This window comes from Motacilla alba, chromosome 11, assembly GCF_015832195.1.
Source record: "Motacilla alba alba isolate MOTALB_02 chromosome 11, Motacilla_alba_V1.0_pri, whole genome shotgun sequence".
In the NCBI taxonomy this organism is placed as follows: domain Eukaryota; kingdom Metazoa; phylum Chordata; class Aves; order Passeriformes; family Motacillidae; genus Motacilla; species Motacilla alba.
Genome location: NC_052026.1, coordinates 7865455 through 7937543, shown reverse-complemented (window position 1 = coordinate 7937543; position 72089 = coordinate 7865455). Strand labels below are relative to the sequence as shown.

Sequence of the window (72089 nt, the reverse complement as noted above, 5' to 3'; positions counted from 1 at the left end):
TGAAGTCAAATAAGTGTCTTTGTTTTTGGAAAATACAGGAATTAATTATTAAAATACATTTTTCAAAACAAGACTGTCAAACTCTACTTGTAGAAAAGACTTAAAATTCTGAAACAGCTGTACTATATAAAACTTTGTTTGATCTTCTTAAAGAAACACAAGTTTAACTGTCAAAAATAAACTGTTGCTCAAATCTTTTGGAGTTCTGATCCAGGCAGGAATGTGTTGGCACCTAGCATTTCCTTTTCTCCAAAAACATACTTCTGAGTATAGCTGTTCATAACACGAAATACAATCAACTGTTTAGATACTTTAAACACATTCATATCTTTTGCAGAGGCAACTTCTATCTTTTTTGCATTTGTTACAAGCAAATTTTTCAGTCTAGCTGTCAAGTGTGAACAAAATTATTTATTCTGAGGTTCTCCAGAGCTCTTATTAATTACATTTATTGTGGGCTTGCATTAATGCTGACTGTGCATAATCTATCCCTTTATGCCCCCATTCATCTAACACACCCATAGAGCACCACACGTGAAAGACAAAGCATGGAGTTCAGTGTCTTGTTGCTCAGTGCAGACTGAAGAAAATGGCACATTAGTGCAAAAAAAAATGGCACAATGATGATTTGTTGATGACACCTTCAGGAATATCACAAATGGTGTCAGCTGGCCTAGTCCCAAGGCATCAAGGGATTTACAGGTTAAAGCCAATAGGCTTGAACTTATCCTGCAAGGTAATTGGGAACTGGTGGTACTGCAGAACCTCTACAGAGGATTATCATGTGAGGCACTACTTAAAGAGCAGGTAGTCATACTTTGCATTAGGTAGCCATATTTTCCACCCCCTGAAGACAGATACTGAGGGGAATACTAATCACAAATTTAGCTCCTAAACCAGAGCTAACTATATTCAACGTGGAACATCTCCTGCTGAAACTGTCAACAAAGAAAGCCCATATATATAGATCTAGAAGTTACTCCAAGACACTGCACAGAATGTTCACTGAGATAATTCCATTTCATCCCCTTTCTAGTAATTACACAATTTTAAACGTAATGCATTGCCAATTATGTTGCCAATTTTCTTGAATTGATAGGCTCTGTCCCCAGCAGGTCCCCCACTTAGCCTGAGCATTACACCACAGTGGCACAGCTGTTTGCTTCTGGTTCTGGAAATAAGGCAGCCCTGTTCTCTGCTGTACTGCATGAGATCAGCACGCCTTAAACACTTAAGTTTGAAAACAGAGACTGTTTGGAAACAGATGTAAGAAGCTATGATGTTAATATCAAGGAAATTCTCTCCCTTAAAATGTATCATCGTATTCCAGGAAATGTCCTCAACATCAGGTGTTTGAATATTTTTCCTAATTAGCATGATGAAGAAAGTAGAAGAATAAAGACAAAAGTCCATGACAGAGAAGAGACCCTAAGGAAGAATTAATTATTCTCCCCTTTACCACCTTATTTCAAGCTGTAGTATCATAAAAATAGATGGAGAATTTAAAAAAAAATCCTATAAGGCAAAGAAAACACAGTAGTTACCAGTGCCAATCTGGCACCCACTGGGTCCTCTGCCTTGCCAAAATGTTTCATTGAGCTGCTAGTTGAAAGTGTGAGGAGCATGCTGATGCTGCAGCTGCTGCTGTATTTGTTGTGTCCTATTCTGGTGGAGATTCTCCAAGGATTTCCTGCAGAACAGCTCATTTACAGTACAAATACAATAAACCCTCAGTTAAATAAGTTCCAAAAAATCCTTCTCAGTAATAGAGATCCTGAAAGCACTAAGATGCAAGTCTAAGACAGACTTAAGCAGAACTTTAAACTCTGTTTGTTTTAAACAAACAAATTCTTTGCCACGTGTTACTCCCTGCAACTCCAAATCATTAACAGTTGGATCAAACCAATGGACACAACATGTGTTGAAAAGCAAATGCATTGTTTCAAACATTCCTGTAACTCTGTTTAGTTTGCATCTGCTAAGTGAATGGGTGTTACAGTATGTTACACATCTGCCCTGCACCAACACAGGAGTACAGAGCAGTGTAAATTAACAGGTAAATCCACAAACTGCATTTTACAACCTGAGCAAGCGATAGAAGAACTGTGTTTTGCCACAGGTAGAGAGAAGGAAAAAATTGGATTTGTTTCCAATTTTTGGCACACAGAATTGACAAAAAGTTACAGTTCACAGGGATTACTAAAGAAATGCTGTTGTGACAGAGTCCTGAGCAAGAAGCAGGGTGCCTTGTGCATGTGGTGGGCAGCCTGTGAAAGGGCACTGCCAGGTACCTGACTGTGGTATGGGACAGATGTCAGATAAAGAACAAGGTAATTTCACTGCCTACAAGCAAAGTAAACTGAAAGCCAAGCTGTGGCTCTCTGGGTCACCAGCTTCATAGCAAGTTCAGATTGTTTCGCCCTGCATACAATATATTTCCTCTTCAAAAAACCTGTTTTCAGAGAGCTGGACCTTTCAAGATTGCCAATGTTTACAATGTGTAAACTGGCAAAAGTCAACTGTTTAACACATACTGTCAAATTATACAGTCAGTGGCTGAAAATGTTTTGGTAGTCTTTTTTAATCTTGATTAACAAAGATTAATAAACTTATGTACTAATTTTACTGTTCAAAGTATTTAAAAATACATTTATTAGATAATAGCTTCAATGGAAGCTTTTAAATAACATAAATTATGATAATGATAATATTTAAGTAATGGTAAGTAAATTGAAATATATTATGCCCCATAGGTTCATCTACATTCTTTGCCTCCTAAGCTGTATCTTACTCTGCCCAGTCTGCCAACACAATTTTGGTGTAAAGACCCATCCAGGGCTACAAAGCCTGGGTGGTTGTGAGGCTGAGCTGTGAGTGCACACTCGATGTAATGCAGGCTCCACACTGCCACTGATCAACCGGGACCAGGACCAGGGAGCAATGGACAGCAAGCAGAATATGTACTGAAGCATCAGCTATCAAGGTAAAACAGAGGAATTACACCTTGTAGAAGGAGGACAAATGTCTACCAAAGAAATATATAGGAGCAATGGGCATCTGCCCTGTTCCTTATAGGGCTTGCACTAAAAGGATCATCTTTCACACTGCAACTCAGATTCTTGGGTGAAAACAGTCTCCATACATTATAGTAGAAGTTGAATAATCCTTTCTATTCTTGTAACATTTCAATTTGCTATGATAGATCTATTTTCATGCAGTAGTCTCTACTTCTGGAGAGGCTGAGCATCTTTCTCTCCTACTGACTTCACCTGGAGCTATAGCTGCTCAGCAGCTGAGATTAATGGACGCAGGATCTTTTTCCACAACAGGACTTGATGAAGATTTCCATTGTTTAATAATAACAACTTGCCTAATGATCTGCATCCCCTCTCTTATAGGTTCCCAGAAGAATCTGATATGAATGGAAAAAAAAATTGAGTATCAGCCAAATTTGAAAAAAACCCCCACATTCTTAGATTTTTTTTTCATAATGGAAATTGTTTTCAGATTATAGGAAAAGAGCTTGTAGGAAATAGTAACTATAACAGAAAAAAATTATGCTTATCTTCCACTGTGATGTTTATGGGAAATCTAAAGAACTACTCTCATTCAGTATTTCAGAAATAGACAAAAAATTAATGAATTCTTAAATAGTGCATGTAATTCCTATCTTATTCATATGTTACACAAAATATTTACAATTATTATCCTTTTGAAATAATCTTGTGGTCCCTCTTTATAGAAGGAACACACTGAAAGGATGTTTACAACAGTAGAGTATTGCCTGAAGTATTGGCTGACAGTGCAATAAGTTAGGTAAAAAAATAAAACATCGAATACAATTGGAACTAGAATTCTTTAAGGGATCTTTGTCAAACTGGAGTTCCATGAAAGGACAGCAATTTTTATTAACCACAGTTTACTGGAGGATGTTTTTCTGGCTCTGGCTGTTTGGCACACATTGTATATGAATACATAATTCAGTGTAAAAAATTACAGTGTAGAAAAGTTACATCCCTTTTACCACATGAAACTTCCAACTATGCTTGAAGACCAGAGATCAGCTGCATGAATGAATTCAGATAGAGATGCCCATTTGGCTGATTTGAATTCAAAAGAAAACACTTTTTGATCTGGGTTTATTGTAGTGAGAAACTGCCACTTCCATAAAATTCAAAGCAAGTAAATGCAGATAAGAATCTTTGTTTATTAGGAAGAGTTTTTAAAAAGTTAATATGCCACTTGAGGCCACAGGAGATAGCAGCTTCAGAGAGCACTACTTAAATTTTACAGTAGATTATTTTTTTAGAATAACACTTTTCATAGCTTCTTACAGGCATGAAAATAGCTTTCCATTCACGAACTACAATACCCTGAACAGTAAGATTCATGTTGTTTCCAGTGTTTTGTGAACAAGGCAGGAAGGAAAGAAAGCCTCCAGTGTGATTCTCTCCTGAGTATCAATACATTGTCCCAATATCTCAGGCTCAGCGTCTGTTAAAGTTGCTGAAGTTAAATTTGTGGAGGTGAGTGCAGTGAGGAGAGAGCATATGCTGCAGCCTTTTGACACATACTGCTAGCTGCTGGTGCAATGTATCCTGCTGTGCAGCCCTTTAGGAGAAATTGGAAATGTTTCATCCATGCCCTAATGTTAGAGCTGATGCAGGGAGAGGCAGTACAGAGCTTGCTCCGCCTTTGTGCCCGCTCTAAGAGCAACCATTATAGGACATGCAAGGTGGCAAGAGGGAATATTGCAGTATTCTCACTATTTTAAACTCCTGCAATGGAGGTTATTATGTTAAAGATCACAACAGAGTTTTAAATTATAACACAAGGCACAAATTATAACACTGCTACAAATTCTGTATAGGACTAGAGAAAAGAGAGGCAAGAGAGCAGCAGCAGCATGTTGAGGCAGCTGGGTCAAAGAACATGTCAGGATCCTGAAAAATCACAGAAAGACTCTAAAGAGGCTGACAGACATTCTCCAACAGCATGAAACACAGTGGGACTATGGAAGCAGGGACTGGTTTGAAGAGCAGCACATTTGAAAGAATGTGAGGCATAGCAGGCCAAAATGACTTGGCATTAAAGGCATGTCTCTGTGGTGGGCTGCATGGTTCTAATGCTACAGAAATAGCACAGCAGATTCTTTATAGAAAAAGCCCAAATGTACAGGGATGAGCATCCCTTACCTTCCTACTCAGCTCCATAGAGGAAATCAGCTTCTCAATTTATTTTACAGGTACTCAAATAATTAATACTGAGATACTGGCCCTGAGATAATGCAAGCTCTTCATTACTTGTCTTAGGAATAGCATCAAAACCCATCCTTCTCCTTAGGCAACTACTACTTTAAAGTCTCTCTTTTCATCCTGTATAATAGGGATTGGAAAGGTTGGAGGCAGACAACATGAAGTGAAGTAAATTAGTGAATAATTACTACCCTACACAGAAGAAGCAGCCAGCAGTACTCCTAAAGGAGCAAGACAGACAGACAGAACTAACATGCTGTTGCAATCCTGTAACAGCAATTCAACTCCTCAAACTTTTTCTTTCAGCTGAGAAAAAGATGCTGCATCAATGACTTAGCAGATTAAAAGAAAAAAATAATTGGAAAAAAGCAGAAATTGACTAGACAAAAAGAGAGGCAAATGCAATAAGTCAATGAAAACCGTTCACAAGCAAGCATTTGACAAAATTGAATTATGCTTGAAAGCATAATCTATAATAAAAGAGGAAAGTGAGAAGCAGATTAAAGTTTACTCCTTTTTATTCCAAACTGTGATTCGTCCATTATATAATTATGACATAACATTTCCATTTTCCCTAAATGGAAAGTTTGTTCAGTGTTTCACTGCCTAAAACCTGTGGGTTCCCAACCCTTATTCATCCACCAATCATATCTAAAGTAATGAAAAAAGTCCCTTTTTCCATTGCACATCAGAGAACCTTCACCTGTTTATCACATACATGACATGGATATACCTGTGCCCAAAAGTTCATACAGCTTATGTGACATGAAACACATGAATTTTACTGCAATATGTATAGCAGAACAACTCTATTTGTAGGCAAATTTATAGTATTTCAGAATTTGGAGGGAAAAAACCCTCTTATTTTACAGTTGTAAATTTCTGTGAGTACCTCTAAACTGAGAGTCAGTGGAAAAAAATCTCTCATCCAGAAGTACAGAGGTATTAGGACATTCTGTTCTTATTGATCTGGGAAGTGCTGGTCTCTTCTAATCAGAATGTCTATCTTACGTTGTTACCTCCAAACCATTAGAGCAGTCTAAAAGAAATATGTAAGTACAGGGGCTTTTAATTGCTTTGTACAAATTTAGAATGAGAAGTTCACAGGTGATATTTCCATCTGATTTGTATCTTGGCCATGACGCTTTTTTTTCATTACTGTGCAGTTAGCAACCCAGGAAAGACTAGAACTATTAATAATCATTCGATCCTGTGCATGCACAGCATATTCAGCCCAGTAACAGCAGCCCAACAGAAAAGAAATGTAATTTGCAGTGTAGTCCTCTAAAGGACCATGGTGTGCTAAATGATTTGTTATTAATAAGAGTTGCAAACAACAACTGCTCAAAAATAGGTACAAATAAATTTTAACGAAGCCCATGTCGAAATTGTCACTATTTATAAGAGCCCTTCAGAACTTCATGGTCACCACTTACATTTGGTCTTTTCAACTCCTTTAAATGCAACCATATATGTGACAATATGTGTGACAGTGATGGCAAACTTACTATCCAATTACACATTATTAGGCAAATATTTTTATATCATAAAATTTTAAGGATGTATTTCTTCTTTTTTCAGAACTCTAAGATGTTCTAAATATTCTGCAACCCTATACTCTAAGTTTGAGCAATATAAACCGCAGTGTGTAATGCAGTAGTTTAAGCTTTTTAATTCTGTGTACTAGGCCAATATGTGCTTTATCCTAGAGTTTTTTTTAAAAAAAATAAGGAATTTAGGACCTATAGTATAAAAAACAAGCATAATATTGTGTTACCTTGCTCCTGCAGGTTTCCTTCTGAAAGTTACCTTAAGAAACAACAATTATACTTTCAGTTATCTTTTTTTCATGTGTCTACTATATATTACATACCACAAAGCAAATTATTTTTTGAGGCCTGTGAGATGGAAGAAAAATGGAAGAAAAATGGAAGCTCTTAAAAAAGCTACTTAAGAATGATGTCACAATTCTATGTTTTATCTGCTTTGTTAATTACTATTCCATTTTCCTTTTTTGTTTGTTCATTCTTAGTTTCACTGTGGAAACCAGTTGCATTGAAACCACCAGAGGAATCTGTCAGTGATTTAGTGGGCACAAGACTATGTTCTAAAGCTGGTGGAGGCAGATGCAGGAAACCTGGCAGAACTCAGATGTACTAAAAAACTTCATCTAGAGTGCTGATGACATGGATTCCATTGCTGCCTTCTGTCCTTCCCAACAACAATTTTACATCTTTTATAATGGTGTATGACCTTTCAAATACAGTGCAGCGCACAAGAAAATTGTCTCACAAATATTCAGGACTTCTTAGCTACACTTTTTGGTATGTCAAGGCAACAAACAAAATTAATTTCCAGGAAGTAGTGATCAATTTAGACACTAAGTAGTTCTAGACTACTTCTTTTCCTCAGAAAAATATCACTTTTCATCAAAGAGGAAGATGTGGTGCGCTTAAGAAAAATATTGTATTTATAGCAGAAATTGAAAGCAGCCAATAATCATTTTAAAAATTTAACCCCAGGCTTGAGCAAAAACCTTCTGTAAGCTATTTATCTAGATCAATGCTTAGAAATACATGTTCTCTAGTCTAAAAATTATCAATGTTAATTTGATTTACATGATTAATTTCTGCAGAATCGTGGTATTTCTGAGAATAAAGGCCAAAAATAAATAAAGTAATATAATTAAAATATCACTTTTATGAAGCTGGATCTATACAAACATATTAACCAATATTTATAACTCTAATATATTTACTATTGTAATAATTCCCCAAGTTGCCACCAGTCGTTACAAAACCAAGTAGAATTTCCCTGCATTAAACTTTGAAGGTGACACGAGAGGCAGAACACAAATGGAGCACAACATCCCCTTTGGCCAGAATGTCAGAGAAGGTTTTGAGACTCGGGATATATGGACTTACAAAATTACTGAATGGAGCTACAAAACATAAAAACATGAAGTTGTGTCTCGATTTCTTTTTTCTCTTTCAGAGTGTAAACCTCTTCTGGGAAAGTGAAATCAAGGAACAGACTCCACAGGGAATACATCAGCATGAGCAAGCCAGGCGTAATTCTGTTGAAAGGAATGACAATAAAAATAACTTTTGCATATGGATTCCTTACTCTTTTGGTCCATAAAGTTTTCCTTCTTGTGGGAGCTGGGGCCTGGCCAAGGACATATTTGTGAGTCTGTCCACCACAGAGTTTTGCTAGTCCAGACATTGCTGCTTCTAGTCAACCATAAAAATTAGAGAGTTAATATATTATTTTATGGAAAACAGTGTACCCTGATGCAATGCACCACATAACTGGATGAGAAGCCATTCATAAGATAACAAGAAGTTATGCTCAATTGTGTCAGATCAATAAGCAATAATGACTGAGGCAGAAAGCATTGTGTTGAGATTAATGGCCAGTTATAGATGTGTCCTAGTGCTACATCCAGATTCATTAAATTCACCATGTCACTAACAATTAACCAAGTGACCTGTGGTTTAGTCATTATTACAAATATATGTTTGTTTTAGAAGAGACTGTCATTAGGATTTTATTTTGCTTCCATTCTTATTCGTGCAAAGTGCGCCTTCATGCAGCACTAAACCAACATGGTCTAATTTATATCCAATTATTTTCTTATCAAGATACTCAATAATAGAAATGGAGAATAACTCTTGAGAAAGTAATTTTTTACAATTGAGTGCCAACCAAATCCAATTTTGACATTTTTAAGTGAATTTAGTGCCAGGCCTAAATTTATGGAACTATTTGATTAAGTCCTCCATTTATTCTCTGGACAGATACAGTACTAATAAAAACTTGTAAGCTCTCCATAAATTTTTCTTCTTTGATTTTACATCAGGACAACCTCTAGATCTTTTATTTCCCAACATGAATCCTAGGATAAACTAAAACGGCATCGACTTCCTTTTCAAGTGTACACACAGCCTAAGAGAGCAACTTTTCTAATTTCTTAATTTGTGCACATTTGAATTAGGACAAACTGGGATCAAGAATGATGCACTATATGAATGGAAGCAAACAATTATTTTTTTCTATCACATGTACCATATGTCCTTTTACTCTCCTACAAGAACCTCTGGAATATCTTTATTTTAGATGGAGGGAATAACAAATGAAGGTCCTGTTTCGTTTTACAGACAACACTCCTTCACTTCCCTTGTGGCTCCTTTAATTAATATTGAAACTAAAAACTAATTAAGGAACTTTTTTAGTACTATGACTAATTTACATACTGATAATCCAGCAGTCACCTCCTCTTAGGTTGTAATATCCAAGCGGAAGGATTATGAGACTCCTCTAACTTTCTTCCAATTACATATTTATTAAAAAAAAAAAGTTTCATTACCTATTCATTCAGAGAGCATTACAGATATATGCCAAAATAGAAGGTAAAATTTTAAGATGGTTACTGTTGTCGTTTGCTTTAAAATTTTCTATTGACTGTACATAAGAATGTGACACGATATTCAACTCTCCTAGTGATTACTCAAGCAGAATCTCACAGAGAGCAGGACTGGATTTAAATAGGGATGAAGAGGCATGTCCTCTGATTACTCAATAAGTAATCCTCAAAATTAACAGAAGAGGCAACACTGCACTTAGCTTTGTTCTGAGCCTACTGATGGGCTTCACAGAGATCACAACACAGCAATGAAATGGAAATAACACAACTGATTTAAGCCATGTCTGAACCAGAGCACAAGGTCCTAGTGCTGTCCAGTACACTGCTGGCATTGCTTCTGACAGCACCAGCAGGCCATGGTGAAAACTAAAATTTCTCTATAATAATTAGAATCAGCTGTGTATTGGCAAGTTGAAAATATCCTCAGGCATGCAATATTTTCTATAAATTTAAATTAGTCAACAAATATACTGTGCATGTGTAAACAAGACACTTGAAAGAAAACATCACTGTAATAGTATGGTCACTATAATCACCGCAGTACCAAAAATTATGTAGAAATGCTTTGCACATTTCAAACCTGTAGTCCCTGTGGCAAAATAATTCCGGTTTTTAAAAGAGAAATGCATTAAAATTGATATACTCTCCTTGAAACAATTAATCTTCTCCAAGCATTAATTAAGGCCTACTGTCATTCACTTTTTCTTAAACTGGATTTATGACATTGACCAACCGCTCAGAGTCTAAACAACGCTGTCATTGCAGGTATGCTGTGAAGGTATCAAATCTTTACCCCATTGGTGTATTCCCTTTTTTCTGCTAATGTAGACACTAATGAAGGAAAAGAAGGAAGAATTATATTATAGCCAAAAAAGAGAATGAGTACATTCAAACGGCTTTTTTTTTTTTCTCTTTTTAGTGCACTCATTAGACTTAGGATGCATGGTCAGACTAGCAATACCAGCAAACCTTTCTTAATTGCACATTCTATTTGCCCCTGTTCCACGCGTTCAACCTGCAGAGAAGAAAGACATTTAAAGATTACCAAGGCAAGTTTGTAATGAAGCGGATGCCTCTTTGTCTGTCCTTGCGCCAACAGCAGCAGAAGGGATACTAATTAGAGGGTGAATTATTAGCTTCCCATGGTGCACTGCAGGGGCATTAAAAATGAGTGTAGTTTGTTGCTTTCCTTTTAGATGGTTAGTACTGGTTTAATATATTCGTGTTTCTAGGTGAGCAGCAGGGGACAGTTTTTATTATTATAATTGTTGCATAATTACTGGCCTAGGGTTGCCTATTGTTAAATAAAAATGCTGAGATACTAATGTTTTATTGAACAGTACAAGTAGATAAAATTGTAATATATTTTCCTGAACAACATAAGCTTGTTATCTGGCAGCTTGATGACAACTCTAAGTTGTCTTGTGGACAAAACTCTGATTTTTTGTAAAGACTAAGTATAAAATGGGATTTTCTAAAACTTGAAATACATTCAACTCAGAAAAAGAATTTTTATTTTTATTTATTCAAGAGGGCCCAAGTTTGCATAACATAACCTCACCAGATTTTACCTGATGAGGATTCTGACCTCAGAATTAAAACCTGCAGCTCTCCTGTCTCTGCAATCCCAAATACACAAATATATTCTAAATTTTTTGCCTATAGTTTAGTTTTGTGATAATCCAAAACTGATTACCAATGTAAGAAATTAAATACAAAAATAAATAGCGGGGAAAAAAAAGAAAATTAAGAAACATTCCATATTAATATTTATAACATTTTTCTTGGTCCACCTAAGCAGAAGAGCTGTCTGAATTTGTAGCAAAAAGATTTTCATGCTTTATCTCAATTTCCTGTTGTGGTTCCTGCATGTCAGTAGGTAACGGGCTATTTTGATGTCCCATGGTTTATCCAGGTGGAGCTCTATCTGCCAAGCCACCTGCTCTGCATCATAACAGCCTTGAGAGAAGAATTCCAAATGCAAAGGATCAGCTCCTGTCACTTGTGTCCATGTCATATTTACACAGACTTCTCTCTGAATTGTGCAAATTCTAAGTGTTCATTTCCAAACAGCTATCCTAAAGAAACAAACACTACTTTAACCTCATCTGCTTCTTTCTACAGAGGAGGAGCAAAAGGATATAGAAGAAAGGCAATTACTTGTAATACATTTGAAAAGGAAATAATTTTCATTAAATTTTGCCAAAATCCACTTTAAACATTGCTTGGCATTGCATAGAACTGATAAATCACCAGCAAAAATTGTTCTTATGATTTTTTTAATAGCAGAACCTCTTCATTTTTCTTGCTTTCAGGAAAGTGAAACAACAAAGAAATAGATAAAACTGAACAACAATTAGAGGACAGGAACTAATTCGCTGTCTTAAGTCTTTCAATGGTCTTCCAGTGCTTTTCTTTATTTTTGAGCCTTCTAAACTGGAAGATCTGGAGACACCATTCTGTTGCCTTAGAAGCCATTCTTCCTCTTGATAGCTTCAGTTTCCTAAGATGCATCCCTGAAACCCTCAATTCTACCAGCTCAGATGAGATGCTGTGATTATAAAGAACATTTTGGAAAAAAACCAAATGCTTTAAAGCTTTTACTAAACCGCTTCTCTTTTTTTTTTTTTTTTTTTTTTTTCTCTCTCTAAATCATGACTAAACCCAAATCATGACTAAATAAAGAATCTAAAATTCTTTAAGAGAAGTACTTGTAGCTCCTCTGGTATACCCAAACACACAATAGGTTTCAGGGAAGAAATACTTAAGTATTGTTATATAATGAAAGAAAAGAGGATTACACTGTCCATCCACAGCTGGTGGAATTCTGCACACAATAGCCACCTTCCTCTACTCAAGTTGTCAGTATCCTTATTTAACTTGTTCCACCTTGACCTAGAAAATACATCAGTCATTTGCTATTTCTGTAATGAAATGCTGATCTATGCAAGCCTGTGCTGGCAGCACTGTCCAGCACTTTCCTGCAAGGTTCTGCTGGCTGCCAATCTCCGGAAACCCCTCGGTGGTGTCGAACAATAAGAGATCGCTGACCTTTCCTTCCTCTCCAATGAAAGAGCTATTTAAAAGCCAAGGCCACTGTAGAGATAACACAGGTAAGGTGCCATCAGTGGAGTCTTATGCTGTTGCGATTAAAGTTGTATTTCTGCAATATTTATATGGCCCAAGCATCTCAAAGCAAAAACAAAAGAAATGGCTGTGCAGGTTTATAAACTTCACCTACGACAAAACCCTGGTATTTCTATCTAGCCTAGCTTTGCACTTCTGATGTGGAAACTTTCCTATCAAAAAATCTCATAGTTTCCCACAAAAACATTGGTGCAACTCATTGTTTCTGCCTTTTCATAATTTAAACATATTTTCTGGAAAGTGCCAGAGGAAAATGTATACAGTTTCTTTCATTTTAGGAATTCACTTTATTCCTATTAAAAATTATTTAATATTTTCTTCCTACTTGTACTAATATCTTTTTCTTTTTTTTTTTTTCTGGCTTCAAATGTATTTTTGGCTTCTTTTGCTGGTGCCAATGTCCCCATGAAAAAACCTAAGAATCCTCAGTGATGATGTTTATGTACATCTGTGAAACTTTCCCTAAACAAAACAAGCAAAAAAAAAAAAATCTCTTGTCTTAACTCCATAAATTCAGGCATCAAAGCATTAAAATTGACTGATCACTTACAAGAATGTGCTAATTTCAACCACCCTTTCAGAGTCCATTGCAATAAATAGATTTTAACCACAAGCCTAAACTGAATTAGATACACTTCTAAACAGCAATTTATTTTTTTCATTTCAAGGATTAGAAGTGCAAAAAATATATTAAGGCACTATGAGTATTTTCTGTTCAGAAACTGATCACACAAGAGCTATACCCTGAGTGGGATTGTACAGTGCAGAAAGAGACAAAGGAAGGGAGCAAACACCTCTGGAAAGGATTTGGTATCTTTGCACGAACAGGCAACACTCGCACTCCTCCTGCAAGGGAGGCCCAGTGAGGAGTCCCTGCTGGCCAGGCAGACACCTCCCAGAAGGAGGGATTTGATGTGAAGCATTTGAGGATTTTACAACCCCATTCCAAGCCCAAAGAAGATGCTAAAACAAACTGGGACTCTTCATCCCAGCTTGTGGCGAAGGTCAGTCTGGCCTGTTCACCCATTTTAATTGTTTATTCAGCCACATAAGAGAGCTTCAGAACCATTCACAATGTGTAACACACATTTAAGAGGCATTCCTAGGTTGTAATCAATGGCTTCAGTAAGGCGCACAACCGCTGTTGGCTTTGACTCTGAACTAGGTGACAAACTTGTGGGGCTTTACCCTGTTTCCATCACTATTAGTTACAAATCTAGCCTGAAGAGCCCAGAACTGCCACATAGTCACAAAGATTCCACTGAGGGACATGAACCAACCTGCCCACATGGATATTGAATATTATCAATTTCAGTGAAACACAGTTAAAATTTTAATTTCTTTTTACTTTTTTCTGTTAAAATTAATCAAGAGTGCGTTGAGAGGCAATACAATGTCTGTCCAGAATGACTGCAGTGAGCCTCCCAAATGAAATGTTTTTATTCCCTGGAAACAACAAGCATTTCTCTTAATAGTAAATGAAGCAGCAGCAGAAAGAGCAATGCCAGTCTCTTGCATTGATATAATTGTTATGTGTTTGCAATGTAGGATACTTTTTGTAAGCATAAATAACAGCTGTGTTTGTGATCACGAATCCTGTGGAAAGAGAGACCAATTTTTGTCTCAGCAAGACCAGATAGGATTGAGCAGCACCTTAAAGGTCTCATTGTGTAAGCCTCACTAGATCTGCTTTCATCATATTATTTAAAAGAGAAGGCATTGCCCAAAGCAAGGGTAATCAAGACCTAGAGTGACTGCTTAAGCAGAATGACAGATGAATACAGTCACTGTCGAAAAAGAGAACACAGCACAAAGGAAAAATCATTTAAAATAGGAAAGCAGAGAAAACACCTTCAAATGCTTTCTTTTCACAATTCTGATTACTAGAGAGAATTTTTGGCTAATATGAGTGTCCATTAACCTGAAGTTTGAGATGGTGAGGAAGGAGAATGAAAATTTAGTATCATGAGAATAGATTTCATTCCGTGAGCTAGATTGGTCCTGTTTTCAGCCTCTTTACAAAAAGGGAAATATACTGTATGATTCAATACACACCATGGTGGGTAAATATTTTGAACCTCTTTCCTCAACATGCATATGGTGAAAATTTTTCCAAGAAAAATATAGAAACTACATAATGATATATATGTGATTCAAGTAATTGAAATAATACATTTTTTAAGTGGAATGTAAGATAGGTTGGGACAGCTTCCAAGGAGATAAATAGAATTACCATAATGTAAAAGGTGGAAGTTTTGCACCAGAGGAAGGGGGCAAACAGAAGGAATGGGTGAGAGAGAATTAGGTTGCATGGAATTAAGAGGAAGAAGGAAGAGGAGGGAGAGGGAGAGGGAGAGGGAGAGGGAGAGGGAGAGGGAGAGGGAGAGGGAGAGGGAGAGGGAGAGGGAGAGGGAGAGGGAGAGGGAGAGGGAGCATACCGAAATTCATACCATACAGAAATTAATGCATTTAGTACAAACCATGGTACAAATTGGTATGACCCCAGTACCAAACTCTACTGTCTGAAGTTTAAATATCATGTTAGTGGTGCCGAATATGCCTATGACAATGCAAAAACAGTGATAAATCACCACAGACATAGCTGTTGTGTAGTAATCGGCATTATGATCGACCAATAGAATTCTAGAGGATAAAAAATACACCCCTCCAAAATAAATAATGCAGCAAGTGGTTTGTTGGGGTTTTTTAATTTTCGTTGTAATTTAACACTTATTGAAGCCTCTAAAGCAGTGAATAAAAACATTCTGCAAGGCTTTTATTTAGCCACCTGCCCCCATTTTCATAAAGAATAGTCCATGTCAGCCCACAACCCTGTCATTTCATAATGACACAGAACATGGCTGTGGGCCTTGTTGTCATTTCCAGGAGGTCATGTTGCTGCAGGAGTAACGAGGGTTAGGAAAGTGCACGAGGAGTAACCCTGGCAGTGCTCATGGAAGCTTTGTGAGTGTCTCACGTAAGTGTTGGAACTGAACAATCTCTGGCAGCTCCATATACCTGAAGGAGAGCAATTGTGTGATCTGGTTACATCATATAGAATACAGGGAATATAAAGTCAGCCTAAGGCCCCCAGCATGGGAACAACTAATAAAGCGTGGGAACAGAACCTCTGCAGTTCTGCAGCACTTCACTGGCTACTCCAGTCTATCCAGCATGAAAGCTAAACATGTTAATCATGACTATAAGTCCCATTAGACTGCCAGAACTGTAAAAAGGGATATTACAGAGATTTTTAAAGTTTCTTTTTATGCTAGATGAGAAAAAAAAAGGATATTGCAGCACCACACATTTATCTAGCTAAATATTGTAACATGTCAAAAAAGGTGGCTAAAGGTAAACCTCTCCTAAAGTCAGAACAAATTAATTTACTGCCAGTAACATAAATATTTGATTATTGATTTGGGTGTTGGCAAGCAAAGAAGACAAAAATTTACTTAGGGAAAATACCAGGCTCAACTTCAGTAGCTCACTCTAGACCCCTGTCCTGCCTGCCTTGTTATCTCTGCAGGGTACACTCAGACCCTTCAGGGAGGCAATAATTGGTCAGGCAGTTGAAGTCAGTGTACAGAGCTTCCTCTTTGCTGTTCCATGCTCCTCACTCGTTTCCACAGGGTACAGTTCCCCTCAGTGACGAACCTGCTGTGGTCTGAGCTTATCCACAGCCCACAGTCTCTTTGGGGCCATACCTGCCCCAGCAGGGGCTCACCCAGGAGCCACAGTTGCCTTTGGGGTGTATATGCCCTGCCATCGAGCAACTGCTCCTCTATCTCATTGTTTGGTCCCTCTGGTCCCTCTTCCCTCCATTCTTCTGTCCTATCTTAAATACCTTTTCACAGTGGTGCCACAAACTCATCCAAAGGGCTTGGCTTTGGCAACTGGTGTGTCGATGGCAAGGTCTGGAGCCAGGCAGCCCCTGAACTCCTCCCACAGAGGCCACCCCTGCAGCCACCTCTGCCACCAGAAGCTTGTCCTTTACACCCAATACAGAAGTTAGTAATTATTGGCCTGCTGCTGACCTGTAAAACCTAGAGAAAATAAGGACTTACCAGGAGCTTTGCTCTTAAGAGAGAGAGAGAACACGATTGAAAATTCAAAAGGGGATTTCTGAACAAATTAGTTATGTATGCAAATGAAAAAAAAAGGAAAAAGCTTGAGTGTCTTTTTCATCAGTTCATGCCACTAATATCCAATCCAGGTGGATTTTTTTATGAACTGGGAATAGTACAGAAAGGTAGTCCTGAGTTTAATTTCATTAGTATAAAAAGGCTAACACTATCTCGTTCACAATCTGCCTTTTGTTCTTTCCTATTTATTAAATCAATGCAGTCATAGTTCCATTTAAGATGATGTTTTAATGTATTTAATGATGTCAAGGAGGGTTTCATTCAAAACTCTTTTAGTAAAAATGGACTTCTAAAAATCATTTGGGGTGTTTAGGAGGCTGTTGGCCTTCTTTCTTTTCTATTTTTCTTTGCAACTCATGGATCACTAATGATGGCATTTTCACCAAGCAGCCATGACATGCTAAATTAGTCTATATCCTTTTGGCAATTTAACAATGAGCATTAACTATTACACTTTAAAACCAAACAATATCATTGATACAAAACTAAGAGTTTTTTAAAGGAAGATAATTAGAAGAAGAGCAAAGAATCTTTAGTGCTGAATTTTTAAATGAAATAGATGCAAAATTAAACATGTAAAACATGACAGATGAAGAAGCCAAAAAGACATACAATTTAGTAAAATATAAAATGCAAACTGTTCATTCCTATTTATCAGTACAAGAGGGAAATGTCAAGGAGTTTTAATGCTTAATGAGCCCATCAAGCTTAGAATGCACCAATTGTACCATTTTAGCTAATTGGCTACAACATTTTGTCTCCTCCTCTTCTTTGCCTTCAACACAGCAATACAAAAACTCTGAACATCTTGCCTGGACTAAATCACATCTTTTACAGTACATGAGGTAGTTTGTGGCTGATTTTTGATGAAGGCAGTTCAGACAAGATTTCAGGAAGGATTTTTTGTTTTGACATGGCTGACATTTGTTTTGATAGATTATAACATGGTCAATACAAGTAATGGTGGAACAATAATCAGTTCAGCTTCATTGGGATGTTGTTTCACCTTTTGTACAATCTCACATTAAACGTAGAAGTTTTGTTAAGCTATCCATATCAGACATACAATATTGATATCAGATTTAAAGTACAGAAAAATAAATTCCTGGCATTATATTAACCAGCATTCTTAGAGATCTGGTGATCTGATAATTCCAAGATAATCTGTTAGGTATTTTAAACCAGTTTTCTAACCTGAAATTACCTGGCTTTAAAAAAAAAATTAAAGTATATCCTTTAGAACCCCAGAGTCCTTGTAGAAACCATACACTGGATTCTCTCTCTGCAGAATCCAAGAGAAGAAGCTCTTTTTGGTTCTGTCAGTTTCCTTTGAATTATCTTCCTATCAATAGAGGCAGCAATGCTGAAGACTATCCATTCAAGCAATATTTCATCTCCTCCCTCTAAATAATGCTGCCCCTTTAAATCCCAGTGATTAAGTTTTATTGGTATAAGACCTCAAAGATCAAAAATATACCAGTAAAAAAAAAAATCCATGCTGAGTGATTGATACATATTACAATTGTTAAGAGGCAACTGACACCAGCTGGCTTCATGCTTCATCCAACTTGCCCATTAAACCTGCCCTGCCTCCCTGAATGAGTTCATATGGCTGGGTCTCTGGCAAAACCTTGGCTGACAAGCCACACAATCATAACTATTTAATATAGTGTGCACAATTGTATCAGCAGGCAGACAAAAGATTGTTATTATCACTGAACAACTAAAAGGTACAGAGCTTTACTCAGTAACAATAGCACTTAAATGCTATACAGTAATAGTGTCTTTCAGATCACCCTGATTGGAAAATATTGATCCTTTTATCTCAGCAGCTGCTAAGCTTTACTAGGTTGCAGATGACAAGTGCTTAAAAAAAAAGTAAAGTAGATTTTGGAGAGAAAAAGTGGCAGGAGGGAAACGAAACACAAATATGTGCAGTTGATTAAGCAGCTGGAGCTACCAGGTTTGTGTCATGTATTGATTCCCACAATTTTTTATTTATTTGATTGATGTCAATTGCGTTTCATGTCAACTCAAGCCACAACGATATTTTACAGCCACATTTGTGAGAGTTGAACTAAATGAGAACAATTGGATCAGAAGTCCCTCAGTCACATTTCTTTGATTTAGTGAAGCAGGAGCCCATCGTTATTGTGCTGTTGCTAAAACCATCAGTAATTAAAGCTGAGTGCTTAAATCTTTGAAGTTCATCAAACAACATGTCCAACATGCTTGTTTATTGCTAGAGATGTGCTAAACCTTTAAGTCAACTAACCCAGCAAAAGCAGCCCACTGAAGAATTGAAGAACCACAAGAAATATTTGTTAGAAAAAATGCCCATTTTCTTCAAAATATTATTCAGCAAATAGCTCTAAAGTTGATTGAGAAAAGCAGAAAAAATATGGTTTCTGCTGATGCTTCCCATGCTAATTTTTTATGAAAATGGAAAAGTATTACATTCAGAAAGTAACACCAATTAAAAGAACAATGAGGTTCTGATTAGGAAAAACAAACAAACAAACAATAATAGTATACTTGTTGGGTCATCAGCAACACTTTAGAGGAATTTATTTAAGTTTAAGAATTTACTTAAAATAAAGCATGGGCTCAAATGATTCATTCAAGCAGAATTCAAAAATATTGCTTTTAAAAGACAGTCCAATACATTTCAGACTTAGACTTTAACAGCTTCTTTAACAAACTGAGCTGTGGCATTTTTCTATTGATAGTTCTAATTACTTTGCTTTACTTTAGAAAGCCATAGAATGACAGAATTGTTAAGGCTAGAAAAGATCTCTGAGATCAGGTCCAACCAAAGGTTGGTCTATTGCTCTTCTTTTCAAACTGTGTAAAAATAGATTAATTCCTCAACCGATCTGTAGAACCTGTCTTCTGTTTAACATGGACTTGAGTTATAAAAATTTCATGTATGTTTCAAAAATATGCTACTTTTAAAGAGTTCTGTAACTCACCTGCACTTCTCACTATAAGGGACTTTTTAATATTTTTGCATATGTAAATTAGGTAATTTATTTAAATAACCTGCAGTGACACACAGGTGAAAAAATATCTTTTGCCAGGCAAGAAAAGTCCATGTTTGCAGAAAGAAATAAACCTAGGAACTCACACCAAACTTGTCCTATGGAGAAGTTCCTCTTAAAAATTCACTTCAGAGAAGTACAACTAAATTTCAAGTTTAATTTTTTTTCCTTACTCCAACAACAATATCTTGTAAAATAAAACTTAAGGCTTGTGAAAAAAGCAAGGTTTGGCTTTTTCCCTTCCTGTGCTACAATGAACCAGGAGTTCACTGTATTTTGGTCAGCATTAGTGGTTTTCAAAGGGCATGAGCAGCAAACTGCTCTGTCCGGCTGGAAGAGCCATTGCCATCCTCAGAGCTCCCTCCAGGCTGCCCTGCCCTCGGTGGGCATGGTCCCCATGGGTCAGGGTGTGAGGTCTGCTCTAGGGACAGCTGAGATCACATCCACAAGGGCATGAATAGCAATTACCTCCACTTTTCAAAAACATCTATGAGCCAGTTAAAACTCAGACTCTCATTTTCTTACTCAATTTTAACTTTTGACATTTTCCCTTCCCATTTTTTTTGCTTCTTGTGAAAGTACATTTTTAAAGGGTCAGTTTCACAATTTTTTATATCTCTGCAAAATACCTTTTTTGTAATATATGTCAGCAATATAATAGCTGAATAATAAGTAATTTAAATGTTTTATTTTCATGTGTTTACAAGTGTTAAAATTATTTCACTTATTTTAAATCAGCTACTATATTGTCTTGTTACAATGTAGCAGCAAGGACATTTATATTAGCTGTTATAAATCACACATGAAATTACAAAAGTATAAAGCAGGAAAAATAAAATATTAACAAAAAAAATATTTCTTAAAATAAATATTGAATTTTCTTAAATTAGCTGGTCTAGATACTCTCTGTACTAGCAAAGTTCACCATGCAGTAAAATTATTTTGTCAAACTCAGGGGAGCTATGCTGGAAGAAAAATGTTATTTAAATAAAGTCACTGCTTAAAATATTTAACTGGATTAACATGAAGTCAACTGTCCTAAGTAGCTGAGATGTAATTAACTACATAACTAACAGCTTCAAACAATAAAAAACAACCTTTAGTGACCACTTTTGTTAGCCACTGCTTTTTCACCACACCCAGTTAGTAAAAAAGGCAATTTAATACAAGCTGGTATGCGCAAGAGTTTAAAAAAGGGAGGCAGATAATGAGAATTGTAGCTAACATTCGGTAATTTATATGAAAAAACAAAAAGGAGTGCTCTTTTTATGAGCAGCAGATTTCTCTTATAAGTAACAGACTGGAATTTTAATTTTCAGGACACCACACAAATTTTGCAGTACAAGGACTCTCCAACAGAGTATCCTGATCTGTTAGAAGGGAGTATTCTATTAATTTGTTTTTATCCTGATGGCCAAAAGCTTTTTTTGTATAAATGACCACCATCCTATTCATTCTGAGATAGACCAAGGCCAGTTCTGTAATGGGAAGCATCTTTCTTAGTTTAAACTGAAAGTATTCAAGGTGTCCCTATAACTTTCAAGGTAGTTCCGATGCTAATTCCTATCCCATTCTCTTTACATAATAAATATATATTTCCACAGATATTCGTTGTCAGACTTACTGCTGTAAAACAACAAAAGGCAGAATTTAACCACCTGTTAGAGACTTAATCCCTAAGATTTCCAAGTATTTTTGGGGATGAGCACGTAAGATGGAATTGAAAGCTGATCTCCCTCAAGCATTCAGCAGACAGATCTGCAGGGCTCACTGTTGGTCCTGAAGAATGTTTGGACACCATGGTGAATAGGCTGTAACATTAGGTATTTTTAAGGAGAGAAACCAGTGATCCAGGCACCAATTTATGAGATGCGGATGCAATCTTTGTGCCTTGTTTTCTGTTACAAAAAAGAAGTGTGACTTAGACATCACTGTGACCGTGTAGCAAGGATGTAATGAGGTGGGGCCCTGTGCTGTTGCTGCCTTGCATTGGCATGGAAATCCACATGGATCTAAGAGGAAAGACTGAAGAAGTAGGCCCTATAGCTGGTAAACCCTGCCTTCAGCTTCCTACTGCCCTGGGCTCTGGCACAGAGCCTGGGTGCCATCCAGGACTCTGCTCTGTGATGGTTCTCTCTACAGAAATGCACTTAATGTGCTTGCATTTCTCCTCTCTATCTGTAAAACAGAGATACAGCCAAAACTCATATTTATATGATGGGGCTGAATGTTGTCTTGGTGGATAAATAAGGATGTAGGTAGTCCAGGATGCATGAAAATCACTCTTCATTACTTCAGTGCATCAGCTCATACTAACACAATATAGCAACCATGAGCAACCTTTTAGTTGTGTACTACAGTAAAACAAAATTGGAAAATCATTTAAAATAAAAAGATGGAACTTAGTGTGAGATATTTAGAAATCTTGTAGAAACTGGATGGGGAATTCCATTACAGGCTTAATCCAATCAAGTAATGATAAACCATGACTCACTGAACTGCTGTGGGATACCTTGGGCTCATACTGTTATGACTGTTATCAGTTCTTTTTAACATTTAGGCTTAATATTTACAATTCAGGTTCCCCAAATAAGAGAAGTCATATCATACATATATTTAAGGATATATAGTAGGTGATAGTGCCATTAATCTTCTTTTAAAAGATACCAATCACTTTAACTAGTTATATAGAGAAATTACTTTAAATTAGTTTAAAAACATATTTTTTGTGTTTAAAGCTAAAATTCATTAGTTGCAGTAGTTATCAAGACATACCACTCTGGTTGTTTTATCATACCAATGCCTTATCTGCTGTGTTGCCTATATTTAATACCCCGGGAAAAATCTTGTATATTATCAAATATTCTGCTTTATCTGGCAAAAAGCAGAGAAACAGATTGGAGAAAAAGGCTTAGTATGACCAAGAACCACTTGCAGTTCCCAGTCAATGTCAGGCTTTATTGTTATCTTTACCTAGTTGCTTGACCACTTGCTTTCAACCACAGGAACCTCTCATTCTCACAGGCAGCATCCCAGCCTTGCTGAGCACCAAGAGCAGCAAGTTTTCTGCCAGACATGGTGGACACATCCCATCAGGGGGATGTGAACTCTGGAGCCTGCACTTCTGCGTGAGGCATACATTTCTGGCTCTTGTTCTGGTGGCATTCCTCAGTTAACCTGGTTGCAGACACAGACCTGGATCCCCTATGACCGCCTGGGTTTACTTGGGCCCTGGTTCCAAACTCAGATCTACAGAATTGCTCCCACTGATGCTGGCAGACTTTAGTTTAGTCCTTTGCTAAGCATTTATAGGAGGTATCCCCATCCCTCACTTGGGTTACAAACAAATCACATCTTGTTCTGATGCCAGATAGTGCTGTGCAATGCACAAATAAGATATAGGCTGAATACTTAATATTTTGAGCCAACCATAGGGAACAATAATCCTGTTCATGCTTCTCAGGTATTTTACCAGCTATGCTGATATAGCACTATTAAAATTCAGGAACATAAAAATCCTAATGCAACCACTAAAATTTTGGCAATGTATTTTTAATTTAGATAGTTACTTTGAATGCAAAAGTATCTTAAATCTATTCTGGCAAATAGAGTTACAAACCTGAAATGCAGACATAATTATCAGCAAATCACCAGCTAATGATTTGAGTACCTTTATCTACTTCATCTAAATACCTGATATGTGCTTGCCTGTTTTAATTGTGGAGTTTTTCATCTCTATTTCCAAGGATTTACAATAAAATCTGGTACCAGTTATGTGATAACAAGATGTCATAGGTTATGTGACAACTACTTATCAGACATTGCAGTAAGTAATCTGCCATAATGTAGAATGGAAAGAACTGCCTGAATGCTGACCTGTTCTTTTCCACTCTTAACCACTGCATATAATTTTACTGACAACACAAGAATCCTTCATGTTGTAGAAGTCAGAAATGTGTATGCACCATCCTTTCCTCAGTAGAGATATAAATCTAAGTCCTGGGTTTATGATAACTAAAGCCTAGTGCATCTCCTGGGCAGTTCCACTGAACTCATTCTAAACTTTAAATACATCTGCACATATCACATAAATACTAAATTTCTCAATTTCTCTCACAAAGATGCTACAGGAAACAAGAATGTCACATTTAAGCTTTAAAAAGGCCCTGTTTTGGCACTGTTCAACTTAATAAAAGAAACAATACTTCTATATTAGTAAACAGTTCATGAGCAGTGACTACAAAGCTAAAAAAGTGTCAAATACATTCTAGAAAACTCTAACTAAATTATGTATTCAAAGACCAGAAAACCCAAGAAAGAACTACACCCTGTTATGAAAATCTTTAGGGCCAGCAGCATGACCTTGGAAACATGCTGATCAAATGCTCATCTCTCCTTAATGCAAAGGGATGGTTCTTATCATTCCAGAGACTGCTTATCACTTCAGGGCTCTTTTGCAAAGATTGTTCTTTGCATGATCAGTCTTCCTAGACCTTCACATTACTGAAATATCCAGCTATTATTTATGTTTGATATTCAATTTTCTATGCAAATTTAATGATCTCCATCTTTGGGCCTCTCATTTTAAATGTTTTGGAAACATCAAGCTGCAAAGCTAGAAGGATGAAAAAAGAGTTCCAAATTTACCAGGATAAATAAGTGTAGGCTTATATCAAACATATTGACATGTTTGAGACAATAAAGTCACCATATTTATTCATATTGCTATGCTCTTTTCAATACCCTGTGATAACTACATTTTAAAAAGATCAGCTCACTAAAAGCATCTCTCTAAATTCTAAAGAAATTTTTAAAGAACATCAAAAATGCAACAGAAAGTGAACATAGATGATCAAGAGGGCATTTTTCAAAAGTATTTATGATTGACAGAAACAAATTTTACACAGAGATTTTTTTTCCTCATCAAAAAACTTTCAACCCATAAAACCAGAAGCACAATGGATTTCATTTCATGTTAGCATGAGCTGAATTGTATTGGTTTATTGAAATGACATGAAGTTTTTCTTTTCCCTCAGATCAATGTGTAAATGTGTCAGTGTGTCACAGGAGTCCCCTGGGAGGAGGCAGTTAAGAGATGTCTGTATGTAGTGCATTCCAAATGAGAAGGTGTGAGCAACTTCACAATTGCAAAAGCAATTTCCTTTTAAAGACACCATTTCGTTCAGAAGCAAGTGCTTTATTGTCCCATTAGAGTTTTCTTGAGCATGTGCAAGTCTTGAGTTGGTAAAATGCAAAGCATGTAGATGGTCCTGCTGGCTATTCTGAAGTTGTTCTTACTTAGCCTACAAAAGCACTCAATAAAATTAGACATTGCTACCAGGGTAAAGATAAAACAATGACTCACTTGCTATGGGAAATAAAGGCAAAACCACTCAGCATCATGAAGGATCATGTCCTGATTGCTGGATGTGAAGAAGTAACCAGAAAACCATACACAGTCACATCCAATTGCTCAAGCATAAATTTTAGGTATAGAAATGATACAAATAAAGTTCAGAAATAAGCAGTAGGTGCACCACAAAATTCTCCTTACTACCTCATATGTTTCGTATTTTGATAAAAATCACTTCAGCTTTTTGCACCTTGTTATCTTTTGTGGCCTGTGTCCATTCTGTATAAACACAACAAAACTAATTTGGCTGAAAGCCAAAGCTTTGGCAGGAGACAATGGAATGCTATTGCCCAAATACATTCTGATAGATGTGTCTACTTCACAGGTCCAGCCCAACTGAGCAGTCTTTTCCAGAAATCCCAGCTAACTTTAATTTCAGTGAAATTTTTCGTTCTAACTCCCATGTAATGATCAGAATCCAGTATTTAATCTGAAGAAAATGAGGAAATAGTTTTGAATATGTAAGAATTATCTATAGTTCTTTATACTAGAGCAAGTTTTTGTAGGTAGCTATAAAAAATTGATAGTGATCAAGGAAAAAATAAACTTGCTAAAACATCATTCCTTATGTATCTCATCTAGTAATTATTAAATAATTAGTATTTTTGTCAGAAGGATTTGTTTATATTGTCTTATTTTAACAACACCCATAGAGTTCTAGTACCCTAGTGGTATATACCAAGCCAAGTTACCAATACAAAAAAAAAAAAAAAAGTTATATAAAAAAAGTATTTAGCAGAGGAAGTAATTATCAAGATAACCTTCTACCTCCTACAGGCATTATTCACTTCAAGTAAGGAATCTGGATGGCTTGGCTGAAGATACAATAGTGATGCACATAAATATCTGTGACACAGGAGACAAAATTATTTGACTTCCAGATAGCAGGTGGTACAAGTTCTTGTTAGTTTTCTAACAGTTGAGAGATTGTTAACATTTTTTATCAGTGTTGCAAAGTTATTTTATCATTCTCAAGTCTTTGTTTTGCTAGGCAAAATCAAAATAAAAATACACAGCACAATATGTCCCCACTCTAACACCTTTGCATTAGTAACAGATGAGAACTATGGCATTGATTTTCTGAAATTCACAGGAAATCTTTGAAATGAAACAATATTTTTAGAGAACTCGAACAGATCTAAAGCCTGTGTGGCTGTCAGAAGCTGCTGAATAGAAAACCTAAGGAGTGCTCTGGGAAGGATGGTAAAAGGTTTGGGAGTGTCATGTGAAAGTAACCCTGGATTTAATCAATGTTAGTCTGACCAGAAGAGAGCTCTAACAAGTGAGCAGCGGTAACGTTTGCCTGGAACGCTCCTGCTGAGCCTCTTGACTAACTGAAGCAACTTACATTTTGTCCAACTGGATGTACTCAAAAATAGCTTAAAGGGAGAAAGGACACAGAGACAAATATTTTTGAGCTAGGATCCTCATAAACAGCCATCCCTGAGAGGTACTGAGATGAACACGGTCTACTTTGTTGTTATAAATAAAATGAAGCACCAACTAGGAAAGAGACATAACATGTGGGCTGGATTGGCGGAGCAGGTTGGGAATGTTTCTGCTTATCATATCACACAATATAATACAGGGGGAGATGGAAATTTTACCTATTTGATTCTTTAATGTAAATTAATGTTTTTACTTGTCAAAATTTTATCAAAAACAAAGTGGAAAGAACAGACTATTATTTTTAAAAGTAAACAAACAAACAAGACAGCTTTGATTTGAAATGAAAACAAACAGCAGTGAAAGGATAAGCTTTCATCATTTTGGAGACCTTGGCATTCTTGCAGATATATTCATGAATTAATCATTGAAAAACTTAAACTCAAAAGATCATGCATTTTCCAATGCAAGTAGTCTCTAAAGAGTACTCAAAATGGTTATTAAATTATAGTTCTTTAAACTCCTTGCATCAAGAATCTGTTTCACACACAGTTAGCTGAAAGGATAGCATGAAAGTCCCTGTGATCTTACAAAAACAAAGAAAATTGTGAGCAGGCACTAGCAGTATGTCACCATGTATAACAGTACTAAAATCTGTTAACAAAACTACCATACACATAGTAAACAGCAGGAGTTTTGGAATGCCATGCAGCTCTTAAATTATTAGCATTAATTAGCCAAATCAAAAAAAGAGATCAGGAAACACATTAGAAGTGAAGACAAGTCTACCTGTATTGCTGTGTCAAAATTACATTTCCAAACAACCAATTAGTAAAGACAACCCTTCAGCCCAAGGAGCCATATGTAAAGTGGGACGGCTTCATTACAGTGGCTCCCTAATTAAAATGTAAAGGCTGCTGATCATTGCATAATTAAACAACATGTCATGTGGTTTCATCTGGCAATTGCAAGCAGCTAGGCCTGAAATCATTAATGACTAAGATGTCGTCTAAATGAGTCCAGAGACTGTAGAACTACATTCTGTCAGAATGGAGAGCATCCTATGGTCATTATGGAGATAATATCCTCCAAAGGGACTGCTCTGTACAAAATGCTGAAGTTCTTTCTCTCAAAATGACTTTGACTTTTTATATCCAGTTTTCTTACTAATTAGCCCAAAAGAAAAAGGCTAGCAGGGCTAATTAACTTCCAGCTACAGTAATCTAAATATGAAACTGAAGAACCAAAGATTTTCCCTGTGGATATTCTAAACGTTTTTCGTTTTTCATAAGTTTAAGCTCTGCTATTGAGAAAATATTTTTTAGGTAACCTTATGCCTTGATTGAGCATTTCTTATGTGGCTTCCCACTCTGCTCAAGGATCAAAAGCATTTGCAGCACCAGTTCTCCATGTTCTGCATAGCACAGACCATCCATTCAGCCTTCACAGGTGATGCACAGAGATACTAAAAACAGAACACTGAATTTGTAGTTCCATGAATTTACTGGAGAATTTTGGGGGTGGGAATTGTTTTGCAAAATAATAATCCCAGTCACAAGAAAAGCATATTATGAAAACATACACATTCCCCAGTCTATGCTTTAGGAGTTTCAAAGTGTAATGGACAAAGTTATATGAGTTCAAGCTCATTTGAAAAGCTCACAAAGGCAGCAGATGGGCTAAATTTGCAAGAGACACATCCTATCATCCTATCGCTTTCACTCTGAGTACAGCTAGAGTCTGACTCAGGCTTGGAAGAATTCTTTAAGTCATTCCCCAAATCAATAGAGATTCCATTATTTAGCCTGGAGCTAAACTCCAGACCAGTAAAGTAAATTTGCACTTAATTTTAAACTGTAGAGTATAATTGGACATGATTTTTCTTCTTTATACTATTCATTTTTATCACCACAATGTACACTGAATTCTTTGTCTTGTAGGATCAGCCTGAGAGTTGGATATAATCCAGTGAAACCCTGGCAGACCAGCCTGTCCCTTCCCTGCTCCATGCAACAATTCTTTCAGTTTTGAATTTAACAATCATGCCACAGCTAATTGTCCTACAAATAGAATAAAAATAAATAAATATAAAATCATGGTGACACAACACATGGATATTTCTTTCCTATATAACACAAATAAAACAAAATTTGGTTCTGTATCATAGTTCTTTAAGGACAGAGTGTCCCAAAGAACTTTTTAACAAAGTATCTTACTGACAGCACGTTGGACACAGAAAAATGTGGCAGCCAAAATTCTCTCAGCAAAACCTCAAATGTGTTCACAGGCAACAGAGGTTCTTTTATTGAGAAAACCTGTTGCCCAGAAAGACAGAGTTTATTTCTGTTCTTTTTTACCAGAAAGAAAAGGTCTGAGACAAGTTTTTCTTCAGTAAGTGTCCCCTTATATTCTTCACATCAGATGTGTTAACTGGTTTCAGTTAGAAGACATGGTGTTTCACACCACCTGACACAATATTGCAAGTGGAATGCTGAACAAAACTGCGGTGATAATAGTACTCGAATATAGGGATTCTAAAGAAATGGAGTAACCTACACGTTGTGCTAATACCATGATATCTTCTGGAGTCTGAAAAAATCCCTGATGTACAACCCTCCTGATATTATTAGGGATGATAATTCTCAGTGTGGACTCGGTTTAATTTACAACAGTCAGGAAATGAGGAATTTATGCCAATCAATACACTTACGTATATATACATATATTTCTACCATATGTTACATCACAGTTATGGTACAGGAAACACTGGAAGGTACAGGCAGAGCAGAAATAATGAGACTGACATTGACAGTCACACTGGAAATGTTCACTCAAACGCTCACAGTCCTTGAGGATATGTCTGCACATTTTTAGAAGTGTGAATGTTTTTGTCATGTTTTTATTTTCCCTATAAATATCAAGTTCCACAAAATTTAGCCTCAGATATGGGTACTTCCTGCAACTTCCTGTGGAATTGGGATAATGTGCTCATTTTACCACAGAAATGGTCATTCTCAAGGCCAGCTTTACACTATCTACTCATATTCCTCTGTCTCCCATTCCCAGTCCATCCACAGATCACTCAAATTGCTGCTGAAGTGACTCCTTTTTATTGCCTGATCTTGCAACAAGTTGGGTGTTTTTGCAATGTCACCTCAACTGCCAGGTTCTTGAATGCAGAGACATTGCTTTTGTAGGATGGGCTGGACATCCTGGAGAATGACATGTAAAACGCAACTCTAGCGTTTCAGGAAATTACCATCACTTAGAGCAGTCCACTAAGGGCCACAAACAGTGCTCTGGGAGCTCATGGGAGCCTTCTGCGTTGCCAGTACTGCCCAAACCATATTGGGTTTTTAGCTAGTAAGATGTATCTTTCATTCAGTGCCCCAGCCAAATGTAATTACTTGGCTTACCCCCGGGCTGCAAACTGAGGCAGCTTCAAAATGAGGGTGGCTTATATTAACTATATTTTAATTACTGTCTTCTGCACCATAACAGTAATGGTGGTTCTGTTAATCAAGGGAAATGAATTTCCCTTCGCTCAGGTCAGTAATAAGTCCATTTTGGACTTTCACAGGGAGAAATTCCTGCTATTTTTTTAATTTTATATATATATGTATATGTTTCTTAAAAATTAAGAACATCCATGGAAATCAGGAATCATAGGTCTATAAACACAAGATTCACCTAGGTTTTCTACTATCTCCTGGCTGGTTAAATAATAATTAGAAAATAAAAAGAGCTATTAATTCTTCTGGTCCATAGAAATTCAAGCTTCTGTGCAGAGGACTACAGTTAAAAGCTGAAAATGGGCACAGCTCTTATTCTATCATGTTTTATTTTCAAACTCATTTTCAAATTTATTGAAATTCTTCAATGTAGCTGTGGAGCTTCCTACGACTTTTTTAAGTCCAACTGAAGAACCATAAGCATATCCCATACTTTAGCCAAATGAAGCCTGTCAAACTAGAGGCCAAATTCATCCCAGCTATCTCAACAAGTAAAATAATTCCTAAATATCAATTTCAAGATCTTGAAGCTAGAAAGACAAATAAAACAGACCTTCACAATGTCATGAAAGTACAGAAGAAGGATTACATGAATCTGTGAAGTCCAGAACCCTTTAAACAGTGCTGTTTGCTATAAAGCATGACAACATCAGAAAATGTTGAGAGAGTGATTCTGCTGGTCACTCTTCAAATATTCTGAACTATAGAAGACCAAAAGAGATTTTTCTCTGCTTAATTTAGTGCTCAGTGTTAAACAAATAGTAGTTTAACTGAACTTTCAAACTTCTTTTTTTAGAATGGAAAAAAATTTTTGAAAGAGGAAAATATTTAAGTTATTTGTGGCAGGATTTTTTAAGAAATATCTGCCTTCGTTGCACCTCTTATTCTGCTAGGCAGCATTAGCACTATGTTTCTATCCCTATTTTAATGCTGTATGCTGGACTTAGGCCTGATCTTAAGGAATTACAGGTCAGATAGCATTGCCACTCAGAAATTGCTACTTCTAAGTACTACAATTTAATAAAATTTGAAGACAAAAAACTAATTAATCCCAGGTTGAAAATGTCAGCCAAAAATGAAAGAAGGTAAAGGAAGAAGCATTGGAGTGATTACTTAAAAATTCAAAGTTGAATCTCCACAGAGACGATGAAAGTCAGAGGACAGCATCATTTCACATCCTAAAAAATGTTTTCAAATAAAACAATTATCACGTAGGCGTATACTGAGAAGACTCTAGCTCTCCACTGGCTAAAAAAGTTACTGAGTAGCAACCAGGTAAGATGCTTTGGAAAACTAAATTAATTGTGAAAATGATCACAAGTAGAGCAAAAGTCACCGCCTTTTTTTTTTTTTTATATTTTAGCCCTTGCTAAACTTAATTTTCTCCAACCCTGTATGCCAACTAACTGGGGGAGGGTTGAGGCTTGTATATTAACTAAGGATTAACTCATTTTTCCTCAGTTCCTCAGGTAATTTTGACCCTTTTTTTACTTTTTTTTTTTTTTTTATAAGGTCTTGGCATTAAAACAAGTATATTAGAGGAGTTGAAAGGAGACAAAAGTCTTCTCTTAGTATTCAGGTCAAGGTCCTTTTATGGAGCTTGCTGGTTATATAATTTTCATATTCTAGGACTAAAGGGGGAAAAAAACTCAAGCCCATAATATCCTACACTTTCTGACAATCAGTAATATGACCCTGAGAATATGATTCAAAGTCCACAGAAATCAATAGCAGCCTTACTCTACTTGTAACATTTGTCTTGATGTTCTTCTGTTATTCGTCTAATACAAGTGAATCAAAGAACACAAAACAAACTTTGCAATTTTTATTTAGAAAAGTTCTGCCTGTACTCTTTTGCTATTTTCAAGCCACCTACCACCATATTCACCAAACTTGGAGCTGAAGAATCTTATCTGCAGCTGATTATTTCATTTTGAAAAAAGAGCTGACTGTTCCAAAAAGTCTTGCAGAGGTACATAGAGACTGTCAACTCTTCAAACAGAACTGAGACAAGATTAAACCTCGACATTTTAAATATCATTATTATAAATGTGCACTAAATTCAGTTGCTAATTGGATTAGAGTTTCACTGACTACATTTAAACTACAGTCCTGACTATGCAGTTAACCTAGATATGAGGAGGTTACCTAAAGTAAACCCATAAATTACTGTGCTTCTAATGATATATTCAGAGGTCTCTGCACAACACTCAGCAATAAAAAAATTTCTCTTATGGAAAATAGCTGCTGAACAATGACATCCACTGATACTGTAGCCTGCTATACCTCTTATTAGAAACCCCCTGTTCTCTCCCACATTCATACCCCTGTAGTATCCTGTGGAGCATCTCCAGTGCATCTAAGAAAGGGTAAAAGCTTTGGGTTAATAATTCATTATGAATAGTCTGCATTTTCATGCAGTGTGCATCCAGGTGATACTATGCTTAATATAAATTCAAAATGTCAGCTTTAAAAAAAAAAAGGAAAGAAAGAAAGAAAAAAGAAAGTCTTTCTGCCTGTGTTTTAAGTGTGAACCCTGAAACAATTTATTCATGGTACCATAATAAACTGTCAGCTATCTTGACAACTAAAAATTAAGTGCACTGTACTCCTTGGAAATTCCCAGAAATATTTTTTTTGTTACAAAAAGAATAGAGAGAAAAGACAACACATTGAAACCCACGGCCAGACTCCACATGCACTGAAACTTCATTCAGATGCCACTGCTTAGAATCTGTAGAGCCCTTAAGTCATAACAACCTATCAGAAAAAAATCACCTGAAGTGATCTCAGCATACCTAAAAATGTTCAACTGTCGTTTTGAAGCAGTAATTCAAGTATTTAAACTCAGGCAAAAAAACCTCTTGATGGAAAATACAAGGGAGAAAAGCATGTTAGTGGAAGAGAAAATGCCTTAATTGGGTAGTTCGGAGTATTTGATAGGATTATAAAAAGGCAAAACTGTCAGAATGCATTTCTTCTACTGGCCATTGGCCAAAGCAGTGCAAATTTTAGAGGGAAGAATAAACCTCCACTATTATACAGCGTCTCCCACACAAGATAATTTTGAAACAATTCTCAGCATTTCACTTTCATTTGAGAGAGAGCAAATTTTCACTCACTTTATAGTGAAGTTTTTCATCATTTAAGTCTTTGTCTATAGAAGAGAATATGCCCCAATGAAAAGCCACTGAGAGCAGCTGCACCAACACATACATCTAGTGTGGACAAGCAAGTATTCTAATTGCACCAGAATTTATTCTTTTTTGAATCATTTTGTTCTTGCAAAGTACCTGTACCAGAAGCTGTATCAATTCAGGTACACCAATGACTCAGCTGCAGCTGAAGCAAATGTCCACCCCAGAAAAGCTCTGGAATGATTAGAGGTAACAGGTCAGCAGCAGCTCCCTGCTGTGAAACTCTAATTCATCTTCAGCTACCAAAGTGCTTCTCTTCTCTACATGAGCCAAAACTTTCCCCAAACTTTAACCCTCGATTTTTAAAGGCTAACGATTCTTCTGACCTAAAAACCCTGCAATAAGTAAGGAGAAACTCACCAGGAAAGGAAGATAGAATGAAGATCCCAATACTGTTGAGCACTGTTGGGTTTATTTTCAAAAAGAAAGATCTTGCATTCCTTGATGTGAACCTTGAAGAGCTGTCAGAACTACTCTCCATCCAGTGGAAAGAGATTTCTACTTAGTAAAATGGAGAGTCTCATGATAAACCTTCATACCTGCTGCCTCTGACAAGTAAGGAAGCTTTTTTTTTCCCATGCTGGTAGCAAACACTTCTAAATATTCTGTCATTACAACTTCAATATGAAATGGCACAGAGGAACACACAAGAAAAATTGGGTTGTATATTCAGAGCTCAGAGCTACATTTCACTTTTAAGTAGCAACTGAGAGATTGCTTATTTGTTGCTTTATATTCTGTATATATTACATATAAAGATATAATATTATATATATATATACACTGTATATTATATATTGCATACATATTATATAATGTTATATTAATATATGTTATGTATTTATATATAGTGTATTTGAAATGTATTTCTATTTTATATATATCTATATATATATGTATTATACATCTCTCTCTTGAACAGTAGCCATTACGTGTCATGCAGTTTGCTCATTGCTGCCCCAACTTTTTTTATTTGATCAAATGAAAAAAAAATTTGAATTAAGAAAGCTCCTTTGAACTAAGTTTTTTACAGTACGTACCATTTGTTACAATCCATTCTGAGAAAGAACAGGAAAGACAGAATTCCAACAATGCAAATGTGGGACTAACACCTTCAGATCAGGATTTCTCTTTCCATTCCCTTGCCTTCTACTACCAATATGACTTTCTCAAACAACTAGGCAAATATATACAGACAACAGAGAAGTAGCAACAAATCATTTCTGTTAGGTCCACAGAGACAATTTCAAGCAGATGAAATCATAGAATCGTAGTATTTTAGTTTAGAAAAGACCTCTAAGATCAGTGAGTCAAACCATTAACCCAGCTTTGCCAAGTCCATAGCTAAGCCACATCCCCAAGTGCCATGTGTTTTTGATACCTCAGGGGACAGGCTCCACCACTTTGCTGGGCACCCTGTTCTAATGCCTGACAACCCTTTTGGTGAATAAATCTTTCCTAATATCCAGCCTAAAACTCTCCTGGAATAACTTGAGGCTGATTCCTCTTGCCTCATCACCTGTCAATTGAGAGAAGATGCTGACCCCTACCTGGCTCTACCCTCCTGTAAGGGAGTTGTAGGAAGTGAGAAGGTTCCCCCCCTGAGCCTCCTCCTCTCCAGGCTGAGGCCTCTGGCTTCCCCAGCCACTCCTCTTATGACTGACCCTTCAGACCCTTCACCAGCTTTGCTGCCCTTCTCTGGACCTGCTCCATCACCTCAGTGTCCTTCCTTTAGTGAGGGACCCAAAAGTGAGCCCAGGATTGGAGGTGTGGCCTCACCAGGGGCCAATACGGGGGAAGAATCACTTCTCTGGTCCTGCTGAGCTCACTATTGCTGACACAGGCCAGGTACCCTTGGCCTTCTTCATCCCCTGGGCACATCTGGCTCATGTTCAGCTCTTGTCAACCAGCACCTCCAGGTCTTTTCCTGCCAGGCACTTTCCAGCCACTCTGCCCCTGCCTGGATCCCTGGATGGGGTTGTTGTGGCCCAAGTGCAAGACCCAGCACTCGGCCTTATTGAACCTCAGACCACTGGACTTGGCCCATTGATCCATCCTGTGCCACTGCAGAGCCTTCCTACCCTCCAGCAGACCAACACCGCTGCCCAAGTTGGTGTCACCTGTAAGGAGACTGATGGCACACTTGAACCCCTAGTCCAGATCAGATACATGTATCAAACAGGACTGGTCCCAACACCACAATCAGTTTTTACCCAGCAAACAGGGCACCACTCCAAGCCACGAGCAGCCAGTTTCTCCAGGACGCTGCTGTGGGAAATTGTGTCAAATGCTTTGATTAAGTCCAGGTAGACAAGATCCACAGCCTTACTCTCATCTACTAAGTGGGTCACCTTGTCACAGAAGGAGATCGAGTTACTCAAGCAGGAACTGCCTTTCATAAACCCAGGGTGACTGGGCACAATCCCCTGGTGTCCTGCACGGGCCAGGTGATGGCACTCAGGGTGATCTGCTCGCAGCAGTCAGAGGAAATGTCTGTCTTGGGAAGAGTCCTGGGATTTTATCCTATATTGTTTTATCATAACTGCACATTAAATATTAATAACTCCAAAAAGGAGAGAGAAAAAGGCCTCTTGAGTTATCCTGAGGATGGCTGCAAGCTGGGGACTATGACATTTTGCAGTATATACCTCTTAACTGTACCACTTCCAGGGGCAGGCTAATGCATTTAAGTGACGTGCAGTATCCTCACATTTTTTATCCCTCACTGGAGGTTTCCAGCTTCCAGATTGGAGTTTCCAAATGCAACAGTTCTGATAACGACATCATATATTCCACATTTGGTGGGGAATAGTTGGTGCACAGAAAGAGATCCTTTTTAACAACTGATCAACCTCCAAGTGACAAGTTTATTACCACTAGCCGAAAAATGCACTTTTGCCACAAGTGGAAGTTACCATCCCTTGATGTTCTAACCCTGTAAGGAGGATTAGCAATCTTAGAATTTGGTATTTATTGCAAAAATTTGATATGGTGTGTTACGGTGTGAATAACAGCTTAGTGCAATACATTTTATTGGTTCACCAATGAGGAGCACACGCTTCAGCTCTCACACAGCTTCTGTGTTCTCAAATACAACAGCCCAGCTATTAAAAAATAAATTGCCTTTTTTTAATGTCATATGTGTGACATTTGGGGAAAAAAAAAAAGCACTTCCTTTCTTCTTTCCTTCTTCTGTTTCACTAGAATAATTTCTTCCTCCTCCACTCACATTTAAACACATTCTACTCAACACAGCTGCAGTGTATGAAACTAGCATAAATGATGGTTTCTTCAATTCTTACTATTACATGTTCATTATCTAAAACAATTAAAACTTAAGGGAAATTACAAAGAATATCTGTGAAAGTCATGCTGCAGGAAGATTTTCAAAATTACTCTTCTAAGACTGTAAGGAGTGTAATTCCTCCGACAATCCATCACTGTCTATTGTGTGTCATGAGCTACAGCTGTTACTGTTGGATTTGTAATATTCTGCACATCTCTTACCTGTAACAGCCAGCAGGAGCTGAGCTCATCCACTGAGTGTGCTTCTATTGTGAGCAAGCTCAGCCAAAAGACAACTTATATCAAACAAACTGGAGAAAATTCAAATACCAGCACATACTACAGACACTAGCTGTGTCTTCAGCTGTCAAACATTTAAATTTAGGGGCAGGATTGAAACTACCATCAAACTAACCCTTGGTGCTATGAAGACCAAATAAAGTGGTCATGGGCAGTCCTGCCATGGGAATGATGCAATTACACATATATTTTCTACATAAGCTTTCATGAGAAGAGTGTATAAATGGTTTGAACTTCTCCATTTATGTGGTTTAACTTCCTTTTTCCATTCAAAAATATTAAATCCAGATGGTAAACCTATTTTAGAATCCTACCAAACAGCAGTACTCTTCCAAAAGAGCATTACATTACTTTTATTTCTATTCAAGCTTTTCTGCCCTTTAACTTGCACACACTCTATATATACTGAAAAATATTTTTATATGATTACTGCTATGATAAACACAGGTGCCAGTATCAAAATATAAAGCCAGAGATGTGGGAGAGATTCAATGTTCTGGTCTTACTATGAGCCTGAACCATTCTACCTGAATAATCCTAAACCAAATCATTTATGAAATCAGCATATACCTCACACCCCACCCAAAATATTTGATGGGTCACCACCTTCTCCACATGAACAAAAAGAGGAAGTATTCACAGTACACAATTAAAAACTTGGGGTTTTTTTTGCTTGAAGAGCATGGAGAGTAGTAAATTTGCTATAAGTTTGTTCTTGACTTACAAACCAAAAGGCAACTCAAACATTCAATGCAAATTAAAGAGCAATGTTTTTTAAAGAAAGAAAAAAGTTAAAAATCTTTCACTTACAATTAAGAAAAATTATAAATAACATATACATTATAAGTCAAGGCAAAGGCTACAGAAACAATTTATTTACATGCTGCTGGTTGTTTAATCATCTTTAAATTGCCTTTGAAAATTAAATTTTAAATGTTTTCCTGATCTCAGTTATTTTGCAAGTAAATATTATGCATATGAATAGCTTGCTTGCTTTTTTTCCACATTTCTTAAAGTTTCTATGCATTTAGACATTCCAGGATTTATGTTTACTGGCTTGAAATCTATGTGAAGGAGCAAAGATTCTATGAATTACAAAAATCAACCAATAAATCAAACAAAAAATGTTTGCACTGTTTAAAAAACATAATCAGAGGCGAAAGAACTAAGCTCAGGCAATAAGTAAATTAGATTTATGTCTTGCATGTAAAGATCACTGATATCTAAAGCTCACTTGTCTCAATTTATTTTAAGCAGAAGTGAGGGCAGTGGCACTCACAAAGAGTCTAAAAATAATAAATTACATCTTATTGCACAAAGTCAAAGGTTAAACTTATTATTGCTCACCACAGGCCAACCTTAACCCCAGGATTAATGCCATAAACAAAACGAAAATTCAGTTTGCACACATAATGCGCGAGGTTAATGTCTCTGAAGAATTACAAAAGGGAAACGATGCCCCCTACTGCTCCCAGAAAATGTTTCTGTACAAACACAATATTTTGGTTCAAAGGGAATTATCATGTAAAACCAATGAACATGTATTTTCAAACTAACTAGTACTCATTAGCATGACATATGCCAAGGACAATTTATTTCTTCTTTGGACTTTAATTAAAATATATGAAGGGCCTTTGCTTGCAGAGGAAACTCTCAGGAACACAAACAGCCAGAGAGGATATAGAATCTAAGTTTCTCAGGAGTTACACATTTTGGTGAAGAAAGTATGAAGAGTCAATTCAACTTTTTTTGTCTTCATGCATTTCTGATTACATCAAACTTCAAATAACTTTTATGTAGCAGTGATATTTTGCAAACAGCAAAGTTGATAGGATGGTATTTGATGTGTGGTAGCAATTTGACACAATTCATTAAAAGCTAACAAAGCTCCTATGCCTTGGGGTTGTGGAAGACCACAGCTCAATTCCTAACCCAGTTTTATGGTCCTGATACCACAGACACTGTTGTAATGGTTTTCTTGATGGGCAGGTAAAGTAACAAGGTTATTGTTTGAAATACTTTTCAGGGAAAGAGAGTTCAAATACTGAAGAGCTTTTACTGGCGTCTCATTTGTTCTGCTTTTAAGCCACAGTAGACCCAATGACATTAATACTGTTAAGTCTTGATTTCCACCAGTGTAGAGTGAAAAATAACCTCCAAATTCTTAAAGATACTGGACACACATTGAGCTTCTCTATTTCAAAGTAAACTACATAAATATTATTGGGTACATTGTTGCCTTTGATCTGGCCTTCATCATCCTTGTGGCTATTCCTAAATATATCTAATCTTAAAACTGCTATCACCTACCTTTGTTCAAGGCTTGCAGAGTGAAATGGCTGCAGTTCAAAACTTCTTATGCTATAAAAATAACCAAAATAAATCAGTAAACAAAGTTAATGAGCTGACACGAACAGGCATGCTTTTCTTATTACTAAGTCCTTTTTTATCACAAATTTTACCATGGTTGATGTTATTTAGACAATACTACTGTGACCTTGCATTGGTCATTTTCAGCTCAAAGCACAATGAAACACTGATACAAGAGGAACACTTTTACCTGATTCTTATGAGGATGCCTCTGCAGTAGAGTGGGAGAAATGAAAAAATTTTGTCGTTCATTGTCAGAGCACACAAAATTGAAATTGCAGCACCTGTATATTCGGAAACATTTGATTAGAACCATTTTTGCTCATTTACAGTAACTTTACAACTCAATCAATATGAGGAAAAAATGTTCATGATGGTTTACTGTTTCAAAATGAACTAGACCCAAGACAGGCTTAGTGATGAGATTTAGCAAAATAGAAGTTCTATTCAAACTTGTTAGATTGTATGTCATAAACATATGTATCATGTTTTCCCAAAAGTATATTTTCAAATGAGTTCAGAAATCAGGTTCCATCCCAGATTTTTATTTTTCTTTTTACTATTGATGTTTTCTAGCAGGAAATTTGGCCCTCACAGTACTGCCCAAGTCACACTGGTTCAGGTTTGCAGCATGGCTATGCTTTTCTAATAAAAAAATAAATAATAATGTAAATCTCCACGGATTAACTGGACTTAGAAGTAGATTTAAATAAATATATAATGTTCTAGGGTCAAAGGAGATGATTTTAAACCAGTGAAGAGTAGGCATTGTCCGGGGAGGAAATTCGAATAATTGCATCTTATTTCCAAGGCAAAATTGCACTTAACTGTGCTAAAATACAGCTCAAATGCCATTGGGGATAGTCCTGACTTACACATATTGCTACATGCATGATGGAAGTGTGTTGTTTAAGGATTTAATAGTCTGGAAAAGGCTGCAGACTGACAGAACAGCAGTATGAAAAAGTGGATAACATGAATGACAGAGGTTTGAAAAATTTTATCAGTCATATAAAGCAAATTACATCCAACTTATTTTTCCTAGATATTGATGGAGGACTCTCCAATAAAATACTATTACTTATCGTGGAATAAGCTGAAATGGGATGGTGTCATTCTGAAAACATTTTACTGTTTTTCTACCACTGTGAAACCAAGCACATAAGTGGAGGCATCCCATTTCTCTAAATATGCTTTCTAAATGTTAAAGGGTTGAAGCAATCTCCAGAGGTCTCTGTCTAGAAAAAGCCTTCCACTGATATTTAACTGAACTGCCTTTGCTCTGAGACATGCAATAAAGTACACTGGAACCAAATGTAAATGCATCATTGTGCTTTAGGTAAAGAAAATCAGCTTAATTTGCTTTTTTCACCACTACTACACAAGCCTAGCATGCCCAGTTGTTGTAACTAAAATTTTGTAGAAATTTTTAGAAATATTCTGATTTACATCAGCTGATTACTAATTCCACCATTTTTAGCAGAATTATATCAAGCCTTATTCTCACAGGAAGCCTGTGAGTCCAATTTTTGACTGCAGTGTTTTCATATACCCCTCAAGAGAGGATCAATTGCAGTGTAAATATTTTCAGAAACATCTTCACACACTTAGACAGTGTAGAAATCACTGTACAGAAAGTCTGGCCCAGTTTATTCTCCATACACAAAAGTTAAAAAAACTTGGTGTATTCAGAGGGAACTCTCATTTGTAATTGAAGAAAAAATATTGTTCTACAGAAGAAAATATAAACCAAGTATTACCATACTGTTTCAGACATTAAAATAATACTAAAATTTAAGATCAGATTCTGGAAAACATTACTGAAGTAAGTCAGGATTTAGTCTGCTCAGCAGTCAAACTGAAGTCAACAGGACCATATGTTCAGGTGAATATTCACTATTCTTGGTCTTAACCTTACAGCAGTTAGATTTCGTGCAAGTTATCTGCAAACTGACATAATTCAGACATAGATGTCTCTGTACCTATTCTCATCCTGCTTTGCACAAATATAAAGAGAAAAACAAAAAGCACATCACCCACAGGAAGGTTTACTACAGACTGCATCTTTTAAAAGCATTAAAAAGCCATTGTAAGCATATCTTCACAGCTCATTGCACCCCTCGTACCTTCCAATTACTGGTGCAACCTCTCCACCCACTCTGAAACTGAACTGAACCTCCCAGAACAGACAGAACTCAGCTGTAAGGTCCCATTCTGTTAGCAGTCAGGCACCTAACAGGTACAGCACATGCAAGCACATTGCCCAGCAATCAACCATACCTAATGCTTTACAGAAAAAAAATTAAATTCCGGTAGTCAAAGTAGTAGCAAAATGTTTATGAAAATTTAAAAAAACAAAAACAAACAAACAAACACTTGGCTGCAAGAGTCATAAAACCTTAATGATGCTCAGGAGTTTCACTTTTGATAACCTATAAAAATTATTTGAAAGAGCTTTAGGAAATCCCTAGATTTTAGCATGATTCGAAAGAATGCTGCTTTAATTTTTTATACTTGCAGAAACTTTGACAAAGTACTCTATTTTAAACTAACTTAGAGTGGCACTTGAGCATGGCTCACTTTTTGCATCGCTCAGAGCCAGCTGCATGGTGCTGACACCCCTTCAGATACCAGCTGGCATTTCTGCAAGTTATTCAGCAGTGTTCAATCCCCTCTCACAATAAAGACTGTACTCTTAGGTTATCATTTGTTCTGTCAGTCCTCCAAGTGAAGCTGCGATGTTTACTGTGTGACACAGTAGTCACACAGTGTGGAACCTTTAAAATTACTGGTAATAATACAGCTAAATATTTACATTAGAAAAAAGCCCCACAAAACTGTCTCCTGGAACATTTCCCAGGCTAAATAACAGTCTTTGCCAATACACCTGCAGCTTTTTGTAACTAATTAAGAAACTTGAGCCAACACACTCAAAAAGCCTCAAAAAATCGAAATGCAGAGTCCAGTACTTGAAAAAAAATACTGCGCACTCTCAACAATTGATGCATGTGCAATTGCAGTACTTTTGTCTTTTCTTCCTTTTATAAAGACTCAATTATTTACAAGAGGTTATTTGGAAAGGAAATTGGAATTAAGAGAGGTAATTAATTCTAAAATTAAGGGATAGAATAAGTTTCGGTTATAGAAACTACTAATTACAGAACCTATACCTTGGATCATTTTCAAAAAGTTTGCCTCTTGATACAAAACTTGATGATCTCTAGGTTCATTAAGATGGCAGCATTGCAACAAATTCTCCAAAAGGCAAACTTTCTTAGTCACCTTCTTAGTCACCAGGGCTTCAAGCACACATAAATGTCAGTCACACCATAACTGGGGACTTGAACAAGATGTAAAAGTTTGTCTCTATAAAGCATCTTAAATCATTCCATTTCAAACCATGTTTGGCTTTTTTCTCTATAGTTCTGTAAACAACAAGAACAACCAAAAGAATTTTAATTTAAAAATATACCAACATTTCCTAATGAGAATTTGGGGTTGCCTTAAGTTTTAGGACTGTATTACACACAAAACTTGAGGGCTGTAGTCACATTTTTTCTGTATATTTCCTTCTGAAAGATATAGAATTTATTTGAGGTATCAGTCTTAGAATATGCTACTATTCGTGCTAAGACTGCAAATTAAAATTTTTGCTATTCATATTAATGCAGGATACTTCCTACACCCTAGTATTTTAAGTCCACATCCTGCAAACAATCAAACATATATTTAAATTTATGCATGCAAATAACCCCACTGAAGACCATAATACTGAAGATCAGAGCATCATCTGCAAAGTGCATTCATAGACTCCATAGCTCATTTACTCAGCACAGGCCTGAAAAACAGTTTGGAAATTTGTTTTCCTCGTTGTTTCAACCAGTAAAGCTCCTGTTTCAAATATGCAGTCCAAAGCCAAACTACTCAGGAAGGCCCAGTTTCATAAAATCATTCACATAACCAATTTTCAATTGAAGAAATTCTAATGAAGAGCAAGCAGTTGCACCAGGCAGCTGAAGCAAGCTATTGCAAAGCATCAAAAAACCCCACACCTATTTACACATCACCATTACAGCATTTTCCCAGCAGTAATGCAAATAATAAACTTGGCATCAACTCACATTCAGGAAAATCTCTAACGTATCCTGCAGGTGGGCCAAGCAGAAAAGCAACACCAGGCATTAGGTGTGTCAAATTCCTTCGACTGCTACCAGCAAAATATTGCACTTTTCCATCTCTAAAATAAACTTACAAGATACAACCCAAGATCCAGGAAACTTCCCCTGCAACTAAACAGAGCTTGTCACTTTGGATATTTTACTGCAAAATAAATTCCTCCCACAGGAGGAAAACAAAATCATTCTTTGTGGACAAATCCACTTTGTAAGCAGCCTATTGTAAGATGTCAGAGAATTTCCAGTGTTCTCAGCCTAGCTCACATTTAGGGTTTGTACACCTGCATTTGTGCATATGGCAAGAGGCTTGAAATTTCTCCTGAGTATGAGGAAGATTAAGTTGAGGCTGAAGTTCCAAAACAAAACAAATAGGTAAAAAGACAATATTTTTCCTAGACCACATCACAACAATGCAGGGAGAAAGTTCCAACTTGTTTTAATAATTGTCCCACTTATCATTAGTAAAACTTTTCCATGGCATCTTTTTTTTCCACCTCAAAAGGGCTTTAGTTTGCCTTGAATGTTACAATGTCAGGAGCTACCTGATCTCAGCAGGCTGGGCCACTGAACCACAACTGCTCACACTCACAGGGACCTCCCTGAGAGCAGCCTCAGAGCACTATAATGCATTTGAATACAGGTTTATCAGGAATATATCTAGAATTATACACATACAATAAATGCAGCCGTGACACCGTGTTTTATAACATACAGCATGGCAAAACAGGCAAGAAAATACCCACAACACCCAACATTTAGAAGTCAGTAAGCCTTCTTTTATATGAGAGATTCCCAAAGACTGTGTTGATGTGGTAGAAATTAATTTTCTTTCCGCTTTTTAATGATATTTTTTTTGTCCCAAAATGCTGGCAATTTCATTTTTGTTACGAAGTTCCTTTCTTAAAATGTTTGTAAGTAATAATAGCTGTAAGAAACGTTGGCTGCAGTGTCTGCGTCTGAACAGTGGATGGCACCAATCACCTCAGAAATTGCCTCCCTAAATGCTCGGTTACATTCTTGTGTGTGAACTTTGATGCATAATTCAACGGGAAAGCAAAATGCAAATGTCTAAACAAGAAAAAACAGGAAAAAATATATTGTCTTCAAGAAAGTATTTCAGGGAAGCATCTTTCTTAAATATGACACTCCCTGTCAAAACCCTGGCCTGTGCAGAAGGAGTGTTTGTCTGCAAATGCAGCCTGTGCACAGAGATTTATTTTTTTTCCATTTTACCACTGTCACAGACAAATATTTTATTTGGCTCAAAAAATGACATCAAATTCAGATTGGAAAGTGTATATAGCAATAGCTGGACATAAGCTTTCAGTGAGATTTTCCTGTGGGCTAAGAACTGCAAACTGTCATTTGCTTAAAAAGTTCTAATAGGGATACAAGTGGCTTTATAAAAATGATATTTCATATTTCTGTATTAACCCTTTTCTGGTTTAACATACAAGTAGATTAAAACAAAATATGTACATTGAAATGCCCAACAATAAAATATTTCTTCTCCCTTTGGAGGCTGTATCTAATGAACGCAGTAACTTCACAGAACAGTAAATCCATAGCGACAATAAAGAGATGGCCAAAACAAGCAGGAATCAAATAGTTCCAAGGGGAACCTGTAAGATACTAACCTGTGTCTGGGATGGTATGAAAGGAGACGTTTACTCCTTTGTACAACAGCTGATCCGTATTGTCAGCTCCAGGCACTCAAAAGTCAACAGCAGTCCCAGAGATATGTTTTAAGGCCTAATCTTAACCTGCACGTCTCTTAAACGGCTTGGAGATGGAGTGAGGGCTGCTAAGTAAAAATGTGTCCTCTATATTTTCCGAGCTATCAGAGCTAAAGATCTGGGAATGGGAGCTACACTTCTGTCCCCTGCCATCAGAAGGGCTTGCATTTATTTTGAAATGAAATCCAAGTAGGCAATACCAGAGCTGGCTGTGCTAAGAGTGTGTCACACCAAGGTTTCCCCGCCAGGCGGGCGGCAGCCTCTGGCCGTGGCCGCGGGGCGGGGAGCGGCCCCTCCGTGGGGCTGTACGGGTGATAAGGGCGATAAGGGTGATAAGGGCGATAAGGGCTGCGGGGAGCGCTCGTATTCTTCTGGGACACACGGACAGGGATGAGAGGAGCCGAGGGGCGGGGAACGACGGGGAGGCGGGGCGGGGAGGCCGGAGGCGGGGCGGGGGCCCGGAGGCGGGGCGGGGAGGCCTCCGTGCAGCTCCGGGCTCCTCAGCAGCAGAGGGGGGAGCCGGTGGAGAATGAAGGTCCTGGGCAATGCAGCTCCTGGAGCGGGTCCTGCGGAGGGTGACAAAGCTGGGCAAGGGACCGGAGCATCTCTCTTACGAGGAAAGGCTGAGGGAGCTGGGCCTGTTCAGCCTCGGGAACAGACGACTGAGAGGGGACCTCATTAATGTGTACAAATATCTAAAGAGGGGGTGCCAAGAGGATGGACCAGGTTGTGCTCGGTGGTGAAACTGATGCATAGGAAGTTCCACCGGAATATGAGGAAGAATTTCTTTCCTGCGCCGTGGCTGCGCCGTGTGCTCCGGGCGGCCCCGCCCGGCCAGGGCGGGCACCGCTGACGCGCCGTGGCCCCGCCCCGCGGCCCTCAGGCGGCGACACGGCCCCGCCCACACGGCGGAGGGGCGGGGCGAGCCTGCCCGGGGGCGGGGCGTGGCTAGGCGGGGCGGGGCCGGGCCGCCGGTGCTAACCATGGCGGTGCGGCTGCGGGCGGGCGCTGCCCGGCGCCGTCGCGGGCCGATGACGCGGGCGGTCGGTGCGGCGTTTCCCGGTGTCGCTGTTCCCGGTGCGATGGGATCGCGCGTCCCGCGCTGATGGCGGCCCGCCGGACACCGCACGGCTCCGCGCCGGAGCCCAGGGTGGATGAGTTCACCGTCCCCGCCGAGAAGAGCCGCCTCCTGGAGCGCAGCCGGGACCGCATCGAGGGCTTGTTCGAGGTGCGGCTGGCCGTGCTGGGGGCGCAGGGGGACTGGCGGCCCGCGCTGCAGCCGCCCAACGCCAGCGCCAGGATCTGGGTGCAGCTGGCGGGCTGCACGAAGGCCGTGAGCAGCGCCAAGGTACGGGCCCGGGCGGGGCGCTGCGGCCGCGGGCAGCGGGGTTTGCGTGCGGAGGGGCCCGCCGGACCGGCACGGCCGGGGCCGCGGGGGGGAGGAAGAAAGGGTGGGGAAAAGCCGAGTGCCCCAGGAGGAAACAGAAACGGCGCTGCTTTGGAAGGTGGGTGTGTGCCCGGTGCCAGGGAGTCTCCCGCCGTGTTGACATAAGCGCAGGGAACAAAGCGAAACAACTCAGCTGGGACGTGCGAAGTTCACGGGCACCGCATTGTGAAATAGTCCAGCCCGCAGCTGAGGGGTAGCACTGCTGGGGATGGGCCGAGTTTTGCTTTAAAGTGAGATTAAAATGTTTCGCTTTCCTTCTTCCTCCCGGAGTCCAGAAATTCCTCGGAGCTGTTTGGGCGTTGCCATGTTTTGCCTTACAGAGTTCGCTTATTCTGTGGCATTTAGTAGCTCGTTGGCAAAGCTCTCGCTAAAGCTTAACGCAGCTAGTATTTCCTTCATGTACGAGTTGTCAGACCTGAGCAGCTTCACCAGGCTGGAGCAGATAGTTAGTTCTCTTTTGAAGCCAGCTCTGATGAGTTTAGAGAACTGTCCGTGCAGGTTGTGTCTCAGAGGGGGCAGCAGTTGCTGTGGAGTGTCTGCAGGCGTGTTGAATGTCTTGCACAACTAACCTTTGGAGGGGGTTTCTCGGCAGTGATGCTGAAATTGATATTACTCATAATGAGCCTGCCAAGTACAGCTGTTGAATCATGTGATGAGAATTTTGGTGTGAGTAGTAGCTAGGCTGAAGGTCCCTTTCCAACCCAAAATCTCGATATGTGGGCTTTGGTCGGTCTGTTTGTTTAACTGCACTCGGATGTTCGTGGGGATCCGGAGCATGTGTTTTGTGACTGATTTCAGACTTGGCAGCCCGCTTGCAAAAACTCGATTCATTAACTGTGTCATGCACATGCTCCTGAACACGTAATGCGCTTCCTCACAATGAGCTTTAAGGAAAATACTATGAATATATAGGGGGTTGAATAGGGTTATTTGACTCTGAAATTTACACTAAACCAATTTGCCTGGGCTTAGAGAATCCAGAAACTGTTACAGGTAGCTATTCTTCTCCAGGCATCTGCAGCGCAACTTCCCTTTTTTCCAGGAAATTAAAGCACAAGAAATAAATAGCACTAGATTTCCGTTTCCTAATTGCTGCTTTTCCTAACAAGATGTTTAAAAATGTTTTCTACTCTTAATACTTTAAAGGGTATGAGAACCTTGATTTCTCTTATAGGTAGAGCAGTTTTCAGACACTGTCTGGAGGAATTATTTTCTAGAAAGTACAATTGCTTGTCTTCCGTTGAAGGGTTTGGTGGTAGCGATTTGTGTTATAATTTATCAATCACAGGTAATGTATACGTTCTCCATTGCTACTTAGTTAAAAACAAAAGTTTCTAGATTTAGAGCAGCCTTTTCACCAATTCTGTTATCTTGTTGCTCTGCATAAGCAGTCATGTGATGAGTAGGGCGTGGAGAGTAACCCTGTGGGTTTTGCTGTGGAAGCACTTTGGGCTGATAGGCTCCTGAGGCAGCCTGCCTTGATACCCGTGATGATGTAACTCGAGGTGATAGGAAATGGGGTTACATTATTCATTACCTTGGTTCTCAGCTCCACTTAAAAAAAATTAATGTTTGAGAGTAAATATACGTAGTATACTTGGGATTCTGCAAATACAGTGACTGCAGTTTAGAAGCTGGTTTCACTACGTTAAAGAATTTTAGGCAGAGAAGGAGGCAGTTTAGGAAAAATAATGCTATCTCAAAGAATAGTATACAGTATTGACAGAGTTTTGAACTCTTGACACATTTAAAACAAGGTAGTATAGTGAATTTACCAATTTACCTGTAGTAGCTTACAGGTGGCAGAAAGAGCATTGGGGGGTTTTTGAGTTTTTTTGGTTTTGGTTTTTTTTGGTTGGTTGGTTGGGTTTTGGGTTTTTTTTTGGTTTTTTTTTTTAATCTTGAACTTCAGGAACACAGAAGTATCTGGAGCTTGGAGTTTTCTCAGTCAGTAACAAAAATATAGGATGGCTGCTGGCGTGATAAGCCTTAGGAAATGTACTTTGAAACTTTTCAGAAGTTCAGGTTTATGGACTCGGTAGAACTCTAGTGAAAGGCATTTGTTCATGAAGAGTTCTCTTTGATCGAAGAATAGGGATAGGAAAATAAATCTCTTCTGATAGTATTTTAAACTATTTGATCTACAAATTAAGTTACCTATTACTATCATGTATAAACAAGAGAATATAAAAAAACCTTCTATGAGATCTATTTAAAAATCCTTTTAGATACTGGTGTTTTATTTCTATTGTCCTGTTTACTGGTAGTGTTTACTTTCTGACATGACTTATGCTAAGTTTGATTTGTTTTCTAAAGTTTCTGTCCGTTTACTGACCTAGTAAAAACCAACTGGATATATTAGGTTTTCCCAGCTATTCACTCTGCTCTCTTTCTCCTCTTAGGAGTACATCAAGGGAGTGTGTGAACCTGAGCTAGAAGAAAAGGAGTACTACCCAAAGGACATGCACTGCATCTTCGCCGGTGCACAGAGCCTGTTTCTCAACAGTCTTATTCAGGACACCTGTGCTGATGTAACAGTGCTGGAAATGGGATTGCTCAGCATTAAGGGGGGTGCAGAAGCCGTTGTTATGGCTCAAAGTCACGTGCAGCAGTTTGTGAAGCTTTTTGAGAATAATGAAAGCTTATTAAATGACAATGAATCAGAGATTAAAAAGCAGTTCAGACAATTTGTGGAAGCACATGCAGATAAGTATACAATGGATTTACTGATTTTGCCTAGTGCACTAAAAAGAGAACTCCTAGCTCTCACTCAAACTGCTGTTTCTGAAGGGAAGACTGATATCATAGATCTCACAGGCTCCGAAAGCCCACAGCAGCTTGGACAGAACAGCACCTCCAAAGTCATTGCTGCAAACAGAGAAGGAAGGGCAGGTGGGGAGGAAGCAAGAAGCAATGCTGGTACACCTGTAACTGAGCTTACAAAGCAAATGGACACTGTGTTTTCTGATGGTTCTGAAACAAGGTTTGTTCCCATAAAGGACCCTCTGTTAGAGGCAGTGGTCTTTAAAGAGAGGCAGTCGTGTAAAAGAAGGTCGTCTGATGAGGAGGAAAGGCTCCCTAAAAAGCATTTCTCTTTGGAAAATGATTCGCAAGTGAAATCTGCTTTACACAAGAATCCTTCAGACCCTGATGCAGTTATTGATCTGGTTTTGGATAACTGCACAGAAGCAGATGGTCCTACTTACTGCCTTAAAGAAGGTGATGCTCTCACTGAGGAAATGGAATATAAGATTCTTGTGAACTTTTTCAGAACAATGGGATATTCCCAAAATATTGTAGAAAAGGTTATCAGTATCCTAGGACAATCTGTAGAACCATTAATATTGCTAGAAGAAATTGAAAAGGAAAATTTGAAGTTTAAAAAAGAACATGAACAGTCGTCTCAAAAGCCTAGAACTGTCAATCTTCCTTTAGGAAATAATATAAATAATTCACAAAAGCTAGAAGACAAAGGCATTTCTAGGAATAAAAGTCCACTTAAATCCAGTCATACTTCAAAGGAGACAAAAAATGAATATCACCAAATAAGAGGTGCTCCAGACACACAAGTTGGTGCAGAAGATAATACGCATAGATTGGTATGCAAATCTTCTTCCCCTCCCAGCAAAAATTCAGTTCTGTGCTCTAAACAGAGAGATGTTTATGGCCCTGGTAAAAATCACAACTCAAGGTTAAGCAGTATAGAAACTGATGGAGGGGTAACTTCCAGCACCATGCACGCCGGAGCTCTAAAAGATGTTGGCTTTGTAGCCAGAGGGATCTCAGATGTGCAGCATATCTCAAGTAAGAGTAAAACGACATTTCAGCAAAAATCTGCAGGGCCCTCAACTGTACAGAACAGCCAGCCTGGTTCTGAGGAGCAGCTGGGACACTGCAGCTCTTCCCAAGCGAGGCCTCTCCACCAGCGCCTTTCCCAAACCTCACATTGTGACAATTATGCCCCAGACTGGTTACTGTCTTCACAAAAACACCCTTCAAATCCCGACAGAGACACAATGGGACCACATCCAGATCATTCAGTTACTGGAGTTCAAAGATTTTTGGACTCTCTGAAGAAGCCATACAAACTGGAGTTGATAAATGAACCTGGAAAACCATATTTAAAACATATAATTATTGATGGAAGCAATGTTGCAATTTCGTAAGTATTGTTCTTTTCAGCTATCCCTTTATTAACAGTTCAGTGAACTTTCAGATGAAATGGGGGTTGCAGTGGCATGCGTTAAGGTTTTGCTAGCTAGGTTTCTGTTGTGTGTGTACACAGTTGTGCCTATTTCAGAGTAACCTGATTTGAATCACCAGTGTTCAGCTCAGTGTAACACTTCAGTCAGAAGTAATCTCAGGGCAAGCTTTGTTCTGTTGCAATCAGTGTTAGGCATGAAGTTTAATTTGCTTTGCCGGTGCCTAACAACGAGGCTAAATTATTGTCAACTTAAGTGGTTTGGATTTGGGGAATTTTTTTGTGCTTTTAACATCTTGTAGTTTTAAAGTGGAGGTTCTCATTTAGTAGTGACATGTTTCTCCTCCAGCAGCATTGCATTGCTTGGATCCTATTATTTTTTTGCAAATGTATATATGTATATTTGCCAGCTATGAATGTGCATTGCTGAGGTGCCAATATGTCTTTCATGCACCCCAGTGGATTGGCTGCACACACCCCACGCTGGAGTAGGGCACAGTAGCTGGGTGCTATTGCCATCCAGTCCTCAAAAAGGTTATATAACATCTGTTATTTGATAAAGTTGCTTCTATTTTCGTGCTTTTTTAAGTTGTAGCAGAGCAGGATTTTGTGATCATTCAGGACAAATTGGGAGCTGGTTTTCTAAACTTCAAAATACTTAAAAAACAGTTCACTGTAGTTCAGCCAGATTGGAGCTCTAAAACAGGAGGATGACCAAGCAGAGAAAGCATAAATTTTGACATGGATTTTGAGACCTCTGCATTTCTTGAAGTCCAGTTGAGAACCATAAATTCATTGAAAAATATTTAACAGAATTTTCCATTTTAATGAATAGGATGCCTAACTTAAATTAGTGGGATTATGACTGCATTTCAAGTTTATGTCCCAGAAGGTTTACAAAGAGTAACTTTTCTGTGAAAATTGCCTTCCTTTTTGACTGTTCTTGGCACCAAGAATGCTTAATTTTATTAAGGGCAAATGTGGCATAGTATTTTTTCCCCTCTGGAAATTCTGTTAGTAAGTCAGATTTTTTTTTTTGCTTTTGTATTTCAGATATGGCTTATTAATTTTTCTGCCTTTCTACATAAAGAGTTCATCTCAAAATTCAGAGAACCTTAATAGATTTTCCTTTTGATAAACATATTTTTTACAGAATTTACGAAATTGGAAAAGGATGAATGAATGCTGTTACAGGCTGAATTTCGCTGCAAAATATTTCCATAGAAATCTTTTAAAGACCATTATATTGGGAAGCTTTCTTGGTAGGTTAAACTAGGGTTTAAAGATAGGATTCTGTTCAAAACTAACAGGGCTTACTATTAGAGTTAATAATAGGCACTTGCCTATTGTTTGGGAGACTGATTTAAAAAAGGAATACCACTTTATTGTTAAAATTACTTTGTAGTGATTTGACATCTAATTCAAAACATAGATTGTACACTATTTTGCAAGAAATGCTTTGTCTGTTCACGACATCAGTGCTCAGTCAAAGTGTCTTTTCTAGGGAATCATATCTTTGTTTTGTCTAAGTGTAGCCTCTATGGAAATGCTGGAGTCTGGTTAGACAGTTAATTGTGCCATGTATTAAACAGGCAAATAGGGTCAGGTCATTGGGATAATTCCAGTTGGGAAGGGCCTCACAAGGTCATCAATTCAAATCTTTGTGTCCCCTCATTTTAGGCAGTTGCTGGTTTTTCTGGAAAGTCACTTAAGGGAGTTGTAAAAACAGATAATGAATATCTTATATTTTTAAATGGAGAAAAAAGATTAATGCTAAAATACAATGTTTTGAAAGTATTTCTTCAAAGAAATTTCATTATTTTACTTCAGATCAATTGTTCAGACTGTTGAAATGAAGAGAGAGGAGGCCCTAATAGTTATCAGAGAGCTGTTCAATGTAATCCTTGGTAATCAGTTGAACCAAAGGTGTTCTATTTTGTAGTAGGACTATATTTGGAACTACTACAGCACTGGATTATTATAGTTTTAATATATACTCAATAGAGTTCAGAAACCATCCCTATGGGCCTCTTTTTTAAACCTAAACCTGCTTCTGATTACTCCATTGTTGTTGAGCCCAGGAAACTGAAAGGAGACTGAGCTATAAAGTTGCAAAGTGATGTATCTGTTATCTTCTTCTGCTGAAGAGCTCTTTCCATTTAGAAGATTCCTTATCTTTAACACCCATCTGCCTTTTCTTTTCCTGAGGCTCTATGTGGGACTTTCAGCTTCGCTTTGCAAGGTTTTGTTCAATTTTCTTTGTTTTCCTGGTAGTAAAACCCTAGTGAATTTAATCTCCCTTCTTTTTTGTTTGATCCTCAGTCATGGTCTAAGGAAATTCTTCTCCTGTCGAGGAATTGCAATAGCTGTTGACTACTTTTGGAAACGCGGTCACAGAAATATTACTGTGTTTGTTCCACAGTGGAGAACAAGACGTGACCCTTCCATTACAGGTGAGGGACATTTCCTAATGTTTCCTTAATTAAACCAGACTGTAACTATTTCTTTGGGGCTTCTGTGAAGAATAAATGGAGAAGGAATGTTTCATCAAATGTTGAGCAGGAGCTGCTCAGCACGAGTAACTGGGTTTCCATACACAATGTGAGAGACCCTGAAATGCTCTTTAGGCTAACAGGCGCGCCATCAGTGGAAGCCTTTTTGGGTTGGTGTTTGTTTGCTCTTTAATTTCTAGTTTTGACCTCCTCTTCCTCATTATTATAGTATGAGCAATTCTTCAGTTATCAATTACATTTCTGTAGCTTAATTGGTACAAAAATAGCCCATCTTCTCTGTGCTAATTTTATCTCGGACTAATTGTCAAATCATGTTTTAACAGAGCAGAATTTCTTAACGCAGCTCGAGGATGTTGGAATATTGTCCTTAACCCCTGCAAGGATGGTTTTAGGAGCAAGAATTGCTGCTCATGATGACAGGTAAAGAATATACATAGTTTTTAAGTGTTTTTAAACATCTAATGGTTGTAGAAGCTCAGTATTTCATGAGCAGTTCTGTTAGCTACTTCTGCAGCCTTTCTAGACAGAGCTATACATCCAACTTAAGACTGAGTTTTACATCTGTTACATTATTTCACTGTTGTAGGAAACACTATTATGTATTCAGAAAGTCATGGAGAACTACAAATTTTCATGGCAATATAAAAAAAAAAAATAAAGGCTGTCTGAAGAAATTAATCCTCCAGTAATGTTTTTATGCTTTCCTGGTCATCACTCTATCCCTGAGCTGCCTTTAATTCTTGGGGCATAAATGAGCTGCTGATCAGATAGTATTTAGCTCCATTTTCTTCTTGATGCCATGCTGGCACACAGACCTTGCTGTGTGTTTGGAGCAGTGTATTTGTAACAATGCATAAGCCAGTGAACTTCCAAGTTAGTTTGACCCCCAAAGATCAACTTTAAAATGTGGGGATCAACTCAAGACACAGTAAGCTCTAGGAGTCTGTTGGAGTTTCCTAGTACTTCATTAAAGTTTTATATATATCCAGCCTTTCATAAGAAATGCTCTGGCAGTACAGTTGAGATTGCTGTGGAAATAACTGTTATAATAACATATTTGCACTTTTGTTAAAAGCATGCACTTTCCTTTAAAAGGACACCATCTATTATCTTGTGGCTACAATTGTTTCAAATGGCAAAAAATGTATTTTCAGAGACATTATAACAGGAAGCAAACAATTTTTTTTCTTAATAAATCAGTAGTTGTTTTGTCAGAAAGGTTTTCAAGAAGTGTTGCCAGAGCAAACAACTAACATGCAGAACACTGACTTGCAGAACACAGGCATTAATACTAAGCAAAAAAGTGTATGGAAATGAGTTTGTGTTGGATTGTGTAATAAATGCTGCACTGCATAAAGCATGCCATTTACCTGTGCAAATATTTAGATCATGGGGTTTGGGGGCTTTTGCTTGTTTGGGTTTTTTAATGGGGAAGAAAACACCCCATGAAGACTCTGCTGTACTAAATAAGTGCATGCTACCCAAAACATTGTTATAAGTTTAAGGTGGGTAAAAACAGAGTAATTTCCTGGTAATCAAGGTGCTTGTTTTCATGCAAATAAATTACTTTGGGATGATGAAATGTTTCATTTTCTAAGTCTTTGGGCTGTTTTCAGCAAAACAAACTATCTTAGTGATCTTTGAAATTAATTTTACAGATTTTTGTTACACCTTGCTGCTAAAACTGGAGGTGTTATTGTGACTAATGATAACTTCAGAGAATTTGTGACAGAATCATTTGCCTGGAGAGAAATTATTCAAAAAAGGTAATTTTTGAATTTCTGTGAAGTCTTAAAAGGATGTCTGTCCTTGCAGTTGTAGGCATTGTATCTATATGTGGGATTTTGCTATCTCTAATTAATCTGTCATGCAATTCTGGTGGATCCAAATAAAGCACTGTGTGACTCACTGTGGTGATTCATGGCCTTACAGTCATGTGTTGAGTAGTCGAATATCTCTGTTATTCATATATTGTCATGTATGAGTGTTAAATGCTCTCATAAGGAGGAGCTTGGTGTAACAGCACGTGAAGGTCAGGGTTGGATCTTCTTTGAGCAGTCCACCTTCACAGCCTCTCTTGTCTGAAAGCTCATTTTTTTCAGGGAGACATGATAGCTGATGAGGATGTGGTGTCACTTTTAATTATTCAGAATCAATCACTCTTTACACAAGTGAGACAGATTGTCACAGCTAAACAAAATGAACACTTGTAGCATATCCATGTAGCCATTTCCCTGCAATTGTTGTTCTTTGGGTTTAGATGAGTTCACTTAGTTATCAAATATCCCTGCTTCATCTTGTGGGCTTTGTTTCTTCTTGTTTATTGGGTTTGGGTGTTTTTTCCAGTTTCAGTTAAATCAGGTTATTTTACTGCTGAGGTGTGATCTTCTGCTAGTAAAATTTCCCCCTAATCCCTCAGTATCCCTGACATTTTCTGAGGGTACATCTGTTACAGTGGCTGGGGTCAGTACAGCTCTAATGAAATAAGGAACTAAAAACTTGCCCTGGATTCTCACAATATAGCTGTGAGACCATGGAGTTGATGCTGGCTAATCATGTAGGCATTTACATCATTTCTTGAGTGAATTCTACCCATGTCAGGTTCTGTTCTTCCACAGAACTTTAGCAAGAATACTTGGTGTGGCATCTTGAGTGTGTGGTTTTTTAAGAGCTTATGTTAACATCTGGTATTAGTTTTACTTCTGGGGAAATTCCACTGTACCAAGTATTCTCCTTGCAGACGAATTTCAGTTGAACTGGTTTTTTGTTTGTTTTGTTTTGTTTTTTTTAATGCAGATTTCTGCCTGTCCCAAAGTTGTTCCAGAAAAAAAGTTTTGTGTCTTAACTGTAAGCATTTAATGCTGTATTTGCTAGTTGTGTGACTTTCTGCTAACACAGGCATTTCAGCTACATGACTGAAGATCCTTGCAAGGAAAAGGAGTTAGAACTACAAAAAAATCTCTGATCACCTAGAAAATTCCACCGTGGTCTTGTTGCAAATTTTCTGTCATAAAACAGTTGCTGTTAAAAAGATAATAAAAAAAAAGGGAAAGCTCTGTTCTGCAGTGCAATAGGGAGAGTTCACAGCTCCCATGGAATTATTTTGACAGGGAATGCTGGTTGTGTCCTAGTTGGGTTTGCTAATTAGTCTTCAGGGGATCCTGATGTGGTGTCTATTCTAAGCAAATTCGTCCTGTGCTACAAAGGTGAAGGACAACAAGGGCGAAATACCTTGTTATTTAAAAGAACTCTCTTGCAGGTTGCTCCAGTACACTTTTGCTGGTGACATATTTATGGTTCCTGATGATCCTTTGGGAAGAAATGGACCCAGATTAGATGACTTCCTTCGAAGTGAAGGCTGTTCTAGGTATAAACACTGTTTTCACTTTTGTTTGACACAGTTATTTCACATTTGAAATAAACTGTTCTCCTGCTTCACTCTCACACCTGTAAAGCACAGTAAAGTTAAGCAGGAACACTGTAGCATGTAGCAGTTTAACCAAAAAAACGTTTCTCCTGTTACTTCAGTTGGTTCAGAAACTGCTGGTGACATTTGTCTCTGAGATCTCTCTGAGAACTGAGATAAGTATGACAAAAGCTTCTTCTGAGATTTGACTGTGGTGGCTTTCATGCACGGGTGTATTAACAGCACCCAGAGGTGCCAGAGGTGTGGATGTGTGTTGTTAATTACACTGATGTTATCTAAGACACCGTGGTTGATCACTCCTTCATAGTGGGACAAAGGTGCTACAAACACCCTGCACTCAGGTTTTTTTGCTACAGGGGAGACACTTCACCTCATGGTTGAGGGTACCTTACTGTTGCCAAAACAATTTTTGAGGCATTATTATTAAATCTGTTTGTATTTGAGTAATAATTATAAATATTAATTAACATAAATTGTTCAGTATTAATGTAATTTTTAAATGTGCACGTATTCTAAGTATGAATTTGCTTTGCATGAACTGCCAAAATTTGAGGATTAGTTTGCTCTTTTGCACAAGAAAGTAATATTCTGTTCTTTCACCAGTCTAGGAATTAGAAATGCTAAGAATTCTGAGGAGTATTGAGAGGGCTTTTAAAAACAAGTGAGGTAACTTAAAAATTGTCAATAGAAAAGGCAAGCAATTCTTAAGGATTAATACAAAGAATAAGCAAGAATCTCATCTATTGTAAACATTTGAGGAAAGTAGAACATTTTTATATCATAGATTACAAGCTGATTTGAAAATAAGTGTGTTGACATTAAAAAAGCAAGTGCAATGCTAGAGCTTCAGAAGGAAATGCTGAGTATTCAAGCTCTTGTACAAAACCTTTGAAATGTTATTTGTAACATTGTGTTTTACTTGCCTGTATATGAGAGAAATAAAATGAAAACAGTGTTCTGAGGTAGGTGAGTGTGATGTTTGGTAGAAATGGAGAGAGTCTTTTGAGAAGACCACAGAAGAGCTTGGTTTCTTATCTGTAAATTTGGAAATGGAACTAGGCTTGGGTGTTTGTTTTGGGGTTGGGCTGGGGGCAGAGGGGGGGACACCAAAAAGAACAGAGAAAAGCTGCCAGTGCAAAGAGTTAATTTTGTTCCTTCCCTGTGACTTTTCTGCATAATTTAAATGATGCAGAAAGCATAAATGGCACCAGGAACAAGATCAGAAACTGGCATAATCTTCAACAATTAAAAAACCTTTCCACACTGAGTAACTGGAGGTGTCATAACCCAAATGCTTTTAAAATAGAGCTCTGTAATTTAGGTACTGTTTCCCTTGGTGGTAGGAAACTAGACTGTAACATGAGTTCCGCTTCACATTTCTCTGGTATCTGCTGGCGTCTGAAGTAGACTGACCTTTATATTTTGTAGTGCTAGCAGTGCATAGAGTAGCAAAACTTTTTGAAGTCTGAAATGAAATTCACTAATTAAGAGTATTCAAATCAAATCAGAGATTGCTAAAACAACTTAATTGCCGTGTTAAGGATATCATACAAGGGAAACAAGGCCCTGATCTACATATGAGCACAGCTCAGTCCAGAGCAAAAGTACATGAGGAATAGTCTCGTGAAGCAGTCTTGGAACTGGTCTGTCAGCATTTTCACATGCTTCACGTCAGTGTACATGTATTCAATGTATCTTCCTATCTATACCTTTATAAAATTTGCTGTAATCTGCCAAGTAAAGGACTCACAGCATATTGAGGGTATTCCTGGGTGATATTAATGTTAGCTGTGCCAGATTCATATTGAGAACTGTTAAACCTTCTGTTTTGTTTCACTTTGAAAGAATGCTTGTCATTTGATTCCTGCTGAGCAGCAGGGAAGTTTGTTATCCACGTTTGTCTTTTCTCTCTGATGTACAGAGAAAACTATGGCTAGCATGTCTTTTAGCTTAATTAATTAAATTTTTTGTTCCACAGAGATTCCTGGTCAACACACAAGGCTTTACAGAGCAGTGGACAATATTCTTCTGAGACACCCTTTTTCCTCCCCAAAGTGAGCAGTAGCAGTCGACAGCCTGGAGGCAGAGCGCACGATGATCGTTCATCCCCATTGCTTCCATGGGAAGAAAACACAGAGCTTTGTCCAGCAATTCCACCACAGAGATCTCCCTCAGAAACAGCCCAGCTAAGAGAAGCCCTGATCAAAATTTTTCCTGACTATGATCAAAGGCAGAAGATTGATCAAATACTATCTAATCATCCATTCATGAGAGATCTTAATGCACTGTCTGCCATGGTGCTTGACTGAATGCTTACGCAGCTTTTATATCATAACTGCTCTGACTAACGATTGTCAATGTGAAGAAAAATCTTGCTCTTTTATGTTACTTTGTGAATATTAAAAACCTAATTTTATTTGTATAAACAAAAATATTTTTGTGTATATTCTGTTGCTAATGGATGCCACTGCTACTACTACAGATTTTTAGTAATATTTTCCATGGGAAAAAAAAAAAAAAAAGTTTTCTGCTTCACTTGAATTGCATGTTAAAGCAGTGGCAGTACTCCCTTTTGAGCAGTGTGTTGGTACTTTTTACAGAGCCCTTTTCCTGGAAGGCAGAATTCCTGTCAGTTGGAGCCCCGCGTGGGGGAGCAGCTGCCAGCAGGTGGCGGCCGATGGCCGGCGAGGAGCCCCGGGAAGGGCAAGAAAATCCGAGAAAATCCATTTGTTCTTACACACTGGAAGTGCTCTGCAGGGTAGTTAGACTCGAAAGTGTAAATTCACAGCTCTCGGGGAGAAGGTGCTTTGTATTCTGTAAACGATCTGAAGTCTACAATTGTTTTTAAATTGGAAATTATCTTGACTATCAGTATTCTTTCAGGATAGTTTTAATATCTTTATAATTGCACTGATGCCTTGTCTGTTCTAAGGGTGAATGGTGTGTTCACAGAGTAAGACACTGTCTGTATAGAAATGGCTTTTTTGTGCAGAGCTACAGCTGTAGTCAGCTCCACCACTTTAGATCTGTTCTGGGATCTATCCCAAAAGTAAGGGGCAAAAAGGAAGATAATTTATGAAAGCTGACTAAGAGGACCACTTTCTGGAGCAGAGCAAAATTAAGATTCTCTGTATCTCTGTACACACTTAAGTCTGTTACTCCTTCCTTTTAACCAGTCTCTGGTGCCAAGTGTTCACATGAGTAAAAGCAAATTAGCCTGTAAAGAAAATGTGGGCTCCAGAGCCTACGTTCAGCTTCGGATGTACTGAGCCTTACCCTAAAGTATTAGTGGCTTTCTCTCCAGTTCCATGGCGTCTGAAATCACTCTTTGTTTATTTGCAAAAGAGCTGAAATATACTTGAGGAACTGGGGGTTTTGAAAGACTGTTTTGAAAGACTTTTTTGCATGGCCCTTTCATGTTTGGTGAAGTCAGAAACAAGGCAGTCTTGCTCTTCCCTGAACACAAGCAACCTGAAAGAGAATTGCAGCAAGAACAAAAAAGTTTTAAGAACAGTAGTTAACAGCTTCTCAAAAATACAGATGATGATGAAGAGAGGCCTTTAATATTTCTGCATCCAAATGGACAAATCTAAATTATTCTTTATTCTGTATAAGTGAGTGGGAGATTTGCTATTCAGGTGGGCAGAGTCCTTCTGACCAGCACGTTTGCCAAGAACTAGTTCTTACCTGTGAAATGTTATGCAATCTCCAAGTTCTAGCCCCATAAAAACTTAGGCAGGTTCTTAAAGTCTGTTTCACTGACTATAGTTGGTATAATTTTAATAAATAGTAAGAAAATAAATCACTAGCTCCTTCACACTGCCTGGAGGGCCTGTGTACATGTGTGAACATGCTCCTTGACGAACTTGTCTTCTTTTTATTAGATACATCCCTGATTGCATATGTTGTTTTCACTTTATAGGTGCTAGTGTGGGGATATAAATATATTGTAATCTTTATTTCATAGAGAATTGCTTCATGGAGTTTGAAGGGATCCACAAGGATCATCCAGTCCAACTCCTGGCCCCCCACACTTCAACAATCCCACCCCATGCCTGAGAGCATTGTCCAAATACTTCTTGAGTTCTGTCAGGCTTGGGGTTGTGCCCACTTCCCTGGGGAGGCTGTTCAGTGTCCAGCCACCCTCTGGCTGAAGAGCTTTTTCCTGATCTAACCCAAATCCCCCGACTCAGCTTCAAGCCTCCAGTCCTGTCACAAGAGCAAAGAGATTGGTACTCCTTCTCCTTTCTCTGTTTCTCCAAAGACTGTTTCTGAAGCATGCCTCATGCAACTCAACCTTGGTTGCTGCAGAAACACAGCTAGAAGCAGTGTTTGGAGTGGAAAATACCAGGGACTTTCCCTTTACGTGCGAGTGACCCGGCGTTTCCCATCCCTCCCTTTAAAGGGGTAAAGTCCTGAGACTGATTCCTGGGGTGAGGCCAAGTGCAGGATTTCTATGACAAATACAACAGTTTACTGTTAAAGGGAATGTTTACTCTTGCGTCTTAAGAGCGTGTAATGTAAACAATTTCATTGCAGTCGTCAGCAAGCAAAGTTTAGAGGGGTCCCAGTAGTCGGTGCTAGTGCTGCTGTTTTCCTTCCTGTTTCAGTGCCTTATTGGGGTAGCTGCTGTTTTGGAAGAGCATTTCTGAACCAGAGAGAGAGTGCCTGTGAAAGTTCCATGACAAACAGTGACTCACAGTGTCTTTCTAACACTGGCAGTGTTTCCTTCTGTTTTGCAAGCTTGCAGGCTATGTTTGATATGAATGCCTTTCCTGGTAGAATTTTGTGTAGCTGCATGAAATGCTATTTTTAGACCTGGGGCTGGTTTATGTTCTGGATGGCTCTGTTTTATTGGAAAGGAGTAGCTCTGCTATAATTCATGTATAAGACCTGTTATTTTCACAAATGCAGTTTAGAATAATAATGACTTTGCAGATTCCAAGACCTAATCTGCTGTCTGGTATTTGGAGGAGTCTGGTTATATAAGCAGGTGTTTCTCTGATGTGTTCAGTTTTTCCTTTTTATCACAGAATGGAAACCCAAGTGCCTTACAACAGTGTAAATCATGGTGTTCAGATTATTCCTAGTCTTCCTGACTGCTACTATTTGTGCTCAATTTTGTACATAAATCTACCAATTTTGTATATGTTGGTATGTAACTCTGTGCATACAGTGGAAATTTTACTGCAGTGCTCAAGGAGATGGTGTAGATGATGACTTTTAAAAAACAGATGGATTTTAGATTTGTACATTTTTTACCTGTGTATTGTATGCATTTATGTTTAGAATGTGGTTCCATTGCACTGTTCAAACTCTGCTGAGCTGTGTGTGACAATCTCAAGTTTTTTCTGTCTGCCTTGTGGCTCACTAAGTTCTGTCAGATTGCATTATATAATTTTAAATGGCTAATTCAAAGGAAGCATTTTTTTAAGAAGAAATTGGGTTTGAATGCACTGGGTCCCCTTTTCAGTCTCCATTTGAGTATTTTTAACTGTTTCAGGAATGATATTTTAACTGTACATAAGAGAAATAAAATATGACATATTTTTAATTAAACGGAAACAACAGTCTAAAGACATCCGAATTCTGAAATATATTAATCGAATTTTATTTTATTATCGTTTTTCACTGACTATAGGAACAATTGTGATTCAAATCCAAAGTCAAGTATAATTTTTCTCCCTGGTTGTTGAATGAGCATGCGATATTCAAAGTATTGAGTCTTAGTGTTGACAATTTTAAGATAAAGCTTTTGCTGAGAAAAATATTTAGAGCCTACTCATCAAAAACAAAAGGCTGGCTTGCATGTGTTTTACACAGAAAAGTGTGAAACTTTCTCAGTGAGAAGGCAGCGCAAGGCGGGCGCGGCCGCTGCTCCGCGCGGGGCCGTGCGAGGTGCGGCCGGGCGTCCCCCGGCACAGCAGGGGGCGCTGCGGGGCCGCGCCTCGCCCGGCAGCGCCGGGCCCGCCGAGGGCAGCGCCGAGGGCAGCGCCGGGCCCCGCTGAGGGCAGCGCCGGGCCCCGCCGAGGGCAGCGCGGCGCTCGGGTTTGGCAGCCCGGTGCTTTATCGTGTCCTTACTGCTGCGGGCTAGGCTCCGTTTGCCTCTGGCTCAGGGACCGTGCTCTGCTTTGCTGATGGTTTATGTCCGATAGGCGCATGAAATTGGTGGTAATGTATTTACCTTTGATATGAGTTCCTTGAATTCGGAAGTGCGGCCAGAAGTCTGCTGTTTGAACAATTCTGATTGCCAGGAGTTTAAGATATCGGCGCATGAGAAATTCTATTCTTAAATTAAAATAAAAAGAAAGATAAATCCCGAGATTCAGAAGTATTGCATTGAAAATCAGAGGCGGCACGGTGAGGGCAGAGCTGGCTGCCGAGCGCTCGGTGAGGGGCACAGCCGGAGCCAGAGGCCGGAGCCGCCCTTGCAGCGGGCAGGGACCGGGAGCACAGCCCCGAGCCGGACTGAAGGCACTGGCAGCGGCATTCCCCCTCCTTCCTGCCAGGAGCATCCCTGCAACCTGAGCCCCAACACACCCAGCCCAACGAGGGGATTTGCGGACGAGGAAATTGGGAATAGCTAAAAGGCAGAGCGAGAATGTCTGGGATTATTTTCTGTGAGGAGAAGGAGGAGGTACACTGTGGTTTATAAATACTTTGTGTGGGAGATCTTCACAGCAGAGGGCCTTGAATTAAAAGAGTCACATCAGAGTCTTTTGCCAGATCTACTGGCAGAACACCAAGGATATGGATAAGGGCATTCTTGACATTCTGAAGTGAAGGGGCATTAAAATAGTAATATTTGGCATTCATTGGGAATAAATTAATGTTTTCTGTCATAGTTGTAGCTGTCCAAGGATTCTCTATATTAGGAAAACAGAACTTGCCATATTTTAACTTTTAACCAAATTTCTATTCTCTTGGCCTGTGTGCCTATCAGCTGCTCACACCTAATTGGAAGAGAAATTTCCTGGGCTGAATATAACTTATTGTGAAACATATACCTTCAACACACAGATTCTCAGTGTCCAAACTTGTTTCCCTTCCAGACTTGAGCCAGAAACAGACTTTTGAGTAAACGAGTAAGAAGATAGCACTAGAAATGAAACAGTTTAAGACAATGATCATGGTGATCAGGGTGATCATGAAATTAATTTGCAAAGTCTCTATCAACTCAGTGTGTGCACATGATTATTTCTTGTGTAAAACCCTTCAATGCATCAATTTGGACTAAAAATTACTTAGGGCTCTGATTCATAAGCAGAAGATGTAGTGGCCTAAAATGGTGTTGGGGTGATTGCAGGAGATAGACTGCAGCTGCCCTTGCTGGATGCTGTGTGCTGGTTTCTCTGCTGTCACAGCTGGCACAGTGGTTTAAACTCTGGTTGGTCATGAGTCTGAGCCCTCTGTTCTCTGCTGTCAACAAAAATGCAGAGAAGATAAAGATATAGTAGCTAGATTGTTATCCTTTGTTTTACAGCATCCATCAAAGCCCTACTTTGTAAATGGAAATCAAATTAAGCTTTCCAATATTACAGCAGCTATGAGTCTTCCAAATGATGATGGATTGAAATAATTCATGCAAAAGCCTAGGATATCTCATCTATCCCATCTGGTGGATTTAGTCTCAGGGCCTTTCAGGGACATTATTCAAATGTTTCTGGTAGGAGGTGAATGTAATTGCTGCTTGAGGAGCTATTTGGGAAGAGAGGCTATGATTTCTTTTAATATAATATTTAATTATATACAAATAATAAAGCAGCTTAAATAAGTTTGTAATGTTTCCGTAAAACTATGATAACCCTTTCTTTCTTTCCTCACTGATGGACTCTTGCTTGTCTTTTATTTGTCCCATAATGCACCAATGGTGAGTGATGCATTGTGAAAAGGATTTAATGGGACTCTGCCTTCAATTGAAGTATCTGATCAGTGTTTAGTCAGTGCTGCAGAGGCAGAGACAGAAATAGTCTGCTTCTTTTTACCCCCAGCTAAGGTATACGTGACACCTTCTTCTCCTTAGGACTGCTGTTCAGCTGTGGTGGTTATGGATTAAATACTAGTGCTGCATGCATATATTCTCTTTCTCCCATTAAATAAGGGGTAGGTGTACATTGAAAAAGTTTCATTAGCGTGATATCTCCTAATGCTGTAAACATACAGAAACACAGGCAAGAGGAACTCAGCTAAATTAAAGAGGGCAGGCCAGTGGGCAAGGAGGAGCCTTGTTTGGTATCAAACAAACAGAGGCTGTGTGCTGCTGTGACACAATAAAGTCAATAGTCCTACACCCTGCTCTGAAAGTGGGGCTTTTTCGAAGTATGAAAAATTGAAGTTATGAACATTGGTTTCCAGTTTCTTGCTGGGTAAAACAAGCACAAAATCTGCCCATTAGAATCTTGTTTCAGGCTATCTCATGGTTAGTGAATGCAGGAGGGCTGATCAGATATCAATGTGCAGAAGGGGGGGGAATATGATCGGAAACATTCCGAGCCTCTGAAGCACACTGGGTGGGTGTAGGGAGCAAGTTCTATACCATGAGTGAAAATCTGACAGTCTGTTTGAAAACTGTGTTTATACTTCAGAAAATACTCTGTTTGTAAAGTACCACAGGCAGTGTTACTGTCTCACTGCACAGACTGCAGTTGTGGAAAGGGCTGGGTATTGAGTCATATCCTACTGTAAAGTGCAAGTTCAACAGGCATAAAATTTTACACTTTCTAACATTTGATCTGAACTAAGAGCCTTTCTGAGAGTTCTGTGTTCTACTAAATGATTTGACACGCTAGGCTGCTGAACAGTCTCGGACACAGGTGCGCATTTTCTGTTATGTGTATCTTGGAAGAAACAAGGTATATGTATATGTGTATGTGTGTATAGGGCACACACTGTGGTGGCTGCAGCCTCCTCTGTGTTCCCTTCCAACCAGGTTGCTCCCTGAAGCTTTCAGCAAACACCATATTGAAGACATCTGGGATAGCCCGCTCCCCCTGGACTCCCCAAGCAAGGCTCTGCAGACAAGGTAATTTAGCTCCCAGGTGAACAGAATAGATACTGGAATGATGGAAACTGATATTATGGAAACACCTGAGAGAGACATCTGATTTAAGGTTCTTCTATGCCACATGATCTGCAAATCCACAGTAAAAGAGTCATGTTTTGGGGGTTTTTCTTGTTTCAATAGGGCAGGTTTAGTTCAATAAGGTACTCAGAGCTCATGGCACTTAGGGGCCTAAGGATACAGAAATGAACTCTGTGGCATTTTCAGAAATGCATAGGTACATAAATACTTCTGAAGGACCACAGTGCTTCATGTGAAGTGTTACTTCAGCACTTAAGCACTTACATTTTTGAAAAGCTCATATTTTGTCTTCATAGAATATCACTAAAATGTGATATTCCCAGAAAGGAAATCAGATGTAGATTTGCAGTGGGAGGTAAATGTATTTTAGATCCCATGCCATTTGCACCATCTGGAGCAGTGTGTCATATGCCACAGGAAATGCACAACTGCAGCCACGTGACTGTGCAGCATTTCCATGTAAACTGCCCCAAAAATGGCTACAGTTTGTTTCAAGATCTGTGGAACTGGGAGGAAAACACCAGTGAAACTGGGGACTTGCTAAGCTGGATGCAGCTCCAGTTCTGATCATTGCTTCCATGAAGCTGGAAAGGGTCTTACGAGAGAGGCTCAAAGGTAGAGGTATGAACACGAAGCAGCTGCATGGGAATGAGCAGCTGGAATTTTGGAGTATGTGGGAAAGGCTGCACTGGTTTCATTACAATAGTTGGTGCAGGCAGAGATTGTGTTTAGAGGGTCCATTCTGTGTTTGGTGCTTAAACAAAGGAGCACCTAAGAAAGTTGTGAGTCCTGAGATACTGAGCATCAGGACCAGTAGTTGTCACTTGCTGGCATTAAAGGCAGTGAGTTCAGGATCTTGGTGCAGAGACCAACCTTCAAATGCTTTCATAGGAACTTCAATGTGCATCAAAGTGTCTGGTTTTGTCCAAAACCTGGCACAGGATGTTACTTTTCCAAAGCAGAAAGTGCATTTTCATCTGAAGTATTCCAGAGCCATTCTGAATGTCTTTGGCACGTTAAATGTATTGATGCTTTGATCTCACATTAATGTGAAGTCAGAATCCTCTTGGCCTGTAAGGGAGCTTGTCAAGAAGCTCCATGTCCCTCTCCCTCATGAGGGTTTTTTTTTGGTTTTTTTTTTTTTTTTTTGCTGGTGGTTTCCAGGCTCATAGTACATTCTCCACCATAACTCGTGCACCTGCTGTTCAATACAACAGTCAGCATAAATGTTTACATTCATGGATTTTTTTGAGTTTCTGGTTTTGTTTTGTTTGTTTGTTTTTTAATATATCATAGAATGGTTACGGTTGGAAGGGCCACAAAGATCATCCACTTCCAGCTCCCTGCCATGGATGGGAACCTCCTCCATTGGAATAAGCTGTTGTGAGTTTAAAATATAAAACCAGCGAGCCACAGAAAGCTTGCATAAAAGTGAGGGAGTGTGGAAATACAGCTTGAGAGCAGGACTGAGAGCACTGCCTGCTCAACTCGTGACAGGAGTGGATGTGTTAGCCACAGTAGCCATAAGCCTTGGCAAAGGAAAGCAGAGCCCTGAAGGAGGAATGCTGAAGTCAATGGTGAGCTTGGTATGATGTGCTCAGCGTGCAGAAACTATGCAGGACCCTACATGCCTGCACGGGTCTGTGGGAGGCTTTGATTAAGCAATGTAACTTAGTTACACAAATGTTATGGTTGTGCTATTTTTAGCTACAGCTGAAAAGGTATATAAACTTAGCTGTGTGGATCAATAAATGGCTTCATGAATGCAAAAATCATGGAAACCCTGTCTCTTCAATTGCCAGCAGGGGAACAGCCATGGTGACCGACAGTGCTGTTAATCTGCCTGGCCTGGCAGTGGGAGGTAAGCTTCTTACAAGTGTTTGTCTCCTTAGAAATTCCCCTCTGCTTAACCAGTGATAAAGAGATGATGGTCCATTTAACCATAAAGGCTTCTCTACCAGCTGCCTCTGTATTTATTAGCACAGATTCTACAACACGAGAATAATTTATAGTACAATGCCATATCTGATTACACAAGTGTTTTGTGATATTTTCTGTTTCTTGTGAATTGTTTAATGTAAGGCAGCCATGCAGAAATGCTTGGATGTGTGAAGTTACTGAGGCATTTAATAAGGTTGCAAGAGCCAATGCACTCACAAATGGAATATTGAACATACTACTTCTTTCATTCATGGAACAAAATTGCTTGTGAATCTGAAGATGAAAAGACTTGCAGGCAGGCACGTTTCTCTGAATTCTAGAGGTATCATAACTGGTCTACAGTTTGGGTTTAATTTGTAAATGTCCTAAAGTGAGAGTTTGTTTTTTAACTAGTTTGATAAAACAAATCCACTCTTGACTTTGCTTCACCTGGACCAAAAAAAAAAAAAAGTAAATCCCTTCCTTTCTCTTTGCAATGAAAGTAAAGTTTTGTGGGTTTGTGTGAGCTTACTTTTTGGGTGGGCACATCTTATTTTTTCATGGAAGGTGTATTTTGGAGAGAGTAGTTTTGGGGTTTTTTGGGGGAGTGGTTTTTGTTATCATAGTGGGGGGTTTCTTTGGGAGAGACGGGACTCTTAGTTATTCCTGTTGCCTACAAAAGTGCCATGTGTGGGGTTTGAGTTCACACAAACTGGGTTAATCTGGGACTGTCATAAAGGGCATATGGTCTTGCAGGGAGCATATGGTCTGGAAGAAGTCATTCATTGTAGTGCCCCAGAACCTTCCCAGCTGGTTCTGTCCATGGGGTAAACTGAAGTGTTCACTGGGGAAAACTGCACATTACCTGGGGAGGCAGTATCAGATTTCATTATTTGAGCCAGGATGCACAGTTCCCATTGTAATCTATTTACTGGAACTGTTTTCCCTCAAAAAACAGCACAGGAAAAATCTTGGCACAGAAACTGTCTTTGGAAATAATCCATGCAACAGTGAAATTGCTATTTAGGAAGCTTATAGCCTCATGAATTTCATTAACAATGTCTATTAAATACTCTAAAATTATACTTGAATATCATAGACCATCTTTCCAGTTCCATGGATGTTATTCAGCTGACCTTAACAGGATTACATGCTTGTTTGGTTTTTTAAAGTTTGGAGAAAATTGTCTCCATGGCTGAACTTTTTCCACTAAATGTATTATTGAAGAGGCAGATGATGTTTGCTGTGATTCTGTACATTAGTTCTGTTTGGCCCATTGTTTGCCTACTCAATGGCAAACATAAGATTTTGAATAAGAAAATAGAATAGAATTTCATTTGTAGAATCAAGGCAGCAATCTAAAGATCCATGGTTTTTCAGTGCTTGTAAAGTTCTAAGCATAAAAACAAATTACTTGGACATTTTTTGTCCCCATCTACAGTAACTTACATGCCTTAACTTCAAATGCTTATGCAGAGTCCTTGAATAGTGATGTGTCTATGTAAACAAAATGCAGTGTGGCCTTAGAGATCCTTCTGAATTGGTAGATTTTATAGCTGTATATATGCAAATTAGTATTCCTGATTCCCCATAAATGCAGTAACTGTGAAAATCTACCATTATTGAAGCAAAAATAAGGCTCCAAGCTTGTGTGGCAGACCCCAAGATAATTTTCCAGAACACTCTTTTGATAAGAGGTGTAGAAGAAAAGGAATTCCTCATGTGTAGATATGAGAATTTTGATATGAAAATTCTTGTTTCCATGAATATGAATATTAGTGGGGGGCTTTTTGATTTTTTTTTTGGCTTCATCAGTACTCATGTTCCTTACATGCTCTGCAGTGAATGCTTTTGTGAATTGTAAGCATATTTAATAAAATATCCTAAATTTCTTTTATTGTCCCTGCTGTTACATTTGGTTAACAACTAATGCAAGATAGGGCCCAAATTTGCTTAGTAAGACAATATAATCCCATACCAATTTGAGTCAGAAAGGACCTCAGGACATTAGCTAGTCCAGGCTCTTATTGAAAGCAGGGTCAGCTTACTGAAAGCAAGATCAGCTTGCTCAGAGCCTTACTCTGCTGGGTCTTTAAAACCCCCAAGAACTGAGACAAGGCCCCTTGTTCCACTGCCTAGCTGTGTTCATGACTGTCCTCAAATCTATCTGCCTCCCTCTTGATTCAATTTGTCTGTTATCTCTCATCCTTGCACCACACGTTGCTGTGAAGAGCCTGCTCCTGTCTCCCTGATCAGCTCCCTGTAGGTGCTGGGGAACTGCTGCCCAGTCTCCCCAAAGGCATTGCTGCTCTCAGCTGTGTCAAGGCTCTTGCCTCTGGCTTTAACAAGTGCCAAGTCCAGGGAGGACAATCCCTTCCCTGGATCTGCAGGCTAGTCCTGCCAGCACAGCTCGGGGTGCTGGAGGACAATCCCTTCCCTGGATCTGCAGCCTGGTCCTGCCAGCACAGCTCGGGGTGCTGGAGGACGATCCCTTCCCTGGATCTGCACAGCTCGGGGTGCTGGGGCCATCCCAGCTGCTGGAGCACACTGTGGGTTTATGTTCAGCTTGTTGGAAACCAGGATCCAGCTCCTTCCCAGCACAGCTGCTCACAGCCAGACGCTCCTCACTTTGTGTTCTTCCACAGGCTTGTTCCACCCCAACTGTAGGACCTGCTCTTGCCCTTGTTGAATTAGGACCCTGCTCTTGTCATTGTTGAATTTCAGAAGCTTTGTGCTGACTCAAGCCACCAGCCTGCCCTAAGTCCCTCTGGAGGCATTCAAGTCTCTTAACTGGTTTCACCCAGTTTAGGCACACCAACCAAGCTGCAAATTTGCCAGGGGGGTCAAGCTGAATTTTTTTAAGCTAAGCTTATAATAAATTTGAAAATACTGAAGAGTATGATTATGGTCCATGGAAGTGAATGTTTGGATATGATTGTGGAAATGCTTTCTGAAACTCTTTAAGGAAGGTAAAGTTAGTGCAGCAAACTTGGGTTGAGAAGTGTGACGTGTTTCCGTGCAGGAACAATTAAACCACAGCGGGATTTGGTAGGATCATCTTTGCATGTTGTTTTTCTGTGTGTACATTAGTTGGTACGCAGAATTGCAGACACAAAACATCTCTCATATATTTTGTGGGAAGGACATAATCTTCCTTTGCAGCATTTCAATTTCATCTGGCATTTTCAGAACAGCCAGGACATATAAAGGAGGAGATCACACACGTAGAAAACCTGCATGTCAGTGTAAGAGCCTCAACATTCCAGTCTTTTGGCAACAGAAAATCCTGCCAAGGAAAACTAGCTAGATACCTTAGCAGAACAAGTCAACAGGAAATAGCCCATGAAAAGGTTTCCAGCAGAAAGCCATTGGGGTTTCTTAGCAGAGTTAGTATAAATTTCACAGATTATACGCTTGTTTAGCCATCAAGGTAAATCTGGGGAAGACAAGATCTCTTAACACTAACACAATTAGCAAATGGTATGGAATTGATCAGTGTTCTGTGTATTACCATTTTGCTTTTAACTCTGACTTTTTTAGATGTTCTTTGCTGTTGAAGTGCACTACATTTGTTAATTAACTCCATCTGCTGAAAGTCTGGTCTGGCAGTTTAATAATGCAATGAGTTGCTTTATTAAAAAATTGTGCTTGAATGTGCTACTGTCGGTCAAAACAAAGAGAATTTAAGGTGAATATATCTTGGAAATACCCTTATTGTGCTGGTGATGTCAACATATCTTAACCTACTTATCTATAGTTCTCCACATTTGAGATTTATAGGAAGTGGTATGCCATGCATTCATTATGCAAAAAATTAAATTTAACAGAATAATCTTGATCACACTAGCTTTTCTATGTAGATCATGATAAGAAATTTAAATAATCCCACTGATAACATGAAAGGGCTTGAATTTTGCAGTTTTGAAACTTAATTGTTATTATTGAATCCCAAGCAAATTTCTGACTTATTTTTAACTCGGGCTTCTTCATTACATGTACTTAATTATAAATCAGAAGTACATTTTTAAGTACTTAATGTTTACTATTCAAGGAATCTCTGTGCCTGCTCCTCTAGAAGCCACCAGCTTTCTACCATGTTCATAATTAGTCT

The 72089-nt window shown here is 38.5% G+C and overlaps 1 protein-coding gene across 2 annotated transcripts; it reads left to right on the top strand.

Moving 5' to 3' along the window:
• Positions 1-46350: 46350 nt before the first annotated feature.
• Positions 46351-62744, top strand: N4BP1 (NEDD4 binding protein 1). Of its 2 annotated transcripts, XM_038148176.1 has the most exons (7): positions 46351-46736; positions 49238-50997; positions 53359-53489; positions 53873-53969; positions 55208-55315; positions 56809-56916; positions 58955-62744. In XM_038148176.1, the coding sequence occupies exons 1-7, from the start codon at positions 46494-46496 to the stop codon at positions 59283-59285; spliced, it is 2778 nt and encodes a 925-aa protein (XP_038004104.1). In that variant the 5' UTR covers positions 46351-46493; the 3' UTR covers positions 59286-62744. The 2 variants fall into 2 exon arrangements, with proteins under 2 accessions (XP_038004104.1, XP_038004105.1); XM_038148177.1 differs by lacking the exon at positions 56809-56916.
• The last annotated feature ends 9345 nt before the right edge of the window (positions 62745-72089 follow it).

Coding starts and splice junctions, on each gene's coding strand:
- N4BP1 (XM_038148176.1), top strand. CDS start 46,494: ATGGCGGCCCGCCGGACACCGCACGGCTCCGCGCCGGAGCCCAGGGTG. Junction 46,737..49,237: donor AGGCCGTGAGCAGCGCCAAG/GTACGGGCCCGG, acceptor TTCTCCTCTTAG/GAGTACATCAAGGGAGTGTG. Junction 55,316..56,808: donor AGAGAAATTATTCAAAAAAG/GTAATTTTTGAA, acceptor ACTCTCTTGCAG/GTTGCTCCAGTACACTTTTG.